The sequence below is a fragment of the Salvelinus alpinus genome, chromosome 21 (assembly GCF_045679555.1).
Source record: "Salvelinus alpinus chromosome 21, SLU_Salpinus.1, whole genome shotgun sequence".
Classification (NCBI taxonomy): domain Eukaryota; kingdom Metazoa; phylum Chordata; class Actinopteri; order Salmoniformes; family Salmonidae; genus Salvelinus; species Salvelinus alpinus.
Genome location: NC_092106.1, coordinates 34,725,017 through 34,787,489, shown reverse-complemented (window position 1 = coordinate 34,787,489; position 62,473 = coordinate 34,725,017). Strand labels below are relative to the sequence as shown.

The 62,473-nt window shown below is 46.0% G+C and overlaps 2 protein-coding genes across 2 annotated transcripts; both read right to left on the bottom strand.

Annotated features, from left to right (window-relative positions):
- Window positions 1-16,018: 16,018 nt before the first annotated feature.
- LOC139548497 (histidine-rich protein PFHRP-II-like) lies at window positions 16,019-37,697 on the bottom strand. The gene is made up of 3 exons (XM_071358192.1): window positions 37,567-37,697; window positions 16,571-17,015; window positions 16,019-16,471 (listed from the first exon to the last, which is right to left on the bottom strand). The coding sequence occupies exons 1-3, from the start codon at window positions 37,695-37,697 to the stop codon at window positions 16,019-16,021; spliced, it is 1,029 nt and encodes a 342-aa protein (XP_071214293.1).
- A 10,627-nt stretch (window positions 37,698-48,324) lies between these two features.
- Window positions 48,325-49,342, bottom strand: LOC139548279 (low choriolytic enzyme-like). The gene has a single exon (XM_071357856.1). The coding sequence runs from the start codon at window positions 49,250-49,252 to the stop codon at window positions 48,467-48,469; it is 786 nt and encodes a 261-aa protein (XP_071213957.1). The 5' UTR covers window positions 49,253-49,342; the 3' UTR covers window positions 48,325-48,466.
- Between the last annotated feature and the right edge of the window lie 13,131 nt (window positions 49,343-62,473).

The following is a 62,473-nucleotide window of genomic DNA, read 5'->3' as shown; positions in this document are numbered from 1 at the left end:
CTCCAATCCAAAATAAAATCTAGAATCCGCTTCCTATTTCGCAACAAAGCATCCTTCACTCATGCTGCCAAACATACCCTCGTAAAACTGACTATCCTACCGATCCTCGACTTTGGCGATGTCATTTACAAAATAGCCTTCAACACTCTACTCAACAAATTGGATGCAGTCGATCACAGTGCCATCCGTTTTGTCACCAAAGCCCCGTATACTACCCAACACTGTTACCTGTACGCTCTCTTTGGCTGGCCCTCGCTTCATACTCGTCGCCAAACCCACTGGCTCCAGGTCATCTATAAGTCTTTGCTAGGTAAAGCCCCGCCTTATCTCAGCTCACTGGTCACTATAGCAGCACCCACCGGTAGCATGCGCTCCGCAAGCTATATCTCACTGGTCACCCCCAAAGCCAATTCCTCTTTGGCCGCCCTTCCTTCCAGTTCTCTGCTGCCAATGACTGGAACGAACTGCAAAAATCACTGAAGCTGGAGACACATATCTCCCTCACCAGATTTAAGCACCAGCTGTCAGAGCAGCTCACAGATCACTGCACCTGTACATAGCCCATCTGTAAATAGCCCATCCAACTACCTCATCCCCATACTGTATTTATTAATTTATCTTGCTCCTTTGCACCCCAGTATCTCTACTTGCACATTTATCTTCTGCACATCTATCACTCCAGTGTTTAATTGCTATATCGTAATTACCTCGCCACTATGGCCTGTTTTATTGCCTTACCTCGCTTATCTTGCCTCATTTGTACGCAATGTATATAGGCTTTTTTTCTACTGAATTATTGTTTATGTTTGTTTATCCCATCTGTAACTCTGTGTTGTTGTATGTGTCGAACTGCTTTGCCTTATCTTGGCCAGGTCGCAGTTGTAAATGAGAACTTGTTTTCAACTAGCCTACCTGGTTAAATGAAGGTGAAATAAAATTACATTTAAAAAAATGCTGCCTAGAATGTGGTCTATAGTCTTATTGGTCCCTTTAGATATTAAAGTCTATGATCTGGCTTTGCCTTTGGAATTACAATAAATAGCGTTTGCAATTGAATTTATTGTGGCTGACAACTGTTTTTCACAACAGTCAAGGGGGGTATAAGCAGTCTGTCTCGTGCACACACCCTGGCTTTAATGTCCTCATTACAGCTTCTGAAGGAGTCCATGATTAAGTCCATAATTTGTTATACACAGTGCAAATTAATATCCTAAATCCACACATAATGTTCAGACGCTGCCTCCCTCCCCCCCCTCTCCCTTGCCTCTCCCTCCTTCTCCCCCCTTCTCCCATCTACCCCCCCCTCCCTCCCCCCCTCTCCCTTGCCTCTCCCTCCTTCTCCCCCTCTCTTAACCCTTCTCCCATCTACCCCCCCCTCCCCTCTTCCTCCCCACACCCTCCTTCTCCCCCCTCCCCTCGCCGTCCTTCTCTCCGCTCTATCCCCCTCCAACTTTGTCCCCCTTACCCCCTCTCCCTCTTCCTCACTTAGCAACCTTCATCAGTACCCGGCACTATAATTATGCTTTCTGCAAATATAAACAGAGATGTGTATTTCTCTGGTAGACACCAGCAGGAGCATCTGTTGACAATCCACATTTGTGATAAACAAGCAGCTTCTCTGTGGGTTGAAACACTATTTTCTTGAGTACATAACTCTAATTATGACAATCCATTCTAATTGAAATGTAAACTAAACAAACAATCCAGAATAATATCAATGCAGATAACACTATCCTGGGGGGGGGATATATGATCGTATACAAAGTATAGCTAGGTTTGAAATGATTATTTTCTTGTCAAATATCAAATCTATTTGGGCTTGTTGCGATCAATTTGCGGTGTACAAATGACTTGAAATGACTGTATGGTCCGGCCCCCTGATCATCCGCTCAATAAAAGAATATAACCACGGCTGAATCTGTCTGTTGATCCCTGGGTTAGGTTATAACATAATCAAGTTGTAGGCCAGTAAAAACATTCCACCCATGGTCTGAGTCTAGTTGATAATCCCTGCAGTACATGGCTTAGTCTCTATATGAAGATCTCAGTTGATAATCCCTGCAGTACATAGCCTAGTCCCTATATGAAGATCTCAGTTGATAATCCCTGCAGTACATAGCCTAGTCTCTATATGAAGATCTCAGTTGATAATCCCTGCCGTACATGGCCTAGTCTCTATATGAAGATCCCAGTTGATAAACCCTGCAGTACTCTCTAGTCTCTATATGAAGATCACAGTTGATAAACCCTGCAGTACTCTCTAGTCTCTATATGAAGATCTCAGTTGATAATCCCTGCAGTACTCTCTAGTCTCTATATGAAAATCTCAGTTGATAAACCCTGCAGTACTCTCTAGTCTCTATATGAAGATCTCAGTTGATAATCCCTGCAGTACTCTCTAGTCTCTATATGATAATCCCTGCAGTACTCTCTAGTCTCTCTATGAAGATCCCAGCAGTACTCTCTAGTCTCTATATGATAATCCCTGCAGTACTCTCTAGTCTCTATATGATAATCCCTGCAGTACTCTCTAGTCTCTATATGATAATCCCTGCAGTACTCTCTAGTCTCTATATGATAATCCCTGCAGTACTCTCTAGTCTCTATATGATAATCCCTGCAGTACTCTCTAGTCTCTATATGATAATCCCTGCAGTACTCTCTAGTCTCTATATGATAATCCCTGCAGTACTCTCTAGTCTCTATATGATAATCCCAGTTGATAATCCCTGCAGTACTCTCTAGTCTCTATATGATAATCCCAGTTGATAATCCCTGCAGTACTCTCTAGTCTCTATATGATAATCCCTGCAGTACTCTCTAGTCTCTATATGATAATCCCAGCAGTTTATAAATACAGCGATGAGTTTCTCTCTCTTGGTTTTATACAAACTTTGAGAAGTAACGAGGAGCGCCCACAATGTGTTTAGTGCGGGGAAGTGCTTAGTAATGAGTCTCTCAAAACGAACAATTAAAACACATTCTGACCAAACATCAACAGCATGACGGTAAACCCAGGGAGTTCTTTCAGAACAGGGCAGAATGCTTCAGGAAACAGTGCTTCGACAGTGGAAAAGTAAGTGAACTAGCAAGGCATTGTTGTCATTTTATAACAGGTGATGGATGATAAGCAGAAATAAGGGAGTACTCTCTCTCATAGTGGTAGATGTGAGTTTCTCTTTCAAACAATCCCCTTGTACACAGGTAATAGCTAGGTAGCAAACATTAGCCAAAGCAAGCTAGCTAGCTAGCTACCCTAAATTACAGTACATATGAAGATAAAAAATTATCAGGCATACTGTACATCTTACTGTAGAAATGATTGTTGAAAACCAGTCTAGGTTGGAACTGTTGCTGTTAAAATACAAGTTGTCTGAACTGGAATAAACTGATTAAAGCAAGATGCTTTTTGAGGCAAACCCACTCACAGTTCTGGGTTGTTCATCTACAGCAGGAAGCAGTCTCCTGTCTGGCTGAGAAAGCAATAGATGTTCTGATCCAGTTTGGCATCACATACCTATGCAAGTCAGGGTTCTCTACTCTGGCATACTTAAAAAACAAGTACAGAAAGAGACTCCATGCTGAGCATGACCTCAGGGTTGCACTGTCAAAACCTGAGATCAGAGTAGAAATGATTGTTGAAAGCTTCAACCAGCCACACACCTCTCATTGGGACTGTGATTGTGTTTTCTTGTCTACATCTGTGTGATGTGATCAATCAGTGTATTCCAATTCAGAATATAAATTATGTATTGTATTTTAACAGCAAAAGTTCCAACCTAGATTTGTTTTCAACAATACTTTCTACAGTAAGATGTACAGTAGGCCTGATCATATTTCTTATGTACTGTTACTTAGGGTTGCACTATCAAAAACGGAGCCTTGCAATTTTCCTAAGTCACTCTTTGTGTCACCTGACCACACTACTGAACAGTAGTCCCGGTGCAACCAAAATAGAGCCTGTAGGACCTGCCATGTTGATGGTGTTGTTAAGAAGGTAGAGCAGCACTTTATTATGGACAGACTTCTCCCCCTTTTAGCTACTGTTGTATCAAAATGTTTTGACCATGACAGTTTTGACCATACCTCAACTTGCTCAATTCCCACATTATTCCTTACAAGATGTAGTTGAGGTTTAGGGTTTAGTGAATGATTTGTCCGAAATACAATGTTTTTAGTTTTTGAAATATTTAGGACTAACTTATTCCTTGCCACCCATTCTGAAACTAACTGCAGCTCTTTGATAAGTGTTGTAGTTGTTTCAGTTGCTGTAGTAGCTGACATGTACATATATTGTTGCATTATCCTCAAACATAGACACACTGGCTTGACTCAAGGCCAGTGGCATGTCATTAGTAAAGATTGAAAAAAGTAAGGGACCTAGACAGCTGCTCTGGGGAATTCATGATTCTACCTGGATTATGTTGGAGATGCTTCCATTAAAGAACACCCTCTGTGTTCTGTTAGACAGGTAACGCTTTATCCACAATATAGCAGGGGGTGTAAAGCCATAACACATAGGTTTTTCAGGCAGCAGACTATGATTGATAATGTCAAAAGCTGCACTGAAGTCTAACAAAACAGCCCCCACAATATTTATATTATCAATTTCTCTCAGCCAATCATCAGCCATTTGTGTAAGTTCTGTGCTTTTTGAATGTCCTTCCCTATAAACGTGCGAAAGTCTGTTGTCAATTTGTTTACCGTAAAATAGCATTGTATCTGGTCAAACACAATTTTTTCCAAAACTTTCCTAAGGGTTGGTAACAAGCTGTTTGGTCAGCTATTTGAGATAGTAAAGGGGTCTATGCTATTTTTAGGTAGGGGAATGACTTTTGCTTCCCTCCAGGCCTGAGGGCACACACTTTCTAGCAGGCTTAAATTGAAGATATGGCAAATAGGAGTGGCAATATCGTCCGCTATTATCCTCAGTAATTTCCATCCAAGTTGTCAGACCCCGGTGGCTTGTCATTGTTGAAAACCCCCCAAAATTCCCCTCTTTCACACTCAGTTATTGGAATTCAAAATGACAATTATTGTCTTTATTTGGTCAGATATACTTATATGTGTAGTGTCAACACTTGTTGCTGGCATGTCATGCCTAACTTTGCTAATCTTGCCTATGAAAAAATCATTAAAGTATTTGGCAAAATCAGTCGGTTTAGCAATGAATAAGCCATCTGATTCAATGAATGATGGAGCTGAGTTTGTCTTTTTTTACAAAATTTAATTAAAGGCGCTTTCTACTATCATTCTTTGTCATTTATCTTTGTTTCATAGTTTAGTTTCTTTTTCTTTTTCTTCAGTTTAGTCACATGATTTCTCAATTTGCAGTACGGTTGCCAATTGGTTGTGCAGCCAGACATATTTGCCATTCCTTTTGCCGCATCCCTCTCAACCATACCATTTTTCCAATCCTCATCAATCCACAGGGATTTAACAGTTTTTACAGTCCTTCTCTTAATGGGTGCATGTTTATTAGTAACTGGGATAAGCAATTTCATAAATGTGTCAAGTGCAACGTCTGTTTCCTCCTCATTACACAACATAGGAATCCTTACAAAACTTCTGGTATGACGTTTTATACACTATATTGGGCCCAGCCTTTGGAACTTTTTTTCCTAGATATGACTTCTTTATTGTGATCACTACATTCAATGAATCTGGATACTGCTTTCAAGCACATTTCTGCAGCATTAGTAAAGATGTGATCAATACATGTTTATGATTTCATTACTGTAATGTTTGTAACTACCTGTTGGTTGACTGATAACCTGAACCAGGTTGCAGGCACTGCTTACAGTTGTGGGCAGCTTGATGAAAGCCAGTCAATATATAAATCAACCAGAAAATATACCTCTCTGTTGATATCAGATACATTATCAAGAATTTCACACATGTTATCCAGATACTGACTGTTAGCACTCTGGCCACAATAGAGATCCTATTAAATAGTATATTCTAATTTGTAATTCTATGGTTGCCACTGAAGCAGAGCCTCAGATGCAGGTGTAGCACGTGAAGAGTTCTGAAACGTACTCCTCAGCCTGAAGTGTCCTGAAGTGTCTGCCAAAGAATAGCAAGCTTTTCAAGTGGTGCCGACCAGTGAGACACTTCAGGAGGGAAGTCACGTGTGCCAGCCAGGTAGATGTCCAGGGTTGGAGCCTCGGTGTGAGCCGAATCAGGAGGGTGGTACTCACTAAGCAAGCAGCGTGACGTCCTTTACACAGGGAGAGGAGAGTGGAGGACTGGGCCAGTCAGTCAGTGGTCATAAAGCAGGTGGCAGAGCATGGTAAATGGTGTGCAGCTTATGGGCACTGTGACACAGCCTGTAAAGTGACAGCAAGGATGGACCACTTCACATCAAGAGTTGGATGTGGTTGCCTGTGATTGTTGCAGGGATCAGTTCCCTTCTCTAACATGGCACGGCCACGGAACAAGTGTTACTGTATTGACAAGTGGCACTGCTCACAATGGGCATTGTCGTAGCAATAGTATTATTGGTGTTTAATTCGCACTCCTCCTCTGAGTCTGATTTCAGAGTGACTGCTGGCTATATTGGGCAGCAGCAGCAGCAGCTCCAGTAATATGGTGTATCTGAAAGCAATTTACAATTTCCTAATGTAATCTTAAAAGCAGGGTTAATCTGATATGTGTACATTCATTTCCACGAGCAGCTAATTACTCCCACAATAGAAACCTTTCAGGAAGAAATATTAACAGGTTTTTAAGAGACGCCTCAAAAATACACATTTTCCTGAATAACAGCATGCTGTGCTGAGGGCCGGCTGACTCCAGTCTAGAATGAGTTGAGACAAAGGCATAAATCTGGTGGAGCGTGGCAAGATTTAGCATCAGTATTGTCTTTGCCTATGCTCCCCATGAGCCCATTACACTAACTGTTCGCAGATGTGTCGGCTGCAAAATAAATGTAGCATCTTTAATACAGTACTCATAAATGGAAGAGAGAAGAGAGAGGATGAGGGATATAGGAGAGGAGAGGGGAAGAGGGCAGCTAGTGGCCTGGCTGTGCAGTATGTGATAGGATAGCCAATGTGGCTTCATGGAGAGAGGGGAGGCAGAGAGCCGAGTGGGGCTCCGTCCCTCAGCCTGACACTGCAGAGTGGAGTGGAGTGGAGAGGAAGAGAGGACAACCAGATCCATGCTGGGGAGCCTGTCAGCTTATCATCCCCAGACAAGAGCCCACCTGATAAACGTGGACGAGCAGGAGAAGAGCACAGCTTCAGCTGTGGAGGGGTGCGGGACAGCGATAAGGAAGCTCTGTGGGGCGAGATGGGGGAGTGAGAAATGGGGCCCAAGGCTGACAAACCCCTGCCAGCAGCCACGCTCATTCCAACTCTCTTCCGGCTTAACTTCTTAAAAAATGTACATGCACAGACATTCACCATGCTCAGCAGATGTAGGTTTGAGCAGGTAAAACTGTGTGTTGTGTGTGTGTCCTTGTTAAAGAGGGAGTGTGAGTGCAACTGTGCATTTAACAGCAGAGAGAGAGAGAGAGAGAGGGGGGGGGGGGGGGGGACATCCTCTCTCCATCTTTCTTCAAGAGCAGCTCTGAAGCTGGGTCTCTTGAAAACGGACCATGAAATGTTCTTTTTCACAGGAAGTAACAGAGCGCGCACCATGAATTGATCCCCTGATGGAGATCTGGACGCCGTTTTCTCCTCTGCGCATCTGCCTGCCCAGAAACTGGATAATCTACTCCCTCCCTGCCTTCCTAATCCAGCCATCCATCCTCATTCACAATGCCAATTTGTGTCCCAAGCCAGACAGGGCTGTAGTTTGGAAGTCCATAATGGAATATATCTGGATATTTGTCTTTTTTGAAATAACTATTGAATGGCTGTGAAATGATCATTCCTCCAGCATTGCTACCATCTGGCTTGTGATTAGAATTCCATTCATAGTTTGTTGCAATCAGAGCTCACCAACTTTCAACAAAATAACTGCTGCTACTATTATTAATCTGAAGGCCACAAATATTAGCATAAACAATTACACCACAGGCTGCAAAAGTCAGAGACAAGTCGTGTTTAATTGAATGAATATAGCATAAGTCAATATGTTAAGGGTTCTTTCCATTTTTTTATTTCAATTTTTTTATTTCACCTTTCTTTAACCAGGTAAGCTGGTTGTGAACAAGTTCTCATTTACAACTGCGACCTGGCCAAGATAAAGCAAAGCAGTGCAACACAAACAACAACACAGTTACATATGGAATAAACAAGCGTACAGTAAATAACACAATAGAAAAAAAGAAAGTCTATATACAGTGTGTGCAAATGGCGTGAGGAGGTAGGCAATAAATAAGCCATAGTAGCGAAGTAATTACAATTTAGCAGATAACACTGGAGTGATAAATGAGCAGATGATGATGTGCAAGTAGAGATACTGGTGTGCAAAAGAGCAGAAAATTAAATAAAAACAATATGGGGATAAGGTAGGTAGATTGGGTGGGCTATTTACAGATGGACTGTGTATAGCTGCAGCGATCAGTTAGCTGCTCAGATAGCTGATGTTTAAAGTTAGTGAGGGAAATATAAGTCTCCAGCTTCAGCGATTTTTGCAATTCCTTCCAGTCACTGGCAGCAGAGAACTGGAAGGAAAGGCGGCCAAAGGGGGTGTTGGCTTTGGGGATGACCAGTGAGATATACCTGCTGGAGCGCGTACTACGGGTGGGTGTTGTTATCGTGACCAGTGAGCTGAGATAAGGTGGAGCTTAACCTAGCATAGACTTATAGATGACCTGGAGCCAGTGGGTCTGGCGACGAATATGTAGCGAGGGCCAGCCGACTAGTGCATACAGGTCGCAGTGGTGGGTGGTATAAGGGGCTTTGGTGACAAAACGGATGGCACTGTGATAGACTGCATCCAGTTTGCTGAGTAGAGTGTTGGAAGCTATTTTGTAGATGATATCGCCGATGTCAAGGATCGGTAGGATAGTCAGTTTTACTAGGGTAAGTTTGGCGGCGTGAGTGAAGGAGGCTTTGTTGCGAAATAGGAAGCCGATTCTAGATTTGTTTTAATAGCACCGACTATTCCATGCTATTGCAGTTCGCCACAGGATGTTTTTGTACTGGTCAAGGGCATTCAGGTCTGGAGTGAACCAAGGGCTATATCTGTTCTTAGTTCTACATTTTTTAAAAGGGGCATTCTTACTTAAGATGGTGAGGAAATTACTTTTAAAGAACGACCAGGCATCCTCGACTGACGGGATGAGGTCAATGTCCTTCCAGGATACCCGGGCCAGGTCGATTAGAAAGGCCTGCTCGCAGAAGTGTTTTAGGAAGCGTTTGACAGTGATGAGGGGTGGTCGTTTGACCGCGGACCCATAGCAGATGCAGGCAATGAGGCAGTGATCGCTGAGATCCTGATTGAAAACAGCAGAGGTGTATTTGGAGGGCAAGTTGGTCAGGATAATATCTATGAGGGTGCCCATGTTTACGGATTTAGGGTTGTACCTGGTGTGTTCCTTGATGATTTGTATGAGATTGAGGGCATCTAGATTGTCGGGCTGCCGGGATTTTAAGCATATCCCAGATTAGGTCACCTAACAGAAAAAACTCTGAGGATAGATAAGGGGCAATCAATTCACATATGGTGTCCAGAACCTTCCTGTTCAACAGACACAGATGAGCTCTATCATAATCACATTAGAAAATTGTAATGCAATTCACAAATAAACATGGCTGAACCACACTGGTCTATTTTAAATGTTAAATACGAAACAATCTGTCTGACGTACAGTAGAAACATTGATACGGTTCAACTGGTACTCTGACCACTGACTGACATGACAACAGGAGACAGTTGTGCCAGACCTGGTAACAAACGTTACTGGCCGTGTGAGTGTTGCAGGCCTTGTGAATGTTACTGGCCATGTGAGTGTTGCAGGCCTTGTGAATGTTACTGGCCGTGTGAGTGTTACTGGCCGTGTGAATGTTACTGGCCGTGTGAATGTTACTGGCCTTGTGAATGTTACTGGCCGTGTGAATGTTACTGGCCGTGTGAATGTTACTGGCCGTGGGAATGTTACTGGCCGTGGGAATGTTACTGGCCGTGGGAATGTTACTGGCCGTGGGAATGTTACTGGCCGTGGGACTGTTACTGGCCGTGGGACTGTTACTGGCCGTGTGAATGTTACTGGCCGTGGGAATGTTACTGGCCGTGGGAATGTTACTGGCCGTGGGAGTGTTACTGGCCGTGGGAGTGTTACTGGCCGTGTGAATGTTATTGACCGTGTGAATGTTACTGACCGTGTGAATGTTACTGGCCGTGTGAATGTTACTGGCCGTGTGAATGTTACTGGCCGTGTGAATGTTACTGGCCGTGTGAATGTTACTGGCCGTGTGAATGTTACTGGCCGTGTGAATGTTATTGGCCGTGTGAATGTTACTGGCCGTGTGAATGTTACTGGCCGTGTGAATGTTACTGGCCGTGTGAATGTTATTGGCCGTGTGAATGTTACTGGCCGTGTGAATGTTACTGGCCGTGTGAATGTTACTGGCCGTGTGAATGTTACTGGCCGTGTGAATGTTACTGGCCGTGTGAATGTTACTGGCCGTGTGAATGTTACTGGCCGTGTGAATGTTACTGGCCGTGTGAATGTTACTGGCCGTGTGAATGTTATTGGCCGTGTGAATGTTATTGGCCGTGTGAATGTTACTGGCCGTGTGAATGTTACTGGCCGTGTGAATGTTACTGGCCGTGTGAATGTTACTGGCCGTGTGAATGTTACTGGCCGTGTGAATGTTATTGGCCGTGTGAATGTTATTGGCCGTGTGAATGTTATTGGCCGTGTGAATGTTATTGGCCTTGTGAATGTTACTGGCCTTGTGAATGTTACTGGCCTTGTGAATGTTACTGGCCTTGTGAATGTTACTGGCCGTGTGAATGTTATTGGCCGTGTGAATGTTATTGGCCTTGTGAGTGTTACTGGCCGTGTGAGTGTTGCAGGCCTTGTGAGTGTTACTGGCCGTGTGAGTGTTACTGGCCGTGTGAATGTTACTGGCCGTGTGAATGTTACTGGCCGTGTGAATGTTACTGGCCGTGTGAATGTTACTGGCCGTGTGAATGTTACTGGCCGTGTGAATGTTACTGGCCGTGTGAATGTTATTGGCCGTGTGAATGTTATTGGCCGTGTGAATGTTATTGGCCGTGTGAATGTTATTGGCCTTGTGAATGTTACTGGCCTTGTGAATGTTACTGGCCTTGTGAATGTTACTGGCCTTGTGAATGTTACTGGCCGTGTGAATGTTACTGGCCGTGTGAATGTTACTGGCCATGTGAGTGTTGCAGGCCTTGTGAATGTTACTGGCCGTGTGAGTGTTACTGGCCGTGTGAGTGTTACTGGCCGTGTGAATGTTACTGGCCGTGTGAATGTTACTGGCCGTGTGAATGTTACTGGCCGTGTGAATGTTACTGGCCGTGTGAATGTTACTGGCCGTGGGAATGTTACTGGCCGTGGGAATGTTATTGGCCGTGTGAATGTTATTGGCCGTGTGAATGTTACTGGCCGTGTGAATGTTACTGGCCGTGTGAATGTTATTGGCCGTGTGAATGTTATTGGCCGTGTGAATGTTACTGGCCTTGTGAATGTTACTGGCCGTGTGAATGTTATTGGCCTTGTGAATGTTATTGGCCGTGTGAATGTTATTGGCCTTGTGAATGTTACTGGCCGTGTGAATGTTACTGGCCGTGTGAATGTTACTGGCCGTGTGAATGTTATTGGCCGTGTGAATGTTACTGGCCGTGTGAATGTTACTGGCCGTGTGAATGTTACTGGCCGTGTGAATGTTACTGGCCGTGTGAATGTTACTGGCCGTGTGAATGTTACTGGCCGTGTGAATGTTATTGGCCGTGTGAATGTTATTGGCCGTGTGAATGTTACTGGCCGTGTGAATGTTACTGGCCGTGTGAATGTTACTGGCCGTGTGAATGTTACTGGCCGTGTGAATGTTACTGGCCGTGTGAATGTTACTGGCCGTGTGAATGTTATTGGCCGTGTGAATGTTATTGGCCGTGTGAATGTTATTGGCCGTGTGAATGTTATTGGCCGTGTGAATGTTATTGGCCGTGTGAATGTTATTGGCCTTGTGAATGTTACTGGCCGTGTGAATGTTACTGGCCTTGTGAATGTTACTGGCCGTGTGAATGTTACTGGCCGTGTGAATGTTATTGGCCTTGTGAGTGTTACTGGCCGTGTGAGTGTTGCAGGCCTTGTGAAAGTTACTGGCCGTGTGAGTGTTACTGGCCGTGTGAATGTTACTGGCCGTGTGAATGTTACTGGCCGTGTGAATGTTACTGGCCGTGTGAATGTTACTGGCCGTGTGAATGTTACTGGCCGTGTGAATGTTACTGGCCGTGTGAATGTTATTGGCCGTGTGAATGTTACTGGCCGTGTGAATGTTACTGGCCGTGTGAATGTTGCTGGCCGTGTGAATGTTGCTGGCCGTGTGAATGTTGCTGGCCGTGTGAATGTTACTGGCCGTGGGAATGTTACTGGCCGTGGGAATGTTACTGGCCGTGGGAATGTTACTGGCCGTGTGAGTGTTACTGGCCGTGTGAATGTTACTGACCGTGTGAATGTTACTGGCCGTGGGAATGTTACTGGCCGTGGGACTGTTACTGGCCGTGGTGAATGTTACTGGCCGTGGTGAACTGTTACTGGCCGTGGTGCAATGTTATCTGGCCGCCTGGGAATGTTACTGGCCGTGGTGAATGTTACTGGCCGTGTGAGTGTTACTGGCCGTGTGAAGTGTTATCTGGCCGTGTGAATGTTACTGGCCGCTGCGAGTGTTTCTGGCCTTGTGAGTGTTACTGGCCTTGCGAGTGTTACTGGCCGTGTGAATGTTACTGACCTTGTGAGTGTTACTGGCCTTGTGAATGTTACTGGCCGTGTGAATGTTACTGGCCCTGCTAGTGTTACTGGCCTTGCGAGTGTTACTGGCCATGTGAATGTTACTGGCCTTGTGAGTGTTACTGGCCTTGTGAATGTTACTGGCCGTGTGAATGTTACTGGCCCTGCAAGTGTTTCTGGCCTTGTGAGTGTTACTGGCCTTGCGAGTGTTACTGGCCGTGTGAATGTTATTGGCCGTGTGAATGTTACTGGCCGTGTGAATGTTACTGGCCGTGTGAATGTTACTGGCCGTGTGAATGTTACTGGCCGTGTGAATGTTATTGGCCGTGTGAATGTTACTGGCCGTGTGAATGTTACTGGCCGTGTGAATGTTATTGGCCGTGTGAATGTTACTGGCCCTGCAAGTGTTTCTGGCCTTGTGAGTGTTACTGGCCGTGTGAATGTTACTGGCCGTGTGAATGTTACTGGCCGTGTGAATGTTATTGGCCGTGTGAATGTTACTGGCCGTGTGAATGTTATTGGCCGTGTGAATGTTATTGGCCGTGTGAATGTTACTGGCCGTGTGAATGTTACTGGCCGTGTGAATGTTACTGGCCGTGTGAATGTTACTGGCCGTGTGAATGTTACTGGCCGTGTGAATGTTACTGGCCTTGTGAATGTTACTGGCCGTGTGAATGTTATTGGCCTTGTGAATGTTATTGGCCGTGTGAATGTTACTGGCCGTGTGAATGTTACTGGCCGTGTGAATGTTATTGGCCGTGTGAATGTTATTGGCCGTGTGAATGGTATTGGCCGTGTGAATGTTATTGGCCTTGTGAATGTTATTGGCCGTGTGAATGTTATTGGCCTTGTGAATGTTACTGGCCGTGTGAATGTTACTGGCCTTGTGAATGTTACTGGCCTTGTGAATGTTACTGGCCGTGTGAATGTTATTGGCCTTGTGAATGTTACTGGCCATGTGAGTGTTGCAGGCCTTGTGAATGTTACTGGCCGTGTGAGTGTTACTGGCCGTGTGAGTGTTACTGGCCGTGTGAGTGTTACTGGCCGTGTGAATGTTACTGGCCGTGTGAATGTTACTGGCCGTGTGAATGTTACTGGCCGTGTGAATGTTACTGGCCGTGTGAATGTTACTGGCCGTGGGAATGTTACTGGCCGTGGGAATGTTATTGGCCGTGTGAATGTTACTGGCCGTGTGAATGTTACTGGCCGTGTGAATGTTATTGGCCGTGTGAATGTTATTGGCCGTGTGAATGTTACTGGCCTTGTGAATGTTACTGGCCGTGTGAATGTTAATGGCCTTGTGAATGTTATTGGCCGTGTGAATGTTATTGGCCTTGTGAATGTTACTGGCCGTGTGAATGTTACTGGCCGTGTGAATGTTATTGGCCTTGTGAATGTTATTGGCCGTGTGAATGTTACTGGCCGTGTGAATGTTACTGGCCGTGTGAATGTTACTGGCCGTGTGAATGTTACTGGCCTTGTGAATGTTACTGGCCGTGTGAATGTTACTGGCCGTGTGAATGTTATTGGCCGTGTGAATGTTACTGGCCGTGTGAATGTTACTGGCCGTGTGAATGTTACTGGCCGTGTGAATGTTACTGGCCGTGTGAATGTTACTGGCCGTGTGAATGTTACTGGCCGTGTGAATGTTACTGGCCGTGTGAATGTTACTGGCCGTGTGAATGTTGCTGGCCGTGTGAATGTTGCTGGCCGTGTGAATGTTACTGGCCGTGTGAATGTTACTGGCCGTGTGAATGTTATTGGCCGTGTGAATGTTACTGGCCGTGTGAATGTTACTGGCCGTGTGAATGTTACTGGCCGTGTGAATGTTACTGGCCGTGTGAATGTTACTGGCCGTGTGAATGTTACTGGCCTTGTGAATGTTACTGGCCTTGTGAATGTTACTGGCCGTGTGAATGTTACTGGCCGTGTGAATGTTACTGGCCTTGTGAGTGTTACTGGCCTTGTGAGTGTTACTGGCCTTGTGAGTGTTACTGGCCTTGTGAATGTTATTGGCCTTGTGAATGTTATTGGCCGTGTGAATGTTACTGGCCGTGTGAATGTTATTGGCCGTGTGAATGTTATTGGCCTTGTGAATGTTATTGGCCGTGTGAATGTTACTGGCCGTGTGAATGTTACTGGCCGTGTGAATGTTACTGGCCATGTGAATGTTACTGGCCGTGTGAATGTTATTGGCCTTGTGAATGTTATTGGCCTTGTGAATGTTATTGGCCTTGTGAATGTTATTGGCCTTGTGAATGTTATTGGCCTTGTGAATGTTATTGGCCGTGTGAATGTTACTGGCCGTGTGAATGTTACTGGCCGTGTGAATGTTACTGGCCGTGTGAATGTTACTGGCCGTGTGAATGTTACTGGCCTTGTGAATGTTATTGGCCGTGTGAATGTTATTGGCCGTGTGAATGTTACTGGCCGTGTGAATGTTATTGGCCGTGTGAATGTTATTGGCCGTGTGAATGTTACTGGCCGTGTGAATGTTATTGGCCGTGTGAATGTTATTGGCCTTGTGAATGTTATTGGCCGTGTGAATGTTACTGGCCGTGTGCATGTTATTGGCCGTGTGAATGTTATTGGCCGTGTGAATGTTACTGGCCATGTGAATGTTACTGGCCATGTGAATGTTATTGGCCATGCGAGTGTTTCTGGCCGTGTGAGTGTTACTGGCCGTGTGAGTGTTACTGGCCTTGCGAGTGTTACTGGCCTTGCGAGTGTTACTGGCCTTGCGAGTGTTACTGGCCTTGCGAGTGTTACTGGCCTTGCGAGTGTTACTGGCCTTGCGAGTGTTACTGGCCTTGCGAGTGTTACTGGCCTTGTGAGTGTTACTGGCCGTGTGAATGTTACTGGCCATGTGAATGTTACTGGCCATGTGAATGTTACTGGCCATGTGAATGTTACTGGCCCTGCAAGTGTTTCTGGCCTTGTGAATGTTACTGGCCATGTGAGTGTTTCAGGCCGTGTGAATGTTACTGGCCATGTGAGTGTTACTGGCCTTGCGAGTGTTACTGGCCTTGCGAGTGTTACTGGCCTTGCGAGTGTTACTGGCCGTGTGAATGTTACTGGCCCCAAGTGTTTCTGGCCTTGTGAGTGTTACTGGCCTTGCGAGTGTTACTGGCCGTGTGAATGTTACTGGCCCTGCTTGTGAGTGTTTCTGGCCTTGTGAGTGTTACTGGCCTTGCGAGTGTTACTGGCCGTGTGAATGTTACTGGCCTTGTGAGTGTTACTGGCCTTGTGAATGTTACTGGCCTTGTGAGTGTTACTGGCCTTGTGAGTGTTACTGGCCGTGTGAATGTTACTGGCCGTGTGAATGTTACTGGCCTTGTGAATGTTACTGGCCGTGTGAATGTTACTGGCCATGTGAGTGTTACTGGCCTTGCGAGTGCTACTGGCCGTGTGAATGTTACTGGCCTTGTGAGTGTTACTGGCCTTGTGAATGTTACTGGCCGTGTGAATGTTACTGGCCTTGTGAGTGTTACTGGCCGTGTGAATGTTACTGGCCTTGTGAGTGTTACTGGCCGTGTGAATGTTACTGACCGTGTGAGTGTTACTGGCCGTGTGAATGTTACTGGCCGTGTGAATCTTACTGGCCGTGTGAATGTTACTGGCCGTGTGAATGTTACTGGCCTTGTGAGTGTTACTGGCCGTGTGAATGTTACTGCCCGTGTGAATGTTACTGGCCGTGTGAATGTTACTGGCCGTGTGAATGTTACTGGCCGTGTGAGTGTTACTGGCCGTGCGAGTGTTACCGGCCGTGCGAGTGTTACCGGCCGTGGGAATGTTACCGGCCGTGCGAGTGTTACCGGCCGTGCGAGTGTTACTGGCCGTGGGAGTGTTACTGGCCGTGGGAGTGTTACTGGCCGTGGGAATGTTACTGGCCGTGTGAATGTTACTGGCCGTGTGAATGTTACTGGCCGTGGGAATGTTACAGGCCTTGTGAATGTTATTGGCCGTGTGAATGTTACTGGCCGTGGGAATGTTACAGGCCTTGTGAATGTTATTGGCCGTGGGAATGTTACTGGCCGTGGGAGTGTTACTGGCCGTGGGAATGTTATTGGCCGTGGGAATGTTACTGGCCGTGGGAATGTTACTGGCCGTGTGAATTTGACTGTCTGTGTGTTGAGAGCTGTGTGAGAACAATCACCAGAGAAAAGCCAGGTAAACAAAGTAATTTCAAACACCTGCTGATCTACACGACCTGTTGTATCTAACATCAGTTTGGAGGAAGTTGCTTCTCATTCAAGAAATGTATATATTATACAGTTGGAATCACATCAGCACTAAATTCCATTACAATCTGCCATTTATATGCAATAAAGCCATGCCCAGGCAGTGAGTGAGTGAGTGAGTGAGAGAGTGAGCGAGTGAGTGAGCGAGTGAGTGAGGGAGTGAGAGATAGGGGGTGAGAGAGAGATAGGGGGTGAGAGAGAGAGAGAGAGGAAGAGATAGAGAGAAAGAAAGAAATACTGAAGGAGAGAGAGAGAGAAAGAGGGGGATAGAGAGAGAGAGAGAGAGAGAGAGAGAGAGAGAGAGAGAGAGAGAGAGAGAGAGAGAGAGAGAGAGAGAGAGAGAGAGAGAGAGAGAGAGAGAGAAATACTAATCAGAATGAGTTAGTGATGGCTGTCATATAATATGACAGGGTGTTATATTTACAACCTGTAATAAAACTGCCTCCACTGGTGATTTATGGAGGTGCTTGCCCTGCAGAGCTAAACCCTTTTTGCCATGGACACATTTCTAACGTCTGCAGTGCATTTTCATATATTTGCAGATGATCATTTTCTCGAACAGAGAAACTGCAAACTGGGAAGTAGGCACTAAAAAGGGAAACAGAGTTGTAATCCAGTATGCTGGTACAGTACCAGTGTCCCCTCCCCAATCTCTGTGACCCCCACCCCCGGCCTGGCACGGTGTCCCATTACCCACCCCTCAGCACCCCCACCACCATCCTCTGTCAGCAGCCCTGTATTGGCAATGAGAAGCCCTTATTCATGTGATCAGACTGTTAAGTAATGTGAGATGAGTTGTGAGGTGGATGTTGTCCAAGTGTCTCTGCAGCAGCACTTCTCCTGCTGTGACTGAGTTATGACATTGATCTGAAGCATTGGATCGTGAGTTACGATGCACATTAACTTACGATGACAGAGGGTTATTGGATAATGTTGATGTTCGCGACTTTTAGGAGTTATACCTGTGAGTGCCTCCAACCTCAAAATTTCAGAGGTGATACTGTTTTAATGTAACGATGTGTCAAACAAACCGCATGTACCAATGAAGATGGATCTACCAACCTAGTTTACATGTAAAGTAGTTCTCTATTGTAGCTAATACACAACACATTTTGCATAACAGCTGTATAATAACCTAAACACTAACTCTATAATAAGCACCAGGTTGAATGGAGAACATTGTCAAGGAAAAACAATATGGAGGTGCCCTCCAAACGTCTACCATACAGCAACAGGCGTACCATACAGCTAAAGTCCTACCCTAGAGCTACAGGTCTACCCTACAGCTACAGGTCTACCGTACAGCTACAGGTCTACCGTACAGCTACAGGTCTAGCGTACAGCTACAGGTATACCGTACAGCTACAGGTCTACCGTACAGCTACAGGTCTACCCTACAGCTACAGGTCTACCCTACAGCTACAGGCCTACCCTACAGCTACAGGCCTACCCTACAGCTACAGGCCTACCCTACAGCTACAGGCCTACCCTACAGCTACAGGTCTACCCTACAGCTACAGGTCTACCCTAGAGCTACAGGTCTACCCTAGAGCTACAAGTCTACCCTAGAGCTACAGGTCTACCCTAGAGCTACAGGTCTACCCTAGAGCTACAGGTCTACCGTACAGCTACAGGTCTAGCGTACAGCTACAGGTATACCGTACAGCTACAGGTCTACCGTACAGCTACAGGTCTACCCTACAGCTACAGGTCTACCCTACAGCTACAGGCCTACCCTACAGCTACAGGCCTACCCTACAGCTACAGGCCTACCCTACAGCTACAGGCCTACCCTACAGCTACAGGCCTACCCTACAGCTACAGGTCTACCCTACAGCTACAGGTCTACCCTAGAGCTACAGGTCTACCCTAGAGCTACAAGTCTACCCTAGAGCTACAGGTCTACCCTAGAGCTACAGGTCTACCCTAGAGCTACAGGTCTACCGTACAGCTACAGGTCTCCGTACAGCTACAGGTCTACCGTACAGCTACAGGTCTAGCGTACAGCTACAGGTCTACCGTACAGCTACAGGTATACCGTACAGCTACAGGTCTACCGTACAGCTACAGGTCTACCGTACAGCTACAGGTCTACCATACAGCTACAGGTCTACCATACAGCTACAGGTCTACCCTACAGCTACAGGCGTACCCTACAGCTACAGGTCTACCCTACAGCTACATGTCTACCATACAACTACATGTCTACCATACAGCTACAGGTCTACCATACAGCTACAGGTCTACCATACAGCTACAGGTCTACCATACAGCTACAGGTCTACCGTACAGCTACAGGCCTACCGTACAGCTACAGGTCTACTGTACAGCTACAGGTCTACTGTACAGCTATAGGTCTACCCTACAGCTACAGGCCTACCCTACAGCTAAAGGTCTACCCTACAGCTACAGGCCTACCCTACAGCTACAGGTCTACCCTACAGCTACAGGCCTACAGGCCTACCCTAAAGCTACAGGTCTACCATACATCTACAGGTCTAGCATACAGCTACAGGTCTACCATACAGCTACAGGTCTACCATACAGCTACAGGCCTACCGTACAGCTACATGCCTACCGTACAGCTACAGGTCTACTGTACAGCTACAGGTCTACCCTACAGCTACATGCCTACCATACAGCTACAGGCCCACCCTACAGCTACAGGTCTACTGTACAGCTACAGGTCTAACCTACAGCTACAGGCCTACCCTACAGCTACAGGCCTACCCTACAGCTAAAGGTCTACCATACAGCTACAGGCCTACCCTACAGCTACAGGTCTACCATACAGCTACAGGTCTAGCATACAGCTAAAGGTCTAGCATACAGCTACAGGTCTACCATACAGCTACAGGCCTACCATACAGCTAAATGCCTACCGTACAGCTACAGGTCTACTGTACAGCTATAGTTCTACCCTACATATACAGGCCTACCCTACAGCTACAGGTCTACCCTACAGCTACAGGCATACCGTACGTCTACAGGTCTACCGTACAGCTACAGGCCTACCATACAGCTACAGGCCTACCCTACAGCCACAGGTATACCAAACAACTACAGGTCAACCGTACAGCTACAGGTCAACCGTACAGCTACAGGTCTACCGTACAGCTACAGGTCAACCGTACAGCTACAGGTCAACCGTACAGCTATAGGTCAACCGTACAGCTAGAGGTCAACCGTACAGCTACAGGTCAACCGTACAGCTACAGGACTACCCTACAGCTACAGGCCTACCCTACAGCTAAAGGTCTACCCTACAGCTACAGGCCTACCCTACAGCTACAGGTCTACCATACAGCTACAGGTCTAGCATACAGCTACAGGTCTACCATACAGCTACAGGCCTACCATACAGCTACATGCCTACCGTACAGCTACAGGTCTACCGTACAGCTATAGGTCTACCCTACAGCTACAGGCCTACCATACAGCTACAGGCCTACCATACAGCTACAGGCCTACCATACAGCTACAGGCCTACCATACAGCTACAAGCCTACCATACAGCTACAAGCCTACCATACAGCTACAGGCATACCATACAGCTACAGGCCTACCCTACAGCTACAGGCCTACCCTACAGCTACAGGCCTACCCTACAGCTGCAGGTCTACCATACAGCTACAGGCCTACCATACAGCTACAGGTCTACCCTACAGCTACAGGCCTACCATACAGCTACAGGTCTACCCTACAGTTACAGGACTACCCTACAACTACATGCCTACCCTACAGCTACAGGCCTAACGTACAACAACAGACTTACCACACAGCTACAGGCCTACTGTACATCTACAGGTATACCGTACAGAAACAAGCCTATCATACAGCTACAGGCCTACCCTACAGCTACAGGCCTACCATACAGCAACAACCCTACCATACAGCTACAAGCCTACCATACAGCTACAGGCCTACCCTACAGCTACAGGTCTACCGTACATCTACATACCTACCGTACAGCTACAGGTCTACCATACAGCTACAGGTCTACCCTACAGCTACAGGCGTACCCTACAGCTACAGGTCTACCCTACAGCTACATGTCTACCATACAACTACATGTCTACCATACAGCTACAGGTCTACCATACAGCTACAGGTCTACCATACAGCTACAGGTCTACCGTACAGCTACAGGTCTACCGTACAGCTACAGGTCTACTGTACAGCTACAGGTCTACTGTACAGCTATAGGTCTACCCTACAGCTACAGGCCTACCCTACAGCTAAAGGTCTACCCTACAGCTACAGGCCTACCCTACAGCTACAGGTCTACCCTACAGCTACAGGCCTACCCTACAGCTAAAGGTCTACCCTACAGCTACAGGCCTACCCTAAAGCTACAGGTCTACTGTACAGCTACAGGTCTACCCTACAGCTACAGGCCTACCATACAGCTACAGGCCCACCCTACAGCTACAGGTCTACCCTACAGCTACAGGTCTAACCTACAGCTACAGGCCTACCCTACAGCTACAGGCCTACCCTACAGCTAAAGGTCTACCATACAGCTACAGGCCTACCCTACAGCTACAGGTCTACCATACAGCTACAGGTCTAGCATACAGCTACAGGTCTAGCATACAGCTACAGGTCTACCATACAGCTACAGGCCTACCATACAGCTACATGCCTACCGTACAGCTACAGGTCTACTGTACAGCTATAGTTCTACCCTACATATACAGGCCTACCCTACAGCTACAGGTCTACCCTACAGCTACAGGCATACCGTACGTCTACAGGTCTACCGTACAGCTACAGGCCTACCGTACAGCTACAGGCCTACCCTACAGCCACAGGTATACCAAACAGCTACAGGTCAACCGTACAGCTATAGGTCAACCGTACAGCTACAGGTCAACCGTACAGCTACAGGTCTACCGTACAGCTACAGGTCAACCGTACAGCTACAGGTCAACCGTACAGCTACAGGTCAACCGTACAGCTACAGGTCAACCGTACAGCTACAGGTCAACCGTACAGCTACAGGTCAACCGTACAGCTACAGGACTACCCTACAGCTACAGGCCTACCCTACAGCTAAAGGTCTACCCTACAGCTACAGGCCTACCCTACAGCTACAGGTCTACCATACAGCTACAGGTCTAGCATACAGCTACAGGTCTACCATACAGCTACAGGCCTACCATACAGCTACATGCCTACCGTACAGCTACAGGTCTACTGTACAGCTATAGGTCTACCCTACAGCTACAGGCCTACCATACAGCTACAGGCCCACCCTACAGCTACAGGCCTACCGTACAGCTACAGGTCTACTGTACAGCTACAGGTCTAACCTACAGGCCTACCCTAAAGCTAAAGGTCTACCCTACAGCTAAAGGTCTACCCTACAGCTACAGGCCTACCCTACAGCTACAGGTCTACCCTACAGCTACAGGCATACCGTACGTCTACAGGTCTACCGTACAGCTACAGGCCTACCATACAGCTACAGGACTACCGTACAGCTACAGGCCTACTTACAGCCACAGGTATACCAAACAGCTACAGGTCAACCGTACAGCTACAGGTCAACCGTACAGCTACAGGTCTACCGTACAGCTACAGGTCAACCGTACAGCTACCGCATGTACCACTGAAGATGGATCTACCAACCTAGTTTACATGTAAAGTAGTTCTCTATTGTAGCTAATACACAACACATTTTGCATAACAGATGTATAATAACCTAAACACTAACTCTATAATAAGCACCAGGTTGAATGGAGAACATTGTCAAGGAAAAACAATATGGAGGTGCCCTCCAAAAGTCTACCATACAGCAACAGGCGTACCATACAGCTACAGGTCTACCATACAGCTACAGGTCTAGCATACAGTTACAGGTCTACCATACAGCTACAGGCCTACCCTACAGCTACAGGCCTACCCTACAACTACATGTCTACCCTACAGCTACAGGCCTAACGTACAACAACAGACCTACCACACAGCTACAGGCCTACTGTACCTCTACAGGTATACCGTACAGAAACAAGCCTATCATACAACTACAGGCCTACCCTACAGCTACAGGTCTACCATACAGCAACAAGCCTACCATACAGCTACAAGCCTACCATACAGCTACAGGCCTACCCTACAGCTACAGGTCTACCGTACATCTACAGACCTACCCAACAGCTACAGGCCTACCATACAGCTACATGCCTACCGTACAGCTACAGGTCTACCCTACAGCTACAGGTCTACCGTACAGCTACATGTCTACCGTACAGCTACAGGTCTACTGTACAGCTACAGGTCTAACCTACAGCTACAGGCCTACCCTACAGCTACAGGCCTACCCTACAGCTACAGGCGTACCCTACAGCTACAGGTCTACCCTACAGCTACATGTCTACCATACAACTACATGTCTACCATACAGCTACAGGTCTACCATACAGCTACAGGTCTACCATACAGCTACAGGTCTACCGTACAGCTACAGGTCTACCGTACAGCTACAGGTCAACCGTACAGCTACCGCATGTACCACTGAAGATGGATCTACCAACCTAGTTTACATGTAAAGTAGTTCTCTATTGTAGCTAATACACAACACATTTTGCATAACAGATGTATAATAACCTAAACACTAACTCTATAATAAGCACCAGGTTGAATGGAGAACATTGTCAAGGAAAAACAATATGGAGGTGCCCTCCAAAAGTCTACCATACAGCAACAGGCGTACCATACAGCTACAGGTCAACCATACAGCTACAGGTCTACCATACAGCTACAGGCCTACCCTACAGCTACAGGCCTACCCTACAACTACATGTCTACCCTACAGCTACAGGCCTAACGTACAACAACAGACCTACCACACAGCTACAGGCCTACTGTACCTCTACAGGTATACCGTACAGAAACAAGCCTATCATACAACTACAGGCCTACCCTACAGCTACAGGTCTACCATACAGCAACAAGCCTACCATACAGCTACAAGCCTACCATACAGCTACAGGCCTACCCTACAGCTACAGGTCTACCGTACATCTACAGACCTACCCAACAGCTACAGGCCTACCATACAGCTACATGCCTACCGTACAGCTACCGGTCTACCATACAGCTACAGGTATACCTTACAGCTACAGGTATACCTTACAGCTACAGGTCAACCATACAGCTACAGGTCTACCGTACATATACAGGTCTACCGAACAGCTACAGGTCTACCGAACAGCTACAGGTCTACCGAACAGCTACAGGTCTACCGTACGTCTACAGGTCTAGCATACAGCTACAGGTATACCATACAGCTACAGGCATACCGTACGTCTACAGGTCTACCGTACAGCTACAGGTCTACCATACAGCTACAGGTCTAGCATACAGCTACAGGTCTACCCTACAGCTACAGGCCTACCGTACAGCTACAGGCCTACCGTACAGCTACATGTCTTCCCTACAGCTACATGTCTCCCTACAGCTACAGGCCTACCATACGTCTACAGGTCTACCGTACAGCTACAGGCCTACCGTACAGCTACAGGCCTACCCTACAGCCACAGGTATACCAAACAGCTACAGGTCAACCGTACAGCTATAGGTCAACCGTACAGCTACAGGTCAACCGTACAGCTACAGGTCTACCGTACAGCTACAGGTCAACCGTACAGCTACAGGTCAACCGTACAGCTACAGGTCAACCGTACAGCTACAGGTCAACCGTACAGCTACAGGTCAACCGTACAGCTACAGGACTACCCTACAGCTACATGCCTACCGTACAGCTACAGGTCTACTGTACAGCTATAGGTCTACCCTACAGCTACAGGCCTACCATACAGCTACAGGCCCACCCTACAGCTACAGGCCTACCGTACAGCTACAGGTCTACTGTACAGCTACAGGTCTAACCTACAGGCCTACCCTAAAGCTAAAGGTCTACCCTACAGCTAAAGGTCTACCCTACAGCTACAGGCCTACCCTACAGCTACAGGTCTACCCTACAGCTACAGGCATACCGTACGTCTACAGGTCTACCGTACAGCTACAGGCCTACCATACAGCTACAGGACTACCGTACAGCTACAGGCCTACTTACAGCCACAGGTATACCAAACAGCTGCAGGTCAACCGTACAGCTACAGGTCAACCGTACAGCTACAGGTCTACCGTACAGCTACAGGTCAACCGTACAGCTACCGCATGTACCACTGAAGATGGATCTACCAACCTAGTTTACATGTAAAGTAGTTCTCTATTGTAGCTAATACACAACACATTTTGCATAACAGATGTATAATAACCTAAACACTAACTCTATAATAAGCACCAGGTTGAATGGAGAACATTGTCAAGGAAAAACAATATGGAGGTGCCCTCCAAAAGTCTACCATACAGCAACAGGCGTACCATACAGCTACAGGTCTACCATACAGCTACAGGTCTAGCATACAGCTACAGGTCTACCCTACAGCTACAGGCCTACCGTACAGCTACAGGCCTACCGTACAGCTACATGTCTTCCCTACAGCTACATGTCTCCCTACAGCTACAGGCCTACCATACAGCTACAGGCCTACCATACAGCTACAGGCCTACCATACAGCTACAAGCCTACCATACAGCTACAAGCCTACCATACAGCTACAGGCATACCATACAGCTACAGGCCTACCCTACAGCTACAGGCCTACCCTACAGCTACAGGCCTACCCTACAGCTGCAGGCCTACCATACAGCTACAGGCCTACCATACAGCTACAGGTCTACCCTACAGCTACAGGCCTACCATACAGCTACATGTCTACCCTACAGTTACAGGACTACCCTACAACTACATGCCTACCCTACAGCTACAGGCCTAACGTACAACAACAGACTTACCACACAGCTACAGGCCTACTGTACATCTACAGGTATACCGTACAGAAACAAGCCTATCATACAGCTACAGGCCTACCCTACAGCTACAGGCCTACCATACAGCAACAACCCTACCATACAGCTACAAGCCTACCATACAGCTACAGGCCTACCCTACAGCTACAGGTCTACCGTACATCTACATACCTACCCAACAGCTACAGGCCTACCTTACAGCTACAGGTCTACCGTACAGCTACAGGTCTACCATACAGCTACAGGTCTACTGAACAGCTACAGGTCTACCGTACAGCTACAGGTCCTACCCTAAACATACAGGCTTACCCTACAGCTAAAAGCCTAACCTACAGCTACAGGCCTACCGTACAGCTACTTGTCTACCATACATCTACATGTCTACCATACAGCTACAGGCATACCCTACAGCTACATGTATTGCCTACAGCTACAGGCCTTCCATACAGCTACAGGCCTACCGTACAGCTACAGGCCTAAACACAGCTACATTCCTTACACACAGCTACATTCCTACCACACAGCTACAGGTCTACCATACAGCTACAGGTCTACCGTACAGCTACAGGTCTACCGTACAGCTACAGGCCTACCCTACAGCTACAGGCCTACCCTACAGCTACAGGACTACCGTACAGCTACAGGCCTACTTACAGCCACAGGTATACCAAACAGCTACAGGTCAACCGTACAGCTACAGGTCAACCGTACAGCTACAGGTCTACCGTACAGCTACAGGTCAACCGTACAGCTACCGCATGTACCACTGAAGATGGATCTACCAACCTAGTTTACATGTAAAGTAGTTCTCTATTGTAGCTAATACACAACACATTTTGCATAACAGATGTATAATAACCTAAACACTAACTCTATAATAAGCACCAGGTTGAATGGAGAACATTGTCAAGGAAAAACAATATGGAGGTGCCCTCCAAAAGTCTACCATACAGCAACAGGCGTACCATACAGCTACAGGTCTACCATACAGCTACAGGTCTAGCATACAGCTACAGGTCTACCATACAGCTACAGGCCTACCCTACAGCTACAGGCCTACCCTACAACTACATGTCTACCCTACAGCTACAGGCCTAACGTACAACAACAGACCTACCACACAGCTACAGGCCTACTGTACCTCTACAGGTATACCGTACAGAAACAAGCCTATCATACAACTACAGGCCTACCCTACAGCTACAGGTCTACCATACAGCAACAAGCCTACCATACAGCTACAAGCCTACCATACAGCTACAGGCCTACCCTACAGCTACAGGTCTACCGTACATCTACAGACCTACCCAACAGCTACAGGCCTACCATACAGCTACATGCCTACCGTACAGCTACCGGTCTACCATACAGCTACAGGTATACCTTACAGCTACAGGTATACCTTACAGCTACAGGTCAACCATACAGCTACAGGTCTACCGTACAGATACAGGTCTACCGAACAGCTACAGGTCTACCGAACAGCTACAGGTCTACCGAACAGCTACAGGTCTACCGTACGTCTACAGGTCTAGCATACAGCTACAGGTCTACCATACAGCTACACGCCTACCCTACAGCTACAGGCCTACCGTACAGCTACAGGCCTACCGTACAGCTACATGTCTTCCCTACAGCTACAGGTCTCCCTACAGCTACAGGCCTACCATACAGCTACAGGCCTACCATACAGCTACAGGCCTACCATACAGCTACAAGCCTACCATACAGCTACAAGCCTACCATACAGCTACAGGCATACCATACAGCTACAGGCCTACCCTACAGCTACAGGCCTACCCTACAGCTACAGGCCTACCCTACAGCTGCAGGCCTACCATACAGCTACAGGCCTACCATACAGCTACAGGTCTACCCTACAGCTACAGGCCTACCATACAGCTACATGTCTACCCTACAGTTACAGGACTACCCTACAACTACATGCCTACCCTACAGCTACAGGCCTAACGTACAACAACAGACTTACCACACAGCTACAGGCCTACTGTACATCTACAGGTATACCGTACAGAAACAAGCCTATCATACAGCTACAGGCCTACCCTACAGCTACAGGCCTACCATACAGCAACAACCCTACCATACAGCTACAAGCCTACCATACAGCTACAGGCCTACCCTACAGCTACAGGTCTACCGTACATCTACATACCTACCGTACAGCTACAGGTCTACCATACAGCTACAGGTCTACCCTACAGCTACAGGCGTACCCTACAGCTACAGGTCTACCCTACAGCTACAGGTCTACCATACAACTACATGTCTACCATACAGCTACAGGTCTACCATACAGCTACAGGTCTACCATACAGCTACAGGTCTACCATACAGCTACAGGTCTACCGTACAGCTACAGGCCTACCGTACAGCTACAGGTCTACCGTACAGCTACAGGTCTACTGTACAGCTATAGGTCTACCCTACAGCTACAGGCCTACCCTACAGCTAAAGGTCTACCCTACAGCTACAGGCCTACCCTACAGCTAAAGGTCTACCCTACAGCTACAGGCCTACCCAAAAGCTACAGGTCTACCATACATCTACAGGTCTAGCATACAGCTACAGGTCTACCATACAGCTACAGGTCTACCATACAGCTACAGGCCTACCGTACAGCTACATGCCTACCGTACAGCTACAGGTCTACTGTACAGCTACAGGTCTACCCTACAAATACAGGCCTACCATACAGCTACAGGCCCACCCTACAGCTACAGGTCTACTGTACAGCTACAGGTCTAACCTACAGCTACAGGCCTACCCTACAGCTACAGGCCTACCCTACAGCTACAGGCCTACCCTACAGCTAAAGGTCTACCATACAGCTACAGGCCTACCCTACAGCTACAGGTCTACCATACAGCTACAGGTCTAGCATACAGCTACAGGTCTAGCATACAGCTACAGGTCTACCATACAGCTACAGGCCTACCATACAGCTACATGCCTACCGTACAGCTACAGGTCTACTGTACAGCTATAGTTCTACCCTACATATACAGGCCTACCCTACAGCTACAGGTCTACCCTACAGCTACAGGCATACCGTACGTCTACAGGTCTACCGTACAGCTACAGGCCTACCATACAGCTACAGGCCTACCGTACAGCCACAGGTATACCAAACAGCTACAGGTCAACCGTACAGCTATAGGTCAACCGTACAGCTACAGGTCAACCGTACAGCTACAGGTCTACCGTACAGCTACAGGTCAACCGTACAGCTACAGGTCAACCGTACAGCTACAGGTCAACCGTACAGCTACAGGTCAACCGTACAGCTACAGGTCAACCGTACAGCTACAGGACTACCCTACAGCTACAGGCCTACCCTACAGCTAAAGGTCTACCCTACAGCTACAGGCCTACCCTACAGCTACAGGTCTACCATACAGCTACAGGTCTAGCATACAGCTACAGGTCTACCATACAGCTACAGGCCTACCATACAGCTACATGCCTACCGTACAGCTACAGGTCTACTGTACAGCTATAGGTCTACCCTACAGCTACAGGCCTACCATACAGCTACAGGCCCACCCTACAGCTACAGGCCTACCGTACAGCTACAGGTCTACTGTACAGCTACAGGTCTAACCTACAGGCCTACCCTAAAGCTAAAGGTCTACCCTACAGCTAAAGGTCTACCCTACAGCTACAGGCCTACCCTACAGCTACAGGTCTACCCTACAGCTACAGGCATACCGTACGTCTACAGGTCTACCGTACAGCTACAGGCCTACCATACAGCTACAGGACTACCGTACAGCTACAGGCCTACTTACAGCCACAGGTATACCAAACAGCTACAGGTCAACCGTACAGCTACAGGTCAACCGTACAGCTACAGGTCTACCGTACAGCTACAGGTCAACCGTACAGCTACCGCATGTACCACTGAAGATGGATCTACCAACCTAGTGTACATGTAAAGTAGTTCTCTATTGTAGCTAATACACAACACATTTTGCATAACAGATGTATAATAACCTAAACACTAACTCTATAATAAGCACCAGGTTGAATGGAGAACATTGTCAAGGAAAAACAATATGGAGGTGCCCTCCAAAAGTCTACCATACAGCAACAGGCGTACCATACAGCTACAGGTCAACCATACAGCTACAGGTCTAGCATACAGCTACAGGTCTACCATACAGCTACAGGCCTACCCTACAGCTACAGGCCTACCCTACAACTACATGTCTACCCTACAGCTACAGGCCTAACGTACAACAACAGACCTACCACACAGCTACAGGCCTACTGTACCTCTACAGGTATACCGTACAGAAACAAGCCTATCATACAACTACAGGCCTACCCTACAGCTACAGGTCTACCATACAGCAACAAGCCTACCATACAGCTACAAGCCTACCATACAGCTACAGGCCTACCCTACAGCTACAGGTCTACCGTACATCTACAGACCTACCCAACAGCTACAGGCCTACCATACAGCTACATGCCTACCGTACAGCTACCGGTCTACCATACAGCTACAGGTATACCTTACAGCTACAGGTATACATTACAGCTACAGGTCAACCATACAGCTACAGGTCTACCGTACAGATACAGGTCTACCGAACAGCTACAGGTCTACCGAACAGCTACAGGTCTACCGAACAGCTACAGGTCTACCGTACGTCTACAGGTCTAGCATACAGCTACAGGTCTACCATACAGCTACACGCCTACCCTACAGCTACAGGCCTACCGTACAGCTACAGGCCTACCGTACAGCTACATGTTTTCCCTACAGCTACAGGTCTCCCTACAGCTACAGGCCTACCATACAGCTACAGGCCTATCATACAGCTACAAGCCTACCATACAGCTACAAGCCTACCATACAGCTACAAGCCTACCATACAGCTACAGGCATACCATACAGCTACAGGCCTACCCTACAGCTACAGGCCTACCCTACAGCTACAGGCCTACCCTACAGCTGCAGGCCTACCATACAGCTACAGGCCTACCATACAGCTACAGGTCTACCCTACAGCTACAGGCCTACCATACAGCTACATGTCTACCCTACAGTTACAGGACTACCCTACAACTACAATCCTACCCTACACCTACAGAACTAACGTACAACAACAGACTTACCACACAGCTACAGGCCTACTGTACATCTACAGGTATACCGTACAGAAACAAGCCTATCATACAGCTACAGGCCTACCCTACAGCTACAGGCCTACCATACAGCAACAACCCTACCATACAGCTACAAGCCTACCATACAGCTACAGGCCTACCCTACAGCTACAGGTCTACCGTACATCTACATACCTACCCAACAGCTACAGGCCTACCATACAGCTACAGGCCTACCGTACAGCTACCGGTCTACCCTACACCTACAGGTATACCTTACAGCTACAGGTCTACCGTACAGCTACAGGCCTACAGTACAGCTACAGGACTACCCTAAACATACAGGCTTACCCTACAGCTAAAAGCCTAACCTACAGCTACAGGCCTACCGTACAGCTACTTGTCTACCATACATCTACATGTCTACCATACAGCTACAGGCATACCCTACAGCTACATGTATTGCCTACAGCTACAGGCCTTCCATACAGCTACAGGCCTACCGTACAGCTACAGGCCTAAACACAGCTACATTCCTAACACACAGCTACATTCCTACCACACAGCTACAGGTCTACCACACAGCTACAGGTCTACCGTACAGCTACAGGTCTACCGTACAGCTACAGGCCTACCCTACAGCTACAGGCCTACCCTACAGCTACAGGCCTACCCTACAGCAACAGGTCTACCCTGCAGCAACAGGTCTACCCTACAGCAACAGGCCTACCCTACAGCTACAGGCCTACCGTACAGCTACAGGTCTACCGTACAGCTACAGGCCTACCGTACGGCTACAGGCCTACCGTACAGCTACTTGTCTACCAAACAGCTACAGGTCTACCATACAGCTACAGGTCTACCATACAGCTACATGTCACCCGTACAGCTACAGGTCTACCGTACAGCTACAGGTCTACCGTACAGCTACAGGTCTACCGTACAGCTACAGGCCTACCCTACAGCTACAGGCCTACCCTACAGCTACAGGTCTACCGTACAGCTACAGGTCTACCGTACAGCTACAGGTCTACCATACAGCTACATGTCTACCGTACAGCTACAGGTCAACCCTACAGCTACAGGTTTACCGTACAGCTACAGGTCTACCGTACAGCTACAGGTCTACCGTACAGCTACAGGTCTACCGTACAGCTACAGGCTTACCCTACAGCTACAGGCCTACCCTACAGCTACAGGTCTACCGTACAGCTACAGGTCTACCATACAGCTACATGTCTACCGTACAGCTACAGGTCTACCCTACAGCTACAGGTCTACCGTACAGCTACAGGTCTACCATACAGCTACAGGTCTACCGTACAGATACATGTCTACCATACAGCTACAGGTCTACCGTACAGCTACAGGTCTACCGTACAGCTACTTGTCTACCATACAGCTACAGGTCTACCATACAGCTACAGGCATAGCTTACAGCTACATGTATAGCCTACAGCTACAGGCCTTCCATACAGCTACAGGCCTACCGCACAGCTACAGGTCTACCATACAGCTACAGGACTACCGTGCTGCTACAGGTCTACCGTACAGCTACAGGTCTACCGTACAGCTACAGGTCTACCCTACAGCTACAGGTCTACCGTACAGCTACAGGTCTACCGTACAGCTACAGGTCTACCGTACAGCTACAGGTCTACCGTACATCTACATACCTACCCAACAGCTACAGGCCTACCATACAGCTACAGGCCTACCGTACAGCTACCGGTCTACCCTACACCTACAGGTATACCTTACAGCTACAGGTCTACCGTACAGCTACAGGTCTACCATACAGCTACAGGTCTACTGAACAGCTACAGGTCTACCGTACAGCTACAGGCCTACAGTACAGCTACAGGACTACCCTAAACATACAGGCTTACCCTACAGCTAAAAGCCTAACCTACAGCTACAGGCCTACCGTACAGCTACTTGTCTACCATACATCTACATGTCTACCATACAGCTACAGGCATACCCTACAGCTACATGTATTGCCTACAGCTACAGGCCTTCCATACAGCTACAGGCCTACCGTACAGCTACAGGCCTAAACACAGCAACATTCCTAACACACAGCTACATTCCTACCACACAGCTACAGGTCTACCATACAGCTACAGGTCTACCGTACAGCTACAGGTCTACCGTACAGCTACAGGCCTACCCTACAGCTACAGGCCTACCCTACAGCAACAGGTCTACCCTACAGCAACAGGTCTACCCTACAGCAACAGGCCTACCCTACAGCAACAGGCCTACCCTACAGCTACAGGCCTACCGTACAGCTACAGGTCTACCGTACAGCTACAGGCCTACCGTACGGCTACAGGCCTACCGTACGGCTACAGGCCTACCGTACAGCTACTTGTCTACCAAACAGCTACATGTCTACCATACAGCTACAGGTCTACCATACAGCTACATGTCACACGTACAGCTACAGGTCTACCGTACAGCTACAGGTCTACCGTACAGCTACAGGTCTACCGTACAGCTACAGGCCTACCCTACAGCTACAGGCCTACCCTACAGCTACAGGTCTACCGTACAGCTACAGGTCTACCATACAGCTACATGTCTACCGTACAGCTACAGGTCAACCCTACAGCTACAGGTTTACCGTACAGCTACAGGTCTACCGTACAGCTACAGGTCTACCGTACAGCTACAGGTCTACCGTACAGCTACAGGTCTACCCTACAGCTACAGGTCTACCGTACAGCTACATGTCTACCGTACAGCTACAGGTCTACCGTACAGCTACAGGTCTACCATACAGCTACAGGTCTACCGTACAGATACATGTCTACCATACAGCTACAGGTCTACCGTACAGCTACAGGTCTACCGTACAGCTACTTGTCTACCATACAGCTACAGGTCTACCATACAGCTACAGGCATAGCTTACAGCTACATGTATAGCCTACAGCTACAGGCCTTCCATACAGCTACAGGCCTACCGCACAGCTACAGGTCTACCATACAGCTACAGGACTACCGTGCTGCTACAGGTCTACCGTACAGCTACAGGTCTACCGTACAGCTACAGGTCTACCCTACAGCTACAGGTCTACCGTACAGCTACATGTCTACCGTACAGCTACAGGTCTACCGTACAGCTACAGGTCTACCATACAGCTACAGGTCTACCGTACAGATACATGTCTACCATACAGCTACAGGTCTACCGTACAGCTACAGGTCTACTGTACAGCTACTTGTCTACCATACAGCTACAGGTCTACCATACAGCTACAGGCATAGCTAACAGCTACATGTATAGCCTACAGCTACAGGCCTTCCATACAGCTACAGGCCTTCCATACAGCTACAGGTCTACCGTACAGCTACAGGTCTACCGTACAGCTACAGGTATCCATGTCTACCATACAGCTACAGGACTACCGTACTGCTACAGGTCTACCGTACAGCTACAGGTCTACCATACAGCTACATGTCTACCGTACAGCTACAGGTCTACCCTACAGCTACAGGTCTACCGTACAGCTACATGTCTACCGTACAGCTACAGGTCTACCGTACAGCTACAGGTCTACCGTACAGCTACAGGTCTACCGTACAGATACATGTCTACCATACAGCTACAGGTCTACCGTACAGCTACAGGTCTACCGTACAGCTACTTGTCTACCATACAGCTACAGGTCTACCATACAGCTACAGGCATAGCCTACAGCTACATGTATAGCCTACAGCTACAGGCCTTCCATACAGCTACAGGCCTACCACACAGCTACAGGTCTACCATACAGCTACAGGACTACCGTGCTGCTACAGGTATCCATGTCTACCATACAGCTACAGGACTACCGTACTGCTACAGGTCTACCGTACAGCTACAGGTCTACCATACAGCTACAGGCCTACCATACAGCTACAGGCCTACCATACAGCTAAAGGCCTAGCATACAGCTAAAGGCCTAGCATACAGCCACAGTCTTCATGTCTGGGAACAGAGTCAGAATATACAGACAGTGGGAGGACAGGCAGAGCAGAAAGCTGATTACAGAATGATTCTGACTGGACCAAGAGGAATCGAAACACGCACACACTCTTAATGATAGGCCATTATAAGACGGATAATGTCTGTATACAATCATCAGTGGCTTTTCCATAACTATGAAACTGCAATGAGGAGAATCAATTGATTGCCGCTCCAGTATCCATTAGGGGGTGGAGAGGAGCAGGGGGGCTCTCCTTTTCGTTTTGGCAGGAGCCTAACCTGAGTACCGCTCTCATTAACGCCCAGCACTCCTCTCCTGCGAAGGTTGCAGCCAGGCTCTTCAGACAAACAGCGACTCGCTGCTTGCTACATCTCACAGCACACTCAGTTAACATCCCGTCTAACGACTCTCTGCAGTCCCAGCTCCGATCTCTCACACACACACACACACACACACACACACACACACACTTCTCAGTATCACATGGAACTATGAAAACTCAATTACTAAAAAGGTCTTTCTGGTCTGTGCAACTAATGTCGACAGAACATTTCGGTAACATACTATAATATAGCACGTCATTTTTTATGCATTTATTCTGAAAGAAAGTCGAAAGGATATAGAGGAATGGCAAAAAAAACTATGCAGTCTAGAAATCCAGTAACCCTTGTGTGGTGTTCGGGTCTGTGGGACCCATTTTCAATGTCGACTAAAACAACCTGAAACTCACTGGCTTTGGCAGATTTTCTGTGAAGAACATGTAAAATAACACATTTTCATTGAGTGCACACTGTGCACCCCCCTACACATTTATATTACATATGTAGTGTTTGGGTCCACTGGACCCGAGGGTAATAAAAGTGTGGAAAAGTGTGTGTGTAGGAGAAAACAAATAAAAATGAAACAAAAAGGTTTGCTGTGTGCTTTCACTCTGTCTTCAACATAGCACCAATAACCTGTCTGTCTCCCTGCCTGTCTGCCTGTCTCCAACTTTTCCCGCACTCTTTACCCTTTGTAGTGTGTGAAACTACACAATGTCTTGCGGGAACCTGCACAATGTTATTACAATACATTATTTCAATATATTATTTTGATACATTGTAAAAAATTCTGTATTTTTCCACACTCTACCACAGCCAGGTGCAAATTGGGGAAGGGACACAACAAATAAATAGCTTTGCATGTGTGGCTCCTTACCACAATCAGTATGACAAAAATCATCTCTGCTCAGAGGGCTTTAGAAAAAAAAAATTCAGGGAGAGAAAATAGTGTGGAAGGAGTGACTTCCACTTTGGAAGAATTTTCAGAATATGAGGATCATGTCTATGTCAATTCAGAGTCTGACAGTGAGTTAGAAGAAGAGGAGATGAGATTGACCCTCAGCCAGCCCCAGGACCAGCCTGTCAGCAACCAGATCATTAGCAGCAGCCTAAAGGAGGTGAAATATGGATATAAAAAAATTGTGAAATGTAATAGTCTTCTTGGTCAAGGAATGAGCCACCAAGCATGGCTGCCAATGTGATAAGGATACAACCAGGGCTGATGCAGATGGTGGTTACTCATGTGCAGGACATAAAGTCTTCTCTTGAACTGTTTCGTCCCAGACACCATCCAGAAAGTCATTCTGGACTGCACTAATTTGGAGGGAAGGCGTGTTTTTGGAGAGAGATGGAAGGAGATGGACCAAACTAATTTACTAGCATACTTTGGGGTTCTTATCCTTGCTGGTGTTTTCAGATCCAATGGGGAATCCCCAGAATCCCTGTGGGATGAAGAAACTGGCAGAGAATTTTTCCGTGCAACAATGTCTCTGGAAAACTTCCACATTGATTCCAGGATTATCCGCTTCGATAACCGAGACACCAGACCAGCTCGGTGGCAGAGAGTCAAGCTAGCTGCAATCAGGTCAGTGTGGGACAAATGTGTGGACCGCCTTCCCCTGTTTTACAAGCCTGGGCCCAACGTTACTGTTGATGAGCAGCATATGCCATTAAGAGGCTGCTGCCCCTTCAGGCAGAGGAGAACCAAGGGATGGGGGTTATCCTGGATGTGACACAGGGACTCCGTGGCCACAACATCACATACCATATTGTTTTTTACTTCGCACAAGCTGGGACAGGAACTCCTCAAGAGGAAGCTGACAATGGTAGAAAAAGTATGAAAGAACAAGCCAGAGCTCCCACCTCAGCTGTTAAATACACGGAACTGGCATATCATTTCCTCTAAGTGTGTGTTCACGGCCGACAAGTACCTGGTGTCCTACGTGCCAAAGAAATATAAAAATGTGGTACTAATGAGTATGCTGCATAGGGATGGGAGAATCTGTGGCCAGGAATATCAAAAACCAATGACAATGCCACAAAAGGAGAGGTGGACAATTTAGACAAGCTGGTGACTGGCTACAGCTGCAAAAGAAGAACCCTACACTGGTCACTTTGTGATATATGTACATCTTGGACATCTCGGCATCTCGGTTTGTCATCTGGATGGCGTTGAAACCAGATTGGAACATAAGAGACGGTTCTTTCTGGAGGAGCTGGGCAAGGCACTGGTAAGACTTCAAATCCAGAGGAGGCAACATATCCCAAGGATCCCAGCTTCTGCAGCCATCATGAGGAGGATTCAGGAGGTAGATGCTGGTGCGCCATCCGCTCGACCCACAGAACCAACAACTCCAATACCGGAAGTGAGTGATGTTGTTGCATGTGTGTGTATGTCTGACTCTCCTACCTTGGCCTGCTGTAACTATACATATGTATAGAGTGAGATGTTAGTAAAATTCCTGAACTACAGTGGTTCTTCCTTTAAAAGTAAGAGCATATGCTACGACCGTTAGTGGTAGATGGTGTCACCACATGCCTGCAGCACACACGCAAAGTTCTTTGTTTGTCAGACGAATTACTGGGTCGAAACTACAGAACAGTACAAAACAAGAGACCACACGTTTCATGTTCTGGGAGAAGAAAAAAATCCATATAAATGTCTTACAGTCTTTCCATAAGTCCACTCAAGTTTCTTCAACTGTCTTCTGACTGTGGTTAGAGGGATGTTGATGTCGTGTCGTGATGCCAGCAGATTCCAGATTGCCTTTGCCGATCGATCATCATCTTCAACCATCAGTGAGTCGATGGCTTGAACAGTCTCACTGGAAGTGGAATACAATGTAAAAATGTGCAGCATACAGTAAAGACCAGCAGTCGATTTAAGCATTATTTGTAGCATTATTATGCCTACTTTACAGTATTGTAGCCTACTGTACCTGTTCATTTTCCTGGGCTTTCACTTTCGGCATAACACAGGTGAATAACACTGTCCATGACCATAATTCCCAAGTCTAACAGTATTTTACAGACATGTTTAATTATTTAAGCCTCCTTTCTCTTCTCTGTACTGGAGTTCTTTTAAGCCATCCACCCTTGATGGGCTATCAGCAGGACAATAGACTCTTACAGAGTCCACCACATGCATTGTTTTCTGCCCACATCTGGATGGATCCATAACAAATTACTATGTGAATAAATATCACTGAATGACAGAAATATTGGAAAATAGTAGGGTAATGAAGGCAAAAAATTATTGCTGACTTGAACACCCAAAGTCATTCAATTGTTATATTAGGATTAGAAGCAATAGCCACGTGTTGTCAACTATTTCAGCACTGTTTTGCGCTGCACTGAGACAAGCATGGGGACTGGTCTTGATATATCAATGAGATTTTTATTTTCAATCTCCATTTGGGTATTGGTTAGCCTACAACTAGGGTGTGGAAATGTTAGGAATATTTTGCTCTTCACTCAGTCACTTAGTAGCCTACTCCCGACCAGTCACTTAGTAGCCTACTCCCCACCAGTCACTTAGTAGCCTACTCCCGACCAGTCACTTAGTAGCCTACTCCCGACCAGTCACTTAGTAGCCTACTCCCGACCATTCACTTAGTAGCCTACTCCCGACCAGTCACTTAGTAGCCTACTCCCGACCAGTCACTTAGTAGCCTACTCCCGACCAGTCACTTAGTAGCCTACTCCCGACCAGTCACTTAGTAGCCTACTCCCGACCAGTCACTTAGTAGCCTACTCCCGACCAGTCACTTAGTAGCCTACTCCCGACCAGTCACTTAGTAGCCTACTCCCGACCAGTCACTTAGTAGCCTACTCCCGACCAGTCACGAGGAACATCGCCATATTTTCCTAAAGGAAACACTAAGGTTTTCATTTCTTGGAATAGAAACACCATAATACTAATAAAAGTTCTTAAAATCAATCCCATATACTACTCTTACAAAAAAGGTTTGAAATTCTCTAGTACGGCCAATATTAAAAACAGTCAAATGCTTCTCAAAGATGCCCTCTGGTGGTCAAACTTGTACTAACTAGCATTAATGGCAACAATGGCTGACACTTAAATAACGTGCCATAGAATTCTGAGGCAGCCCACAAGCTGTGCTGCTGTACGACGCAACTTTTAAAGGAAGAACCACTAAGTGTTTTCATCATTCTAGACTGCAGCCGGTAGCAACAAGAAGTGCTGCAATGTGTGTGGACCCAAGAAGGACAGGAAGACACAGTACACATGCATCAAGTGCAATAAATACATTTGCAACACACACACAGTAAAACTCTCTCCCTCATGTTGTGTGTAGACCAGCCTTCATTTGTGTTCAATGGGGCTCATTTATCATTTCCATAAAATACTTTATGTAAAATATGTCCTTCCAATATGATCAGTTCAAAGTAATAAACATCAATAGTGATGAAAACCTTGTTTAATTTATATTCATGATTTATTCCACCCATGTCTTGATTATAATTTATTATTGTTTACAAAAATCTCATTTTATCCCCTCCCAAAAAATAACGCTTTTAATGATAAATGTGATCTAGCAGAAGGAAATGGCAAATGTTAACCATGTATGTCTAGGAATGGGGCCTATCTGAAGTCAATGTACCGCCAGATATATATCATTACCTCTGTTTGGTTTCAGGCTGTTGTTCACTCACAGTCATTTGAATATGTTCTCAAACTAATGCACTGTTGGCTAATCCATCAATATGCTGCATACGTCCCTTCCTCCCGGGGCTTGTTTACTGGGAGAATATGGTATAACTACTGTATAGGCCAGGGGGACCATTGGTTATTAATTACACCAGGCTGAGGCCTAAAGAGAGGGGAAGATAGGAAAAATGGACAAAATGTAATGTGGAAAAATGCCAGCATGTAAACCAACATGAACAAACACAAACCAAGGCAAAGAAGTTGTGATGTGAAGGCATTCACTCAGAAACAGAACTTCCTCTCTCCCCAACAGTCTCTCTGAGTGTTTGCCACTTGGGAACCCTGCATGGCAAGGCTGGCAGTTAGTTCACAGCTCTCCACATCTATCTCCTACAATCATTTCATCTCCCTGACACACTCAGTACCTATGGAGCAGAGAAGAGCCCCTCAGGTTCTATTGGTGCTGCTTAGTGATGGGGGAAAAAAAGATGGTTACATATCGCAATATTATTTGTGTACAAAACATTAAGAATACATTCCTAATGTTTGAGTTGCACCTCCGCCCCCCCACCCTCCCCTTTGCCCTCAGAACAGTCTCAATCCGTAGGGGCATAGGGATGCTGGCCCATGTTGACTCCAATGCTTCCCACAGTTGTGTCAAGTTGTCTTGATATCCTTTGGGTGGTGGACCATTCTTGATACACACGGGAATCTGTTGAGCACGAAAAACCCAGTAGCGTGGCAGTTCTTGACACAAACCGGTGTCTTGCACCAACTATCATACCCCGTTCAAAGACACCTAAAAATGTTGTCTTGCCCATTCACCATTTGAATGGCACACACACACAATCCACAATCAAATCGAACCGCAATACATTATTATCGAACTGCAATACATTATTATACCATACCTTACATATCATACCTTGTCACTGATTCATGTGTTTGTTTTTTATGACCGTGTTTTTCTTTCTGCTTGCATTTTGTATTGATATTTGTGTATTTTCTGAAATGTATGTAAGTCAGGGCTCATCTGTAAAAGTGACCTAGGTCTCAGCATGACTCCCTGGTAAAATACAGGTAAAATAAAAAACATTTACATAGGATTGTGAGAATTGATAGAATCGTGACAATTGCAATACATCGTATCGCGTCTAAGTATCGTGAGGTCCCTGGCAATTCCCAGCCCTAGTGCTGCATCAATACAGTCAGTCACCACCACGACCCACAGCTACAGTCAGTCACCACCACGACCCACAGCTACAGTCAGTCACCACCACGACCCACAGCTACAGTCAGTCACCACCGAGACCCACAGCTACAGTCAGTCACCACCACGACCCACAGCTACAGTCAGTCACCACCACGACCCACAGCTACAGTCAGTCACCACCACGACCCACAGCTACAGTCAGTCACCACCACGACCCACAGCTACAGTCAGTCACCCTCACGACCCACAGCTACAGCCAGCCACCACAACGACCCACAGCTACAGTCAGTCACCCCCTACGACCCACAGCTACAGTCAGTCACCACCACGACCCACAGCTACAGTCAGTCACCACCACGACCCACAGCTACAGTCAGTCACCACCACGACCCACAGCTACAGTCAGTCACCACCGAGACCCACAGCTACAGTCAGTCACCACCGAGACCCACAGCTACAGTCAGTCACCACCACGACCCACAGCTACAGTCAGTCACCACCACGACCCACAGCTACAGTCAGTCACCACCACGACCCACAGCTACAGTCAGTCACCACCACGACCCACAGCTACAGTCAGTCACCCTCACGACCCACAGCTACAGCCAGCCACCACAACGACCCACAGCTACAGTCAGTCACCCCCTACGACCCACAGCTACAGTCAGTCACCACCACGACCCACAGCTACAGTCAGTCACCACCACGACCCACAGCTACAGTCAGTCACCACCACGACCCACAGCTACAGTCAGTCACCACCACGACCCACAGCTACAGTCAGTCACCACCACGACCCACAGCTACAGTCAGTCACCACCACGACCCACAGCTACAGTCAGTCACCACCACGACCCACAGCTACAGTCAGTCACCACCACGACCCACAGCTACAGTCAGTCACCACCACGACCCACAGCTACAGTCAGTCACCACCACGACCCACAGCTACAGTCAGTCACCACCACGACCCACAGCTACAGTCAGTCACCACCACGACCCACAGCTACAGTCAGTCACCACCACGACCCACAGCTACAGTCAGTCACCACCACGACCCACAGCTACAGTCAGTCACCACCACGACCCACAGCTACAGTCAGTCACCACCACGACCCACAGCTACAGTCAGTCACCACCACGACCCACAGCTACAGTCAGTCACCACCACGACCCACGGCTACAGTCAGTCACCACCACGACCCACAGCTACAGTCAGTCACCCTCACGACCCACAGCTACAGTCAGTCACCACCACGACCCACAGCTACAGTCAGTCACCACCACGACCCACAGCTACAGTCAGTCACCACCACGACCCACAGCTACAGTCAGTCACCACCACGACCCACAGCTACAGTCAGTCACCACCACGACCCACAGCTACAGTCAGTCACCACCACGACCCACAGCTACAGTCAGTCACCACCACGACCCACAGCTACAGTCAGTCACCCTCACGACCCACAGCTACAGTCAGTCACCACCACGACCCACAGCTACAGTCAGTCACCACCACGACCCACAGCTACAGTCAGTCACCACCACGACCCACAGCTACAGTCAGTCACCACCACGACCCACAGCTACAGTCAGTCACCACCACGACCCACAGCTACAGTCAGTCACCACCACGACCCACAGCTACAGTCAGTCACCACCACGACCCACAGCTACAGTCAGTCACCACCACGACCCACAGCTACAGTCAGTCACCACCACGACCCACAGCTACAGTCAGTCACCCTCACGACCCACAGCTACAGTCAGTCACCACCACGACCCACAGCTACAGTCAGTCACCACCACGACCCACAGCTACAGTCAGTCACCACCACGACCCACAGCTACAGTCAGTCACCACCACGACCCACAGCTACAGTCAGTCACCACCACGACCCACAGCTACAGTCAGTCACCACCACGACCCACAGCTACAGTCAGTCACCACCACGACCCACAGCTACAGCCAGTCACCACCACGACCCACAGCTACAGTCAGTCACCACCACGACCCACAGCTACAGTCAGTCACCACCACGACCCACAGCTACAGTCAGTCACCACCACGACCCACAGCTACAGTCAGTCACCACCACGACCCACAGCTACAGTCAGTCACCACCACGACCCACAGCTACAGTCAGTCACCACCACGACCCACAGCTACAGTCAGTCACCACCACGACCCATAGCCTGGCCTGACACTTTTGATCATTGCAAATTGAATGAACATAACAAGCCAGTCAATATGTAATTTACTCCCTTCTAACCAATAAACAATAGGGAGCTGCCCGTGAATAACAGCATGAAAGGAAGTGCGCTCAGACTGATGTCAGTTTCCGTAATGAAATATCTACTTCGCTCTCTTCCAGAAAATAGGAGCACCCTTCATGTAGGGGAGTGAAATGTCCTAGAAAAAGTCTCTGTGACTCAATAATGAGAAAGTGTGCAGTCCTTTGCTGTGTTCCACCCACATATTCCTTCTCATATTTTGGGGGCATACCGAGTGAACATCTGTCTGTTTCCTACACTCCAGGATGAGACATATATTAAGAGTCTCACTGATAAATACTGGTGAGTAGTGTAAGAAGTGCCTGAAACAGGAACACATCATCTAGGTATTGCACCTAACTCTGTGGGGGACAGATGGAGGGAAGTAGACATTGAATAAAATCCTTGTTATAATGTAATATATGACTATGTCTCATCAGTTACAACAGAATAGATAGAATATAACGCTGATAATTATCCCTAGTGACAGCACTCAAGGATGGGCATAAATTACAAATTACAAATCACACTGAAGAACAATGTATCCAATTAAAATATAAGCTACTTTTTCAAAGTATTGTATTTATGCTAGAGATATCAGTTATTTTTGCATCTCAATGAAAGGTGACAGAGCATGAGACATCCTGAAAATCAGTCTTCTAGGACAGAAACATCAGAACAAACTTCCTTTAGATTTTTTGGGGGGAACTATCTGTTGTTCCATGTAGTGAATTTGCTATTCAATGCGTTTGTATGGGCTAATAGCAGTAAGGCCCCAACATTGTTTTCTTCATATCAACAACAAAAAATATTGGTCACAAATTCTAATTTTAATTGTATTTATTTCACCTGTATTTAACCAGGTAGGCCAGTTGAGAACAAATTCTCATTTACAACTGCGACCTGGTCAAGATAAAGCAAAGCAGTGCGACACAAACAACACATGGAATAAACAAACGTTCAGTCAATAACAAAATAGAAAAGTCTATATACAGTGTGTGCAAATGTAGTAAGATTAGGGAGGTAAGGCAATAAATAGGCCATAGTGGCGAAATAATGACAGTTTAGCAAAAAAATTGAATTTAGATTGGAATGTTCCACTTCGCAACCTGGGTCTCTTCCAACACACAAGACCCACGCACACACACAGAAAATACACCCTTGATGTGGTACGGTGGGGCTATTGCTCACAGGAGTAGTGTGGGGTGTTAAATCTGCCTAGAGATGAGAGAGAGAGTGGCAGGCTCTCAGAAAAGGGGCATCAGAAGCCATTTTAAATTTCACCAGGATGACGTGTCCTCCACCTCTCAGCCGGCGCTGACAGGGGTGACAGTTAGCCAGCTTGAAGGTTACTGAAAGTCGGGAGGAACTCAGGAGTTTGCTGCTTGATTTAAGACAATGTTTTCTGTTCTACTGTTAGTAAAGTATTCAGCACCCCAGATTATTATCATTTTTTTCACAAAAATAAATATGTAAGGAGGCTAAATAAATTAACCTGCGGACTTCTGGCAAACATATTATTGTGATAAAGTAGTAAAAACCAAAGGGGGAGATTTGGTCTGCAGAGAGGAGAGAGGCGATAACAAAAGTTGTGTTCGTGGGAAAAACCACCAGTCACGATAAAGCTGGCCTCAGAGAGCATTTATCACAGGAGTTACTGAGATGGCGCTGGGCTGAAAATTAATGTGTTGGAGGTAACTAATGGTTTGTCACCCATTCCCGGTAGGCAGGGCCAGGGAGAGGCTGTTCTTTACTGTGTGTCCGTCTGCAGGTGAATGACACAGAACAGTGTTGTTGTTAACATGTCTTCACTGGTCAATAATAATCTGCAGTTGGTCGACATCCAACGACACATTAATGCATTACGTTCCCGTGCTATGACCAGTGAAGGGAGAAGAAAGTTCACGTCTTTGATAAAATACACATTTAAACCCAAGGACCAGTGGCACATTGCGCTCGATCGATCGGGCCGTGATTCATTCTGAGGGGGAATTTGGTGTGGATCAATTTTGTATGAACAATTTTATGTTCTGCGTGGTATCGAGCATCAGGGATGCAGAAATCCATATATTAACTGTGGTAATTAAAGTCTAACGTTAACTAATCAGGAAGTGTATTCGGTCAGCCAGTGGAGAGATACTGTACTGGGTGGTGAAGGGAGGGAGGTCTTTGTACTGTACTGGATGGTGATGGGAAGGGGGTCTTTGTACTGTACTGGGTGGTGAAGGGAGGGGGGTCTGTGTACTGTACTAGATGGTGATGGGAGGGGGGTCTTTGTACTGTACTGGATGGTGAAGGGAGGGGGTCTTTGTAATATACTGGATGGTGAAGAGAGGGGGGTCTTTGTAGCCATCCACTGAGGGAGCTCAGGGCTTTGACAGAGGCTGTTAGGGCTTCTGTAGGCACCCATGTGTTAACTGTGAGGGGTCACATGAATCCACAGAAAAGCCGTAAAACCATTCTTCTAACATTTTTAAATATTGGTGGCCACTGGCCAGCCATCATCATTTCAACAAAAAACAAAGCGGCTCTAGTTTGGCTGTGTCAGAGTAGCCACTGATTCATTCAGTCTTTGAATTTAGGCGTCACATGACGTCTATTTGTTTCTGTTGGACAGTGATAATCTTCTGGTAGCCCCAGTCCATGGGTATTCCCTATCCCCTGGTGGATTGGGTTGTTTATTTCAAAACGAATTTGACATCATCCAATCACCAACGGTATAGCAGTCTCCATCATTGCCTAATCCCTGCCATACAGCTGCTCCAGAAAGATTAGAACACAACTATACAAAAGTCTAAACACAGTAAGTAAATAAATATAGGGTTGATCAACAAGAAAATCAGCTCCATGGATAAAATGTTTATTTTTGTTTTGTAAAACCTGCAGAGGGATAAAACCTTCAGACCAATTCTATTGGTCTTGAAAGGGCATGATACATTTTCAGAGGGGGGGAAGATGATTCTTCTTCTGCAGAAATGAATCTCTGATGACAGGTTAGTCACTCCGTGTCCCATCCCTTTCTGGTATGTGGTTAGAGTTAGAGTAAACACTGGCTAATCAATTCCCCATCATCGCCTATAGATCACTGTCCGGGAGCAGAGACGTGGCCTGACTCTCTATGCCGGCTGATGTACCATTCCATTATTGAACTTGCTGTATGAAGCCTTATTTAATGCTGAGATACTGGAAACTCAATTAGACACAGAGGTAATGGATTACTGCAGTAAGAATGCCATCACCAGAAGGACTTTACATTAGGTCCAGCATGGACAAATAACACAGAGGACAGGGCTTTGAAATAGGATTTTCAAACTGCTGTATGTCTCCCTGTGTCCTTCCTTTCCAAAATCATCTCAGCAACATCATATTTCAGTAATCATCTCAGCAACATCATAGTTCAGTAATCATCTCAGCAACATCATAGTTCAGTAATCATCTCAGCAACATCATAGTTCAGTAATCATCTCAGCAACATCATATTTCAGTAATCATCTCAGCAACATCATATTTCAGTAATCATCTCAGCAACATCATAGTTCAGTAATCATCTCAGCAACATCATAGTTCAGTAATCATCTCAGCAACATCATATTTCAGTAATCATCTCAGCAACATCATAGTTCAGTAATCATCTCAGCAACATCATATTTCAGTAATCATCTCAGCAACATCATAGTTCAGTAATCATCTCAGCAACATCATAGTTCAGTAATCATCTCAGCAACATCATATTTCAGTAATCATCTCAGCAACATCATATTTCAGTAATCATCTCAGCAACATCATAGTTCAGTAATCATCTCAGCAACATCATAGTTCAGTAATCATCTCAGCAACATCATATTTCAGTAATCATCTCAGCAACATCATAGTTCAGTAATCATCTCAGCAACATCATATTTGCCGTAGCCCTTTCCTGTAGTCAAATGACCAAACTGCGCTCTAGTGATCTCATGGGTGGAATATTATTCATATTTTTTATAATTTCATAATTAATAAACATTATTCAGAAAATTCTGTATTTCTATTTCAAACGGTTTTGTTATATTTCAGTCTTCTGTGATGTATATAAAGTTTAATATTGGGATGCAAACTCAAAATTGAATCCATTTCAACTCTATATCCGACATGGTACAGGTGTCTTTTTAAAGTCCATTACCATGTGTGTGAGGTGCATAGTTTTGTTTCAAAGTAGATTTGCTTAAAATTAACAAGAAACATTATTTTCCTCTAAACTAATGTGATCAGCGTCATAAATGGCCAGTGGCCATGCGGTGTAGGCGTTGGTTAACCACACGACTGTAAGCATCATGACGCCTGTAAAGTCTCCCATATTTAGTGCTCGACTTGGGCAGGAGCTCACCGGAACTGACTACCAGCACCTCACATTTTCTTCTGCTTGGGTTCCTGTTCCTCTTCTAGAATATTATCTCAAAAGTCTTGCCCATGTTGTACTGTCCTATTAATGCAGTTCATTTTCATGGAAGTATTGGAGCTTCTCCTCCCTCATCAGCTCATCTCTCCAGGTGAACATCACACCCCCCACATTATTAAAGACAGAAAAACATGAGGATCATTTTAAGATGGCTAGTTTAACAGGACTAGCTGTGAGAACACTCTGCAGTTACAATTCTACGTAATAACACCAACCCCCAAGAGCTGCAGTTAATAATTACAGTACCCAATCAGATGGATAAATATCCTATTAATAAATATCAAACTCATGCACTTTTATTTACCATAACCATGCTTTATTATTACCAATGTGATTAAAAGGATACACACAAACATACAAACTTCCAACAATAAAATACGTCAGCATATGACAGCATATCCAGCATCACACATTTTCAACAATGGCGCTCTTCCTCTTAGCATTGGTAGAGCTTGTTGACCCTCAGGACATCAATGTCGGACATGCCCTGTCTCTGTCCGATGGCCACAGATGGGTCTGGGATGGGAGAGATGGTTTCCTTTCCGTAGTTGTTAGTGTAAGCGGTTTTATCATAGTGCATGACAGAGGAGTAGTCGTATGCAGTGTTCAGGTTGTTGGTGTCCTGCTTCTGGAAGTTCTCGACGGCGTTGTCATAGATGTATTGCCAGTTGATCTTGATATACTGGTCACGGTCACTCCTGTTGTGCTCGTGGTGAAAGCCCAGGGAGTGAAGCAGCTCATGCTGGATGATACCATGTTGAACACAGCCAAACTGTGCAAGAGACAATGTCTGCCTGTCCCCAACAGTCCCCATGGTACCAAAACACCCACCGCTGCTCTGAATGTCCAGGTAGGCAGTCTGTTTCTTACGTGGGATGAAGCGGATGCAGGTCTTGCCATGGAAGTACTTCATGGCCGTCTCAATCGTCTCTACCTCCAAGCTGGAATATACAGCGCTGAGGATGTAAGGCACATACACCAAGCCGTCGGATGACTTCTTCCAGAGACAGCTGTACTGGCTGCTGAAGCACTTCATGGCGTTCCTGGTTCTAGGAGCCAGAATGTCTCCTTCCAGCAGCAGCTCATTGGTTCCGTTGTTGGACTCCAGGATCGCTGAAGTGATGGACACATGGTCCGGCTCAACATGGACCTCATTTTCACTGGCCTGTGATAGGCCCAGCAGCAGCAGCAGAAGCAGGCTAAGAGTGGGTCTGTGGTCCATCTTTCGTCAGAGTATGGAGTTACTTTGGATGGATGGGTCCTTGGCTTTACCTGTGGAGGATCCTAAAATGGCTCATTCACCAAAGCTTGATGCCAGTGTTCTGTCAGAGCTGAGTTTATATACAGCTGTCCCATAGGTGTGACTGTGTAGGATTAAGGGTTGGGGATGATGCTCACTGTCTTGGAAAAACAACCAGAGGGAGTACTCCACAACCTAACCCACTGTTTCAACAATTCATCTGTGTGGGTCAAATTACATTACACTTCAATTTCTTGAGGTAGAAGTCATCTCTATTACAACCACATATCCAGGATCAGATTACCTCATCCTACGATCATAATATTAACCATAAAGGGGATCAGATTACCTCACTGTCTGATCATAATATTAACCATAAAGGGGATCAGATAGTATCTGACCATAGATCAGTGGTTAGGGACAAACTATATCGAATCCATTCCTTTGGAACACATGTTTGGTTTACATTGGGTGTGACAAGCTTAATGAGATGGATCTCACTTAGTTGTGTTGTTTTAAAACAACCATTAGAGCCCAATTCGGTGGCAGTATAGAATAATAGTCATTTGTGTAGCTCAAGCACTTTAAAATCTAAAAACTGTCTCTACAGAGAAACTTAATCCTCAGTGATGCTATGGTGCAAACTGTGTATTGACTTTCCTAATGCTACGCATTTAGTGAGATTTCAAGCATATTAGCACACCATTTCCCACCCGTCACTTAACACACACCCTGATTAGAAGGCTCTGTGTGTGTAAATACTAGTGTGCTTGTGTGAGTACATGTATAGAAAAATATTGCAGGAGAGTATGAGAGGGAGAAATCAATAGTTGTATTACTTGGCTACTGATGAAATGGTGTGACTGATTAATTTTGTTATGTTAGCATCATTAATAATTCCCATGCAGTTATTTGAACTTGGGTGCCTATAGTGTATCGTGCTGATTGACGACAGGACCGTACGCTGTACCCTGGGTCTCGACCCCGCCCTGTGCAACTGGGTCCTGGACTTTCTGATGGCACGCCCCCAGGTGGTGAGGGTAGGAAACATCTCCCCCCGCTGATCCGCTGATCTCCCCCTCAACACTGGGGCCCCACAAGGGTGCGTTCTCAGCCCTCTCCTGTACTCCGTGTTCACCCATGACTGTGTGGCCATGCATGCCTCTAACTCAATCATCAATTTTGCAGACGACACTACAGTGGTAGGCTTGATTACCAACAATGACGAGACGGCCTACAGGGAGGAGGTGAGGGCCCTCGGAGTGTGGTGTCAGGAAACTAACCTCACACTCAACATCAACAAAACAAATGAGATGATCGTGGACTTCAGGAAACAGCAGAGGGGATGCCCACCCCCCCATCCCCATCGACGGGACAGTAGTGGAGAAGGTGGAAAGTTTTAAGTTCCTCAGAGTACACATCACGGACAAACTGAAATGGTACACCCACACAGACAGCGTGGTGAAGAAGGCGTAACAGCGCCTATTCAACCTCAGGAGGCTGAAGAAATTTGGCTTGTCACCAAAAACACTCAAACTTTTACAGATGCACAATCAAGAGCATCCTGTCGGGCTGTATCACCGCCTGGTATGGCAACTGCTCAGCCCACAACCGCAAGGCTCTCCAGAGGGTAGTGAGGTCTGCACAATGCATCAACGGGGGCAAACTACCTGCTCTCCAGGACACCTACACCACCCGATGTCACAGGAAGTCCAAAAACATAATCAAGGACAACAACCACCCGAGCCACTGCCTGTTCACCCTGCTATCATCCAGAAGGTGAGGTCAGTACAGATGCATCAAAGCTGGGACAGAGAGACTGAAAAACAGCTTCTATCTCAAGGCCATCAGACTGTTAAACAGCCATCACTAACATTGAGTGGCTGCTGCCAACATACTGACTCAAATCTCTAGCCACTTTAATAATTAAAAATAGGATGTAATAAATGTATCACTAGTCACTTTAAACAATGCGACTTTATATAATGTTAACATACCCTACATTACTCATCTCATATGTATATACTGTACTCTATACCATCTACTGCATCTTACCTATGCCGTTCGGCCATCGCTCATCTATATATTTTTATGTACATATTCTTATTAATTCCTTTACACTTGTGTGTAAAAGGTAGTTGTTGTGAAATTGTTAGATTACTTGTTAGATATTGCTGCATGGTCGGAACTAGAAGCACAAGCATTTTGATACACTCGCATTAACATCTGCTAACGTGTATGTGTATGTGACCAATAAAATGTGATTTGATTTGTTCACATACCACCTCTGCACAACAGTAATGAATCAAACTAGGGTGGACAGACTAGTGTGACACAGGGTCAGGTAAGAAAATGAAATGAAAACAAATTTACACATTTCGGACATTTGAGTAGTCATTTTGTGTCAAAATCTATGAAAAGAACAATACGGTGGAAAAAAAAAAAATTTTAAGCCCCCCTTTTTATGCCAATTATTATTGCTGATAAAGTAGTCATTTTCAATGGAGAACTTACTATAAAATATAGATGAACTATCAGATGATTTCTTGTTTATTATGCACAAATGATGTTAACCAATGTGTTGATTATTCATGATTCATGAACAGTAGCATGGGACAAGTCCAGTGCTTTGAGAAGGGGGAGTGGTTAGAGACAGGAAATTGTTTAGAGCCACGGGTTTGACTGTGTACAGGGATTTGAAAATACTATAAATGTGACAGCCAGCTCTGGGTTGGAGTAGAGCATCCTCATCGAGAGGAGAGAGGAAAGGATAGGGATGAGGAAAAGAGACAAAGGACAAGCAGGAAGGAGAGGAGAGGACATGGAGGATATCGGAGCTCAGAGCCCTGTGCTGGAGAGGAGAAAGAGAACGGGGAAAAAGGAGGGAGAAAGAGAAGGGGGAAAGAGGAAGGAAAAAGAGAAAGGGGAAAGAAGAGGGTGAGTGACAGGAGGGGAGTAGAGGAGAGGGACAGAAAAGCTGCCAGCAGTGCTTTAGACAGTGGAAGGAAACGCAGGCTGACAGGTAAACCCAGGAGGATTGACCAGCCTGCATCCAGCTGTCGGGTAGAGCTCATCTGGTAGCACCAGAGCCCACTGCCACTCACACCACACGTACCCATGCACGTCAACCAGCCAGGGGAAGAACAGGACAGGAGGAGCCCTGCATATGTTCATGCTGGTACATGTGTGCCCCAAGCACACACTAGGCTCTTCTAATGAGCAACATGTTATCATAATGCAGCGTGCAAGGACATGGGAGTGATTATCATCTGACACACAGTGGATTTGTTACCATGCCTGTACCTTGTCCTCTTGTTGATGAAAAACTAGTCCATCATTATACCAAATTATGTCAGTTGCACCTTATTATTAGTATTGGGTTAGAATGTAGAACAAAGTGAATGGAGGTGGATTCTGTCTCAGGGGATGTAGTTATGTCTCTGTAACTATGCATACATACTGGTAACATCATGTAGGTCATTCCCAAACACTACACCACTATGGTTTACTGTTACACTGAGATACACCAGTTAGACTACTGCCCTCTAGTGGTTTCTTTAGATTACAGATGGGACCAGAGATAGGACCAGTGTAACAATTCAGTGATAACAGCCAGACAATTTAACCTTCACAGACAACTCGGCCTGGAGGACAGCAGGCGGGCGGTGACCCCTGGACAACAGGAGGGGAAAATGGCATCAAGGATATTTCAAGAAATGTAATTAAGTGGTTATAAAATAGAAAAGAGACAATGGATTTTCTTTGTCCCCCAAGAACAAGTTTACAGGCCCAAGAAAAACAGTTTGCCTGTCTGTGTATTGATCGAGGAGTGTATTGATTTGTTGCTAAGCTGTGTAAGTTTGTTTAAGTTGGATCTATGGAGTGTGAGCACAACTATCTTGTTCTGAAAAGCTAACACAGATGGTGATGGGAGGGCATGTCCCCCAAAAAATGGGGGGGTTACGCAATGATTTTCAAATGTTTCAAATGTTGATGGGAATGAACTGATATAACAGCCTCTGCCAGCAGGTGAGCTGATATTGAATCAAGTGTAACTGCATGAACTAACAGCTTAAGAGCTGAACATTTCTCTCAACAGAGCGCAGAAAGACACATAAAGTATTGTACAGTACTATAGCGCTTGCTATTTCATTAGGTTAGGTGCTCAAAGGATTTGTGCTGTGGATGCATAGCCGTAATGAAAACATCATCCTTTGCAGGGCGCAACAATCACTGGGAACGGGGGACATGACACCTCCACATTCTGAAATTGCCTTTATTTCGCCCCCAGCTTTATCAATGCGCTGTGATACAAAAGACAGCATCGGTGTGCATTAGGACCATGCGAACATCTCAGCGCGGTCAGGTAGGCTGTTTGGTGGTAGGTCAGGTAGGCTGTTTGGTGGTAGGTCAGGTAGGCTGTTTGGTGGTAGGTCAGGTAGGCTGTTTGGTGGTAGGTCAGGTAGGCTGTTTGGTGGTAGGTCAGGTAGGCTGTTTGGTGGTAGGTCAGGTAGGCTGTTTGGTGGTAGGTCAGGTAGGCTGTTTGGTGGTAGGTCAGGTAGGCTGTTTGGTGGTAGGTCAGGTAGGCTGTTTGGTGGTAGGTCAGGTAGGCTGTTTGGTGGTAGGTCAGGTAGGCTGTTTGGTGGTAGGTCAGGTAGGCTGTTTGGTGGTAGGTCAGGTAGGCTGTTTGGTGGTAGGTCAGGTAGGCTGTTTGGTGGTAGGTCAGGTAGGCTGTTTGGTGGTAGGTCAGGTAGGCTGTTTGGTGGTAGGTCAGGAAGGCTGTTTGGTGGTAGGTCAGGTAGGCTGTTTGGTGGTAGGTCAGGTAGGCTGTTTGGTGGTAGGTCAGGTAGGCTGTTTGGTGGTAGGTCAGGAAGGCTGTTTGGTGGTAGGTCAGGTAGGCTGTTTGGTGGTAGGTCAGGTAGGCTGTTTGGTGGTAGGTCAGGTAGGCTGTTTGGTGGTAGGTCAGGTAGGCTGTTTGGTGGTAGGTCAGGTAGGCTGTTTGGTGGTAGGTTAGGTAGGCTGTTTGGTGGTAGGTCAGGTAGGCTGTTTGGTGGTAGGTCAGGAAGGCTGTTTGGTGGTAGGTCAGGTAGGCTGTTTGGTGGTAGGTCAGGTAGGCTGTTTGGTGGTAGGTCAGGTAGGCTGTTTGGTGGTAGGTCAGGTAGGCTGTTTGGTGGTAGGTCAGGTAGGCTGTTTGGTGGTAGGTTAGGTAGGCTGTTTGGTGGTAGGTCAGGTAGGCTGTTTGGTGGTAGGTCAGGAAGGCTGTTTGGTGGTAGGTCAGGTAGGCTGTTTGGTGGTAGGTCAGGTAGGCTGTTTGGTGGTAGGTCAGGAAGGCTGTTTGGTGGTATTACCCGGCTGGAATTTGGACCATGTGAACAGAGGCAGCTGTTGTCTGTGTGTATTGTGCTTTTTCTCCAAGTTGTAAAAGCAATCATAGCAGAAACTGGCTACGTTTTATTTGGCTGATGCAGCTGGCAAGGTTACTGCTTTTTGATTTAACAAAAAAACGTTTTATTCACAGTGCTGATTTTGTAGTGTAACTGACAGGAAACGTTACCTAATGCGTTAGCTAAATGTTTCATCCCCTCTCGACTGAATTTCTGTCTGAAATGAATGAACTAGCTACAGTTGAAGTTGGAAGTTTACATACAACTTAGCCAAATATATTTAAACTCCGTTTTTCACAATTCCTGACACTTAATCCTAGTAAAATTTCCCTGTTATAGGTCAGTTAGGATCACCACTTCATTTTAAGAATGTGAAATGTCAAAATAATAGTTGAGAGAATTATTTATTTCAGCTTTTATTTATTTCATCACATTCCCAGTGGGTCAGACGTTTACATAAACTCAATTAGAACTTGGTAGCATTGCCTTTCATTTTTTTTACTTGGGTCAAACATTTCGGGTAGCCTTCCACAAGCTTCCCATAATAAGTTGAGTGAATTTTGGCCCATTCCTCCTGACAGAGCTGGTGTAACTGAGCCAGGGTTGTAGGCCTCCTTGCTCGCACACGCTTTTCAGTTCTGCCCACAAATCTTCTTCAGGATTGAGGTCAGGGCTTTGTGATGGCCACTCCAATACCTTGACTTTGTTGTCCTTAAGCCATTTTGACACAACTTTGGAAGTATGCTTGGGGTCATTGTCCATTTGGAAGACCCATTTGCGACCAAGCTTTAACTTCCTGACTTATGTCTTGAGATGTTGCTTCAATATATCCACATCATTTTCCTGCCTCATGATGCCATATATTTTGTGAAGTGCACTAGTCCCTCCTGCAGCAAAGCTCCCCCACAACATGATGCTGCCACCCCCGTGATTCACGGTTGGGATGGTGTTCTTCGGCTTGCAAGCCTCCCTCTTTTTCCTCCAAACATAACGTTGGTCATTATGGCCACAGGACATTTCTCCAAAAAGTACGATATTTTTCCCCATGTGCAGTTGCAAACCGTAGTCTGGCTTTTTTATGGTGGTTTTGAAGCAGAGGCTTCTTCCTTGCTGAGTGACATTTCAGGTTATGTTGATATAGGACACGTTTTACTGTGGATATAGATACTTTTGTACCTGTTTCCTCCAGCATCTTCACAAGGTCATTTGCTGTTGTTCTGGGATTGATTTGCACTTTGCGCACCAAAGTACGTTCATCTCTAGGACACAGAACGCGTCTCCTTCCTGAGCGGTTTGACGAATGGTGGTCCCATGGTGTTTATTCTTGCGTACTATTGTTTGTACAGATGAACGTGGTACCTTCAGGCGTTTGGAAATTGCTCCCAAGGATGAACCAGACTTGTGGAGGTCTACAATTTTTTTTCTGAGGTCTTGGCTGATTTATTTTGATTTTACCATGATGTCAAGCAAAGAGGCACTGATTTTGAAGGTAGTCCTTAAAATACATCCACAGGTACACCTCCAATTGACTCAAATGATGCCATTTGTGTCAATTATCAGAAGCTTCTAAAGACATGATATCATTTTCTGGAATTTTCTAAGCTGTTTAAAGGCACAGTCAACTTAGTGTATGTTAACTTCTGACCCACTGGAATTGTGATAGTGAATTATAAGTGAAATAATTTGTCTGTAAACAATTGTTGGAAAAATGACTTGTGTCATGCACAAAGTAGATGTCCTAACCGACTTGCTAAAACTATAGTTTGTTAACAAGAAATTTGTGGAGTGGTTGAAAAACGAGTTTTAATGACTCCAACCTAAGTGTATGTAAACTTCCGACTTCAACTGTAGTCCCCCATTTTAGGGGAGCAAAAGCATTGAGACGAATTCACTTGTACAGTGCCTTGCGAAAGTATTCACCCCCTTTTCATTTTCCTATTTTGTTGCATTACAACCTGTAATATAAATTTAATCCAATACAAAATAGTCCAAATTGGTGAAGTGAAATGAAAAAAAGGTGTTTTAATAAAAAATAAAAAAAAATAAAAAAACGGAAAAGTGGTGCGTGCTTATGTATTCACCCTCTTTGCTATGAAGCCCCTAAATAAGATCTGGTGCAACCAATTACCTTCAGAACTCACATAATTAGTTAAATAAAGTTAATCTGTGTGCAATCTAAGTGTCACATGATCTGGGTATATATACACCTGTTCTGAAAGGCCCCAGAGTCTGCTACATCACTAAGCAAGGGGCACCACCATTTCATTAATGTGCTAATGAACGCCTGCTAATTCCATCAGCTAATGTGCTGTGACACAGTCCACAGATCTTCTATCCTGCCTGACCCAACTCAGTGGGAGCAGTGAGGGTAGAACATCCAGTCCTCCAGTTAAATCTTCGGTCACTGAAGAAGTCTAGATCTGTGTTAAATGTGTTATTCTAGTATGCCCTGGTGGGTATCTGCGTAGGGGATGGAGTCTCTTGATTGCCTCTTTAAACCAATATTAAGCATTTGATTAATCCTGAGCCGTCAGTATTCTTCTCTCATATCTTTGAAAAATGGAGAATCAAGTTTTAGAACCAAATATGGGCTTGAATAAATATTGGTCTTTTAACGTTCAAAATATGCTAAATAAATCTACTTAAGGTACAATGATATTCCAGAAAAAGGGTGCAAAAAAAAGATTTTGCCATATCTATCAGAAATGCTGAGACAGAGGATTGATAGTTTATTATGAAACACCAGCTGGGAGACTTGACCTGTTGGTCAGAAAGCATCCCCTGAAGGGAAGACAGTTGGACAAGTAATTAGCTAACTAATGAGCAATGAAAACGGATGCTTTTCTAAGCAGTTCTGTACACACTGAGGCACACTGAGGCACACTCGGTCACTGAGGAATCTGTCAGCAAACTTCCAGGGCAATTGTTCAGAAAACTTTTACCTAGTCAACTTTTTGGCGCAGGTTAAGCTCCGTGTTGAATTCAGGAAGCCTACAGATACTAGCTTAAGTCTTTGGCAGATAGTGTGTAACACATTGTGGATGTGATTGCTGTGTTCCACAATACCTTAGCTCAGGCCTTTATATTGACTTTACATAGTTATTCCACAGTGAGTCACAGTGTAGCATGGAGAACAATTAATGTTTCACTCTCTCTTGGTGTGTGTGTTTCATTCAGTAACATCCTCTGTGCTCTGCTCTTGTTGGGCTGCATGTCTGATACAAGTCCAGGTGTCTGGTATCACAGAGTAACAGAAGGACACCAGTGTGTTCAGCCTATACCCTCAACAACAAACTTCCCGGAATACAAGACAGACTGCATTTGGCAGATATTGCCACGTCATCTCCTGTGTCCACTTCCAGCTTGGAAGACTGGCTACCCAGAGCCCCCTGCCACACATAGCAGGCCAATGAAGCATCACCCAGACAAATTGAAAACCCCAAGTAAATAAAGGATTGCAGTACCCACTCATTCTGGTGAAGACAGCACAACTCTGATTGCACTGCAGAGAACCAGGCAGGCACTTTAGACCATTTGGCCGTGACCCACACTTTATTGAGGATGAAAAAAACACATGGCTCTACAGTATATAGCCAGCTGGATGCCCATATGACCACACGTTAGAGTCTTCTCTGGAATCACAACACACACATACCTGCTCGTATCGGGGACACACTGAAATCACAACACACATACCTGCTCGTATCGGGGACACACTGAAATCACAACACACATACCTGCTCGTATCGGGGACACACTGAAATCACAACACACATACCTGCTCGTATCGGGGACACACTGAAATCACAACACACATACCTGCTCGTATCGGGGACACACTGAAATCACTGACACATCTGGCAAACTAACATGCTGTAAAATATTCAGACATCAGACAGACTACACCCCCCATGATCAAAATATTGAGTATCAAACCAACAGCTGTGTGTGTACTGTGTAGGTGTGGAAAGATTATGACAAATCCCGCCGCCCCTCTGTAACGCCCACGCTGCAGATCAAACGCACCTTTTTGTTTCCGGCCAGCTGCGTCTCAGGGCGGCTTCATCCCAAGCAAACACAATCAGACTCAGTAAACCTGTTTAGCCAGGTGAGACCGCTGCCACTGCCACTGCCATCTGGCATGGAGGAGTGTGCCAGCATTTAGTCCATGCTAACTTATTCACTTCTGCTCCACACTGAACCACTCAAATCTCAAGTTCTTTAACACTCATCCACTAGAAAAAAAGAATGCTTATTGTAAAAGAGATATGTCAGGGTCAGTGATAGCCCTTGTCTGTTGAGTAGGTCAGTGTGTAACCAGTGAGTAAACACCAGAGGGACAAGGTCTGCCCTCATCTTATCACTGTGGAGAGAAACAAAGTAATACATACACCACCTCCACAGGCAAAGGGAAATGGCAAAGGAGACCATTATTAGTCAGTGCTATCCGGGGTCCTTGAGAAATCCCTACCCTACCCTCACCGTAACCTTTTACTGCACTGGGCTAAATAAGGGTCCCACAGAGTGATTCTTGGTAGCCTTAAACAAATCTACTATGAAACTAAAGTATACACCTCGCACACATGGTTTTGGCTTTAATTTTTTTTATTCAATTTTGAGTTTGCATCCCATATTAAACTTTATATACACATCACAGAAGACTGAAATAAAACAAAACTGTTTGACATAGAAATACTGGATTTTCTGCGAGTATAAAAAAAAATAAAACAAATGAAAAATATGAATAACATTCCACATAAGGCCACTAGGTCATTTGACTGCAGGAAAGGGGTAGGTCCTACCCTTACCTTAAACATAACCCTTACCTTAACCCTAACCTTAACATTTCAACCAATGGGTTAGGGACGTCCCAAGGATTTTTTGTATAACAAAACAAACAAAAAAAATATTTAACTAGGCAAGTCAGTTAAGGACAAATTCTTATTTACAATGACGACCTACACCAGCCAAACACGGACGACGCTGGTCCAATTGTTTGCACCGCCCTATGGGACTCCCAATCACGGCCGGTTGTGATACAGCCTGAATTCAAACCAGGGTGTCTGTAGTGACACCTCTAGCGCTGAGATGCAGTGCCTTAGACGGCTGCGCCACTCGGGAGCCCAGATAGCATGGACCATTATGCTTTACTATACATAGACATCAACCACCCGAGCCACGGCCTGTTCACCCTGCTATCATCCAGAAGGCGAGGTCAGTACAGGTACATCAAAGCTGGGACAGAGAGACTGAAAAATAGCTTCCATCTCAAGGCCATCAGACTGTTAAGTATCCATCATTAGCCAGCTTCCACCTGGTTACGTAACACTGCACCTTAGAGGCTGCTGCCCTATATACATAGACTTGGAATCACTGGCCACTTTCATAATGGAACACTAGTCACTTTAATAATGTTTTAAATAATGTTTGCATACTGCTTTACTCATCTCATATGTACATACTGTATTCTATTCTCCTGTATTTTAGTCCACTCCGACATTGCTCGATCTAATATTTATATATTTTTTAATTCCATTCTTTTACTTTTAGATAGTAAGTGTGCATTTTTGTGAACTGTTAGATACTACTGCACTGTTGGAGCTAGGAACACAAGCATTTCTCTACACCGGCAATAACATCTGCTTAACATGTTTGATTTGATTTGGATGCGTTCCATTATGCATGGCACCAATGTTTTTTGCAGAGACCGTCATTATCAAGGACCATATTGAGGAAAAAACAGGGATGTGGGTTGGTGAGGAGAGACAGATGTCTAAGTTACTATTCTCAGCTCCTGGAACATGAGAAGGCTTGTTAGATGTCTAGCTTACTATTTCACACTTCCTCGAACATGAGAAGGCTTGTTAGATGTCTAGCTTACTATTTCACACTTCCTGGAACATGAGAAGACTTGCCATGGATTTGTATAGTGTTGAAGGCTGGGGGTTCATACTGGTGGGAGAGGGTGAAGACTACTTCTACACCTAGTTTGCCATTTGTGGATGTGGCAGTGACACGGATTCAGCTTAAAAAGGATGACATAATAAATGAATGTTAAATTAACTGTCTGCAAGTGAACTATACTTGTTGGTCTCTATTCAGCTGGCAGAGTAGACGGTCAGTTTGACAGGAGTAAGGCTGATACAGTATATTATATTTGTTTCAACAGCAGTGTCAGTCAGCAGGGTTGGGGAGTGACTGATTAAATGTAATCAGTTACATGTAATCTGATTGCCAAAAAACTAACTAATCAGTTACATTACCAGCCAAAATATTGCAATAAGCATACAGATATTTTTGAAAAACTAGATGATTACTGTTAAATTCAGAAAGAATGATTTTCATTTGATATATTTCCACCACCCACCCACTTCGGAGGACAAATATATTTATTTACAGCATTTTTGCTACATATACTGTACACATTTGTCACGTGTGCTCCCTCTCCGGCCTGTAGGTCAACAGGCTGCTCGTTATGGCACAACCCTGTCACCATCGTTACACGCACCTGCGCATCATCACTCACCTGGACTCCATCACCTCCTTGATTACCTTCCCTTTATTTGTCACTCCGTTTGGTTCCTTCCCCAGGCGTCATTGTTTCTGTTTCTGTTTCTGGTCTGTGCGTTTGTTCCTGTTTCTTCTTATGTATTATGTTTTCATCTATTAAATGATTCAGTCCCTGAACTTGTTTCCCGACTCCCAGTGCACAACGTTACAACATTTTACATATACAGTTGAAGTCGGAAGTTTACATACACTTAGGTTGGAGTCAATAAAACACGGTTTTCAACCACTCCACAAAATTCTTGTTAACAAACTATAGTTTTGGCAAGCCGGTTAGGACATCTACTTTGTGCACAACACAAGTCATTTTTCCAACAATTGTTTACAGATTATTTCACTTATAATTCACTGTATCACAATTCCAGTGGGTCAGATGTTTACATACACTAAGTTGACTGTGCCTTTAAACAGCTTGGAAAATTCCAGAAAATTATGTCAAGTCTTTAGAAGCTTCTGATAGGCTAATTGACATCATATGAGTCAATTGGAGGTGTACCTGTGGATGTATTTCAAGGCCTACCTTCAAACTCAGTGCCACTTTGCTTGACATCATGGGAAAATCAAAAGAAATCAGCCAAGACCTCAGAAAACAAATTGTAGACCTCCACAAGTCTGGTTCATCCTTGGGAGCAATTTCCAAACGCCTGAAGGTACCACGTTCATCTGTACAAACAATGTTGAGCAAGTATAAACACCAGGGGACCACGCAGCCGTCATACCGCTCAGGAAGGAGACGCATTCTGTCTCCTAGAGATGAACGTACTTTGGTGCGAAAAGTGCAAATCAATCCCAGAACAACAGCAAAGGACCTTGTGAAGATGCTGGAGGAAACAGGTACAAAAGTATCTATATCCACAGTAAAACGTGTCCTATATCGACATAACCTGAAAGGCCGATCACCAAGGAAGAAGCCACTGCTCCAAAACCGCCATAAAAAAGCCAGACTACGGTTTGCAACTGCACATGGGGACAAAGATTGTACATTTTGGAGAAATGTCCTCTGGTCTGATGAAACAAAAATAGAACTGTTTGGCCATAATGACCATTGTTATGTTTGGAGGAAAAAGGGGGAGGCTTGCAAGCTGAAGAACACCATCCCAATCGTGACACACGGGGGTGGTAGCATCATGTTGTGGGGTTGCTTTGCGGCAGAAGGGACTGGTGCACTTCACAAAATAGATGGCATCATGAGGAAGCTAAATTATGTGGATATATTGAAGCAACATCTCAAGACATCAGTCAGGAAGTTAAA

Coding starts and splice junctions, on each gene's coding strand:
- LOC139548497 (XM_071358192.1), bottom strand. CDS start 37,697: ATGTTGCCTCCTCTGGATTTGAAGTCTTACCAGTGCCTTGCCCAGCTC. Junction 17,016..37,566: donor GATGCCGAGATGTCCAAGAT/GTACATATATCA, acceptor GTTCTCACACAG/CTCTCAACACACAGACAGTC. Junction 16,472..16,570: donor CGGCCAGTAACATTCACACG/GCCAGTAACATT, acceptor ACGGCCAGTAAG/ATTCACACGGCCAGTAACAT.
- LOC139548279 (XM_071357856.1), bottom strand. CDS start 49,252: ATGGACCACAGACCCACTCTTAGCCTGCTTCTGCTGCTGCTGCTGGGC.